The 60,948-nt window shown below is 39.3% G+C and overlaps 1 protein-coding gene and 1 long non-coding RNA gene across 3 annotated transcripts; both read left to right on the forward strand.

Moving 5' to 3' along the window:
* Positions 1 to 18,827: 18,827 nt before the first annotated feature.
* LOC142158922 (uncharacterized) lies at positions 18,828 to 23,291 on the forward strand. Its single transcript, XR_012692883.1, has 2 exons — positions 18,828 to 19,325; positions 20,034 to 23,291. It is a non-coding gene; the product is annotated as an uncharacterized LOC142158922 (long non-coding RNA).
* A 1,749-nt stretch (positions 23,292 to 25,040) lies between these two features.
* LOC142158923 (acetyl-coenzyme A synthetase, cytoplasmic-like) lies at positions 25,041 to 58,922 on the forward strand. 2 transcript variants are annotated; one of them, XM_075213302.1, is made up of 18 exons: positions 25,041 to 25,389; positions 25,724 to 25,919; positions 31,818 to 31,909; positions 34,954 to 35,057; positions 35,430 to 35,502; positions 35,595 to 35,670; positions 36,250 to 36,328; positions 36,574 to 36,711; positions 43,990 to 44,160; positions 46,342 to 46,475; positions 47,001 to 47,133; positions 50,044 to 50,100; positions 51,236 to 51,316; positions 52,418 to 52,526; positions 53,586 to 53,654; positions 54,170 to 54,346; positions 54,660 to 54,734; positions 57,382 to 58,922. In XM_075213302.1, exons 1-18 carry the CDS (start codon positions 25,236 to 25,238, stop codon positions 57,507 to 57,509), a joined length of 2,046 nt encoding a protein of 681 aa, XP_075069403.1. In that variant the 5' UTR covers positions 25,041 to 25,235; the 3' UTR covers positions 57,510 to 58,922. The 2 variants fall into 2 exon arrangements, with proteins under 2 accessions (XP_075069403.1, XP_075069404.1); XM_075213303.1 differs by having other exon boundaries at positions 25,041 to 25,348.
* The last annotated feature ends 2,026 nt before the right edge of the window (positions 58,923 to 60,948 follow it).

The following is a 60,948-nucleotide window of genomic DNA, read 5'->3' on the forward strand; positions in this document are numbered from 1 at the left end:
CTGTGTAACATACATAATGAAACCAAAAAGTTATTGTGATATATTGCATACTAGGGAAACATTAGACATAAAAATGACCAGTTTTTACAGTTTAAAGAGCGATATTAAAAGTAGGGTGAAGGAACACAAGGGATTGTGTGTGTGTGTGGGGGTGGGCACGCAGTTAGGCAATGTGTGTGTTCAGATGGTAATTAGGGTGTGCTGAGCCCAGAGCAGAGGGAGGGGTGCATGTCGGGACGGACTATGGTCATCGCATTTGGGTCAGGTCGAAGGAAGTGATGGGTTGAGGAGGGAAGGTGTGTTCCGCACTTAGTCATGGAGTCCATACTTGGCCTCTATCGTGGAGGTAGTACAAAATATCCTCCATGGCGGCCATGTGCCAAATCTGCCTTTAGAGAGCCAAAAGGGACGGGGGTGAGGTATTTTTTTGATATTCTATGAGTGATATAGCTGATGTCAGTTAATTTTTTGGAAAATTTGTCCAGGTCTTGGAGAGGGTAACACAAAAGGAATACCCAGGGATCTTTCGGGATGGGAGCTTCAAATAGGGTATTTAGGAAACTATGGACTGAGTCCCAAGAGGAGGTGATCAACGGGCAAAACCACCAAATATGAAGCATCGTACCCCTGTGGCCACAGCCCCGCCAAAAGTAGGGTGAGGAAGAGTGAAACATTCTATGGAGTCTTGTGGGGGTATAATACCAACGGTAATAAATTTTGTAGGAGGTTTCCTTGAGATTGGTTGATATAGAGTATTTAGCTATCCCTAGTCTCATGTCCTCCCAAGCCTCTTCATCTGGGGGAGGACCAAGGTCCTTTTCCCACTCGTCCTCATGAGGATTTGGAGAGGGAATGGCAAAAGTGAGAAGAATACTATATAGTTGAGAAATCATGCCCTTATCCAAGGGGTGTCATCTACAAAGAGATTAAAAGGGGGTGAGATACCTAAGAACATAGGTTGCCGGTAGGAATTGCAAGAAATGGTTAATTTGGAAGAATTCAAAGGGACAGGCGATTTGGGACGGGGATTAGAGTTGGAGATCCGCTAGTGAAAGCCAGCAGCCCTTTTTGGAGAAATCCACTGGAAATTTAAAACCTGCATGAGTCCAGATACAATGGGTCATAGAGGCAGATCCAGGAGGGAACACCGGATTGTGCCAGATGGCGGTTAAAGTGGATATCGCAGATGAGAGTTTTAGTTTGTAGTGGAAGTCCCAGAACGTGGTGTCAAAGTTGATGGAAGAGAGTAATTTAACAGCAGGGGGGCAACGAGTGGGTGATACACCCCAGAGAGGTGAGAATGGGCAGGGTTAGGTAGGCCGATTCCATGTTGAGCCATGAGATGGAGCCTGAGGTGGCGTATGAGGCAATGATTTGAGAGAGATGGGAAGCCAGATAGTATAATTTGAGGTCAGGAAGGCCTCTACAACCTCCAGGAATTGGTCGTTTTAAGATATTGGCTGTGAATCTTGGAGGTCTATGATTCCAGATAGAGCAGACGAGGGCCTTCTGTACGTCGGCAAGAAAGGAAGCGGGGACAACTACTGGTAGAGTTTGGAAAAGGTATAGCCATTTGGGGAATATATTCATTTTGACAGCTATGACCCTGCCCAGCCACGAGATAATAAGGCGGTTCCAGGAGGACAGGTCGGATTGCATCCTGGAGATAAAGGGTAGGACATTTTCACGAAAGAGAAGGTCATAACGAGATGTGAGGAAAACACCCAGGTACCTGATCTTTCTGCTCTGCCATTTTAAATTAAAGTTAGTCCGGAGGAGCTCGTTATCCCGGGGGGAGACATGGAGCAGCATAGCCTCTGATTTGGTGTAGTTGATCTTATATCCCGAAACATCATTGTAGCCCTTGACCACCTGTATGCTAGGGTTAGATCTCATTTTGGACGCCAGGGGTTCGATTATTAGAGCAAATATCAGAGGGGATAGGGGGCAACCTTGTTGTGTTTCATTTCGAATGGTGAGTGATTCTGATGGAGTACCATTAATCAAGACTTTAGCAGTAAGGGTGGTGTATAATGCTAGGACGCCAGTGAGGAAATCACCAGCGAAGCCGAAAGACTCAAGAGCTGCCTTCATAAAGTCCCAGGAGATCCTGTAAAATGCTTTTTCGGCATCTAGAGAGAGCATAATAGTTGGAGATCTCCTGGAGTTTGCAATGTGGGTGATGTAAATGGCACGTCTGGTATTGTCCCTCGCCTGGCGACCCAGGATAAAACCTACCTGGTAATAGTGGATATAGAGGGGAGGAAAGTATTCAGAAGGTTTTTCAAGATTTTTGTATAGATTTTCAAATCAAGATTGAGGGGAGAAATTGGCCTATAGCTAGCGCAGTGGAAGAAACAGAGGGGAAAAGAGATGGATAACCAGAGCACTCCTATCCAAACCTGGAAAGTAAATGTATTTAATATTTTGGAGCAAATGCCTTTATTATTGGTAGTATCTTAAAAACATATCCATACAAATAGACTTGATATCCTCATTGGTAAAAAGTAAAATATAAAAGAAAGAAAGAAATTAAATGTGAAAAGAAAAATATGGTAGTGTATTAAAATTAACCATGGATAGTGGAGCCAGATGGGGAAGCAGGGCTCATATATAGAATCAAATATAATCCAATCTGATTGTCACTTATTATTCCAAAGAATATATAGTGTGTTCAGACAAGTGAGGACTGGTATTAATATCCCTTACACATGGAGAACATAGAGAGTGAACATAAATTGGTGCATAAAGCGTTGTATAGCTCTTAGGGATTGCTGTCAAATCGTATCTGGATCTTATATTGGGTGTAACAGCAAGTAAGAATGTAGTCTAATAATGATTCCAAAGATCATAAGAAAAATGCTGTAACAGAAAAAATGATATAGAACTGTTGCTTGTAATATAATATACAGCGTGTCATCTGATCATATTACTCCCACCAGATAAATATTTCAATGATAAATGCTGTGACAGCAAGGGTGATATAGAGCTGGGTATATTGCTGTTAGTATAATACACAGCATCTAATCTGATGTTATTACCCCACCGCATATGCACTTTGTGAGTCTCCCTTGATTAGTATAGCTAATGGTATGAACGGGATCTGGTAATCCTACACAGGTCAACTTACGTTTCACTTTAAAAAGCTTTATCAAGAGGAACAGATGTCTAGTTTATAACAGACATCAAAAACAACCAATGTTTATGCAAGAACAAAGTTTTATTAATTGTAACTGTAAGAATATTGTGTTAAAGAAATCATACACATCAAAGTCCACTGCCTAAAGAGAGAATAATCAATATAAAAGGGATTATTTTGAAGGAAGATATATTTTCCATATAATTGCATCAATATATCATGAGGAGGAGAGACAAATGATATTAGGTAAGTAGCACAGTGCTGGCAATCAATTACTGATACTGATTCGTGTGGTGCCCCTTTCAAGTTACCAGCATGGGTAATGGCCGAAATGACGGTGGGTACATTTCCTTCCTCTGAAACATTACTCTTAACATGACTTAACACAACATACAAGTTACTAGTTACAGTTTTTACATTTTTGGTATCGGCTGTACTTACCGCCCCGACCGCATTTGTCGGGGGAGCGCTTGCGCTCAGTTCTCCATGCTTTGCAGCGCACACTTCCGGTACACTTATTTCCGGTACGCATGTACCCTGCCACGTGTTGTTACCTTCCTTTTGCCACAGTTTTAAACAGTCACCAGATTCGATTGTTGATTCAATCAACCGTACTTTATCGCTAACATTATTCACCACCTCTGAATCGAAATTACCAATTTCTGAAAAAGGCCTCACACAATCCTTGGTCATCTTGACCCATGTATCGCAATATGACGTTGCGTATGCACCAAACCTTTTTAACCTTGCCGAACCGATCAAACCCTTCCTCAGGCAGAACATTGACCATCTCTAGCGTATGCTTAGCATCCATGTTGAACAATACCAATATCTATGCGGACCACAGGTATACCGCAATACCCTGTCTTTTCCAGCAAACAATACCGATATTTATGCGGACCACAGATAATACCGCAGTACTCTGTCCCTTCCAGCAAACACTTTTAACCCTTTGCTACAAGCAATCTACCGCTAGAGATCTTTAATAGCCGTGGATGTATTTGCTCAAGCCGCTTCCACTCGCTTCCTCTCGCACCAAACGAGGACCCCTAACACAGAACTACCCCCCGTGGACCACAGGTAATACCGCAGTACTCTGTCCCATCCACAATTCTGTTGAGTTTATTATCACTAGTAGCACCAAATTGAATAATCAACCAGCCCTGCCAATATAATTCCTCCAAGCTGCTCTCCAAAGTCGTAATCACGGCCTTACCGTGCGGTCAGATCGCACCGCTTAAAGATATTAATTATCAGTAAACGTTGCGATTACTATTGGGCGCGCTTTGCGAAAACCTTCTTTGTTTTCGCCCTCGGTATACCTGCCTAATATACCGTTCACCAGTTGGGCACCTGCCTCGTCAGACAGCAACTGACACTCTATTCAACAATAGATCAAACCTTAGTGTATTTAAGTCACAAAATCACATAACATACACCTTTTCTGCGCAGAAAATCAACTTTATAAACAACAGTAATATCTTTTCGGAGGCTTTAGCAAGTCATTATACTATACATATAACAAACTATACAGACGACTGTTTAAACACGTGGCAAACAATACCGGAAGTACATATACTCAATACAGGAAGTACACATACGCTATGCAATGCAAATACATTTTAAAACGCAAAAGTGACAATAAAAAGAAACAGTTTTCTTTCTTGTCCCTAGATTCAAGTTAGCGCTCCTTTAGATTATGCAACAACGGACATTCGGTTTCACAACACAGAATAAACAACAGGTTTTGAACACATTGCGTTCTTTCCCGTATGTGACGCGTCTTCCACCCTTTGCTGAGGAACCGAAATCCTTATGCATTGCGTATCGTACGGTAGCGTAACCTCCGCTAAGAGCCCCCAAATTATTAAAGTCATTTTATAATTTTCCAATAAGCATTGTCTAAGCGATTGCTTGTGTTTCCAAAGCACAAAATAATTTTTTTAGCAGATGTAAAATTTAGCAGTTCAATACATAATTATAATACAGTACAGCCGATACCAAAAGATACATACATACCGCCACGATCGCTGCGCACTCTACTGGATCCAGCTAGAACAGTACTTCACTCCAGAATACTGTGACCAGAGAAATGACTGACTAACTGGTCGTAGGGAGCTTGTATATATATACCCAGTGTTACAGAGAAAACAATACAGATGATGTGACTTGCTTCCATAGGTCCAGACTTCAGGAGGGTCCAGTGTAAAAAGGTCATAGGCCAGTTCAAACAACCCCCTCCAAGGGTGAGGGTCAACATTCCAGATGATTCTCCTGCCCAGAAACCAGTTTGAGCTAGTCTATTCACAATACACAGTCAGTAATATTTTAAACATTTTTCCCCTAACATTGCTAACTAGAGTATGCAATGTGCGATCTCTTCGGCGAATGAAACGGACAACTGCTGATGAATAGGGGATTAAAATGATACTAAACATGACATAGTCCCTGCAATCTGAACCTTAAATATCACTAAAGTGTACATATAACCCTAAAATATATATATGACTATAAACTAAATACCATTTGCTCATAAATCACTGGGGAATGGAACCATTATAATAATATGTATGTATATATATATATATATATATATATATATGTATTTGTGTGTGTGTGTATATATATATATATATATATATATATATATATATATATATATATATATATATATATATATATATATATATATTATTCTCTGGCTTTCAAATCCACTGTGCATGCTAGAACAGTCAACTGGTTGGCCAGGTCAGGCATCGACATGTCCCCTCTGAATGCCCGGTGAAGGGGTAAGTTAACCCTTAGTGCTCCAGGCCAATATCACTGACGCTGCCCCAGAAATATTTAATTAATAAGTTGTGGCGATAGGTGATTATTTTTATCAACACAAAAGTGTTCTGAATCTCCCACGATGGCAGCAAGCAGTGACTGTGCACTATACATTATTTTTTTATTTCCGGTAATGCAATATGTGGAGAAAAAAAATCAACGCCACATAAGTTTACAGGAGACAAATGTCTTTCTAAGAGATGATTAAACCTAAAAATAACACTATCTCACCATGAGAAGGAAGTGCATGCACATAAAGGAATCACCTTTGTTCTCATTGAAGTCCATGCTTCACCATTAGTAGGTGAGTTTGAATTTATGATACTTTTATTTATAAAGGGTGGGTCAGGATGATGCAAACTATATTTGTCCTCTGCTCTTCCAAGATCCATCTGTGCCCAGAGTTCACAGCTTTCCAATTCTAATTATGCATGCATCCCTTTCGCAATGCGTAAGTAGACATAAAAGAGAAATGTTAAGCATAGTCCACGTAAGCTGAGTACTATGCAGGTATCTTAATGGAAGTATGCTTATATATTATTTGGTTTGTCATGTTCTTAAAGTGTCTTAAAAGCAGACTCGGGATCAAATGCTGCAGACTTACATTTTATACCTGCATACTGGTACAAAATCATGTGCCTCAATCACTTCTGTAAAACCTCTGATTCTGCTACTAGTGATCCCCATTCTCTTAAACTTCTCTTTTCCACATTGACCCGATCGTCATTCTTTACTGATACCAATGTGTAATCTACCTCTGATAAGATTCCCTTAATCTGTTTTCTTTCTGTGTGTTTGCATTGACAGTTATGAATTGACATTAGGTAATGGCAGGCCAATGGAGAACCTTTTTGTTCTTCTTTATTCACTATGGACTAGGAAAACAAGAATGTATCAAATACCTTTGATACATTTATCGTCCTGTTCCTAGCATTTTGCTTGTTAACACTTCTTCCCTATCAGTGACCTGCTGTCCTCAGAAAAAAAGCTAACTAATAAATTGCAGATTTCTATAATCCTGGCATAATTCCTGGGTTGTGACATCGCAGCCACTGATATTAGGAGTAAATTTGTATTTCTCAATTGTCTATGGGTTTCTGTATTTTGCAATTCTCAGCAAACAGAACTATTTATTAATTGGAGATACATGTTTAGCTAAGCAGACATGGTGACTGATATTTGTGCATATCTATATTTTACAATTCTGAGGTCTTGTATTAAGCAGTTCACAGCAAACTATTATATGTTACAAAAATATTGTCTCTCCCCTCAACTTGGCAATGCCTCCGGCAACATGGCGCTGTTCCAGCACAAAATAATATATATATATATATATATATATATATATATATATATTCTACTATAAAATAGGTGCATAAGTCAGACAAATCCCAGGAGCCATACAGCACCTTAAAAATTACTGCTCACACCTAACTTATGAGAGTCTTTTGAGGTAAATGGATCCCTGGCTGTTTTAAAGATTTGTCCTACTGGCTGCTGAATTCTGAATTTTTGTCCACCGTTTTGTTAAGCTGGGTACACACTACACTGTTTTCGTCCAATAATCGGCTCAAACAGCCAACATACGACCGCTCGTTCAAAAGTCGGGTCAGTGTGTGTAGTGACACGATGGTCGAAAGTCTGCCCAAATGGACGATTGTTGCCTCATTTGGTTGGTCGTACCGTTTAATATTTTCGTTCCAATCTCGTTTCCGCTGTGTAGTGTGTATAAACTTCCGACCGATCCACAACAGTGACTACGAAATTACAGTCATTGCTCACGACAACATGGCTGTAAAAAGTCGCTAAAGGGACGTCCGCTCTTCCCATTATCGTCCTAAACAAGGCTAGTGTGTATGCAGTCCATGGACCGAGCGATCGGACCATCGATCGCATGTAAAATCGCTCGGCATAAAAAGTTGGTTGAAATTTCTGTAGTGTGTACCCAGCTTAAGTGTAATTGGAGATACAACTTTTATCTGTTCACCCCAAACAGACCTTCAATAAATTCATCTGCACAATCTTCAGCATAATGTGCCAACTGTAACAGACCTCATCTTCTTATCAGCTCTATGAGGCTTGTCTTTCTGTCAAAAGCCTGTTAATCAAACAGACAAATAGATAGTTTGGTTTGAACCTTTATAAACTCTGCTTAAGCTTCTAAAAATATAAATGATCAAATAAGGTGTTGCAAAATGATAGATATAGAGATGTAGAAATTTCACTGAGAAAATAAAATGTGTTGCGGAATGCCTAAAGATAATCTGGAAAGAGGGTTATGTGGATGTAGTAACCTGAAAATGTGTAATTAGCTAACAAAAGGCTCTACTTGCTAAACTAAAATGTACCCAATCCTTAAAGTGGTTTTCCATCATCATATGGATTGAGATTATAGTACAAAACAAAAAAAAAAAAATCTCCTCTGCAACTTTTACTAAAAAGATTGCTGTGAGGTCTACATAAGACCCTTAATGAATGTTGCCCGTTAACAAACATCTTTTATTGCAGCTATTCTTATAACGGAGAAATGTAACAATTAACTCAACCTGGGACAGCTGCTCCGATAAGCAGTTTTCTATGCCAATAGTATTTGGCCTGGGTAATGCCCTGGTCTACTCTCTGCGCAGGCCATGCATACGCATGGTAATTCTTTTAATTCCCTAATTTTTTCCTATTCTACTCATAAATCCCAATGCTTCATTATCATCATCAGTTATTTATTGCACCACTAATTCCACAGTGCTGTACAGAGAACTCATTCACATCAGTCCCTGCCCCATTGGAGCTTACAATCTAGATTCCCTAACACACACACACACACACACACCCACACACACACACACAGACTAGGGTCAATTTAGATAGCAGCCAATTAACCTACCAGTATGTTTTTTGAGTGTGGAAGGGAACCGGAGCACCTGGAGGAAACCCACGCAAACACAGGGAGAACATACAAACTCCACACAGATAAGGCCATGATCCGGAATCAAACTCATGACCCCAGTGCTGTGAGGCAGAAGTGCTAAACACTAGGCTACTGTGCTGCCAAAATATTTTTCTTTCTCTCTTTTCATGGCATTATTTTTAGGACTATATCATCCCTCACCCATCCTGCAACACACACCTCTGTCCACATTGCCCCTTCATTACTTCACTCACCTCTAGTTAACACTCATGAACTCTTTTCCTATTTAAATTCAATACCTTTCACAGCCTCACCCTGTTGCCAGAACCTAAAAGGACGCACATCTTACAATCATCTTTCCTACCTTTCTTCCTCCCTTCTTCTATTAGCTGGTGATATATCACCTAATCCAGGTCCCCCTCACTTCTCCCACATGCATTTATCTGAACACTACAGAAATCCAGTAAACCTCAAACGCATCTCCTGTCTCCCCTCTCTTCCAAAGTCCTTAAAATGTGCCCTTCAGAATGCACGCTCTGTTTGTAACAAACTTACCTCCGTACATGATCTCTTCCTCTCAAACAACCTAAACCTTCTAGCAATAACAGAAACATGGCTCATGCAATCAGACACTACCTCACCTGCAGCTCTTTGACATGGTGGTCTCCATTTCACCCACACCCCCAGACCAGGAGGCAGACAAGGAGGTGGGGTTGGACTACTTCTCTTCCCACAGTGCACGTTCACAGTTCTCCGAAATATCCCATCACTCACGTTCACATCTTTTGACGTACATACTGTTAGGATTTTTAACCTGTTCTCTATGCGTGTTGCTGTCATCTATCACCCACCTGGACCACACCAACAATTTCTTGAACACTTCTCTGCATGGCTCCCTCACTTCTTATCCTCTAACATCCCCACCATCATCATGGGTGACTTCAACATGCCTATTTCTAATCCAAGTTCCAATGCTGCTTCCAAACTACTGTTACACATCGGGATTTTAGCCGCACTTACCTCATCCGCCGCTGTCATATCATGGCTACCTGGGTCCCTTCTGGTCGTCTGCAGCATTCCCGTCCTCCACACCTCCATTTGTAAACAAACACATACTGTTTGTTCTGCTGCATGGGCGCGGCCATCTTGGATGCAGTCAGGTGATCATTCCAGACCAACCAGATTCAGCAGCTGTGATCACATGAACTGTACAGCCAACAGTTGTTTGGAACACCCTATTTAAACCTGCTGCTGTGATCTGTTCATTGCCAGAACAACACACTTCTCTCCAGAGGATAGTTCTTGGCTCCAGTTTACAGTGTTCCTGTCAGCATTACCAAGTGCTCTGTTCCTGTCAACATTTCCAAGTGCTCTGTTCTTGTCAGCATTTCCAAGTGCTCTGTTCCTGTCAGCATTTCCAGGTGCTCTGTTCCTGTCAGCATTTCCAAGTGCACTGTTCCTGTCAGCATTTCCAGACTGCTCATTCCCCTGCTATATTCTACATTCAGCAAGAACATGAGCAGGAAGATCATCCAGGCTGCTAGGTTCTGTTTCAGTCCTGCTCCAGCTAGGCCCAAGGGTCACAAATCGGATCAAGAAATACAGACGACCGTGACAACTACTCTCTCTAACATCCTCACTTGACCTCTCCAATTGGATTGAATCCGCTACTCATCAGGATGGCCACTGTCTTGATCTAGTTTTCTCTAGTCTATGCTCAGTTTCTGATTTCCTTAACACTCCTTTCCCTCTCTCTGATCATCACCTTATTAGCTACTCGCTCACCCCCAGTTATTTACCCTCACCAGTGTCAAACTCTTCCAAGCCTCCTCACAACCGCAGGAATATCAACTGTATTGATCTTCAACAGTTTTCCACCTCTCTCCAACACCTTCTCTCCCCAATTTCTACCTTCTCCTCCCCTGATCGGGCAGTACCCCATTTTCACCAAAACCTAGCAACTGCCCTTGATCAAGTGGCTCCAACAACACTACATACTCTGTGTAAACTTCGTTGCCAACCGTGGCACACTAAAGTAACACAAACTCTATAGAAACTTTCTCGTAAAGCAGAACGTCACTGGCGTAAATTTTGTACCTCTAATGATTTCATCACATATACTCAGTGGCGCACGCAGGGTTTTTTTTGAGTCTCTAGAAACCCCCCCTGCGCTAACTAAGTGGCCACTGTCCTATACAGCAGCCGCGGCGCTGTCAAAGAAGCGTCCGTGCGCGGCGGTGCTGTATTGTATACAGCACCGCCGCACACCATTCTTCCTCTGCTGAGCCACTCTGTCAGTCTCTACATTGGTTGCCTGTATTTCAACGAATCCAATATAAAATTCTTCTACTAACATAGAAGGCCGTCAACAAAATTGCACCGACATACATCTCCTCACTTGTTTCAAAATATCTCCTGACTCGACACCTCCATTCTGCACAAGATCTGCATCTCTCTTCCACTCTCATCACATCCTCTCATTCCCGGTTACAGGACTTTTTTCGGGCTGCACCCACTTTGGGGAATTCCCTCCCTCGCACAGTAAGACTTTCCTTTAATCTTCAAACCTGCAAGCATTCTCTAAAAACCCACATCTTCAGGCAAGCTGATGATATTCCTCAACCACCATCTTAATCTCCCTAGGTTACCCTATTACCACCCTCTACACAGCTAACACAAGACAACAACCCTCTGACCAACATTGCTGTGTGACTGATCACACAGCCCACTCAATACTTTTACCTTTGCATTCTAGCTGGTCCAGTGTGCAATTTGATGTAGCACGTGCCCTTGTGTTTCAACTCCCATTGTCCCATAGAGTGTAAGCTTGCGAGCAGGGTTCTCTTACCTCTCTGTCTGTATGTATTACCCAGTATTGTTTTATTAATGATTGTTCCCAATTGTAAAGCGCTATGGAATTTCTAGGCTCTATATAAATAAATGTTGATGATGATGATGTCCTTATTTCAATTAAATTTTTCCAGTTTTGTCCCATAAATAAAGCTGTTCCAATATTATGTCTTAATTATGTCATGTGACTAAGGAAATATTGTGGCTGTCTAAAACATGGGTCACATTTGTATATTTGATTATTTTATACAATTACACATAAAAACTGCATTTGTGTTGTAGTTTTGCTGCTTTGTAAATGGCTCTTAACATAATACTCGATCAGGGTCAGAATTAGAGCTGCGTAAATGGGTGTGGTTATGGGGGACAGAGAACAATAATTGCTTTCAAGTGGAGAACTCAGAACAAGACATGCTTTCTACAGAAATATTTGGACGAAGTGGCAGGATGGGCAGGGAAATTACAAATGTTCTTTAATACAAATATAGGTAAGGTGATACATATTAAATGTAGTAACAATTATGCTACTAACACCTTAAATGGTACAGGAGTTAAGAAATTTGAGATGGAAAAGGGTTTAGGAATACCAGTAGACAGTAAGATTAGTAAGAGCAGTCGGAGCCAAGCAGCTGCTGCAGTGTCTAATAAAATCCTGGCTTTCATATAAAGGGAAATATATACATAAGCAACAGACATACACTGACAAGTTCTTGGTTAGTCCTGTATACCTAATAGAAGATTATCTGGTGTTTACAAATTGATCAGTGCACAATGTCACATAGTAAACAAACTCCAGTTCACTAACGTCTACATTTTCTGACATACTACTAAAATTCAGACACCCCCCTTCCCCATATAAAATGCTGCGCACATGACTAGAAAACATAGATCCACTTTAACCAGATTAAGATCAGCCCAGTTTCTGCAGCTATCCACACTTATAACAATTGTCAACCGTTAGAACCACAATGTTGGTGATTTCCAACTTATAAGACAAAAATTAAATGCTGGTTTAATTTGTGTGCAAGACATTTTTTGCTTAATTCAAATATACAATACTTTCTAAATATAGATTTGCAGGTTAAAGAAAATATCATCATCATAATCATCAGTTATTTATATAGTGCCACAAATTAACCTTTTTCACAAAATCAATATGGTATTATCGTTAAGAGTATTTTATAATCCGTTCCCAGCTATGTTTATATATAACACCAAAAAGGGAAATTTTTCAGGAAAATATGCAAATGGACACTTGGGATATTACAGCAATCCAAGGGAGCTTGGTCATGTTCCCATTTATATGCTTACGTATGATCAGGGTCATCCCACTTTGGTTGCTCATCACTATGCCCCTTCAAGCTACAACAGACTGTCCTGGGGCAACTAGATACCCCCTTTAACAGTTGATGCCAATAGATCAGACCTCCAGAATGGGCACCAGAAGTTGCACTTCCTGGACTAATGGGCCTGAATCATTAAGCACGAAAATGCTGATGTGTGCCGTATATTGCAAAAAATCATACTGTCCTTGTCCAGAAACAAGCCATACGCCAGAGAACACAGCAATGTGCAATGTACAATGATTCCAGGGGCGGAACAGGGAGGGGAATGGGAGTATGCTTGTAACCAATGTACAGTAAGAGCGTACCAAGCTAGAGCGCACACCGCAGCGTTCGATTCACACATCTTAAAGGTACCTGTTCTGTCATATCACTTGCACCAGCTATAGGTCTTGTGTAAGTGCCGATTACTAGTGATATCAGTCACGTAAGCAAGCTAGAACATGTGTTTACACCTGTTAAAATGCATTTTATGTACAGTAGACATTAATAACATCCTCATTAATGTATTTTATGATAAAAACTACTTTTTTATGTTATAATATTTTGTCATTACTGTACATTATTATTAACAAGTGACATTGAATGGTTTATTTTTTTCTGTATACTTTTGGGTCTTTATATTCCACATATGTATTGGACATATCCTGCAGCGACTTGTCTGTTGGAGTAGAGAGCACCTAGACCCGTCATCAGGGCCGGACTGGGACTAAAAATCAGCCCTGGCATTTCAAGCATACAGGCCCATCCCTGTTGATGAGCAGGACAAAACTGTGTGCCGCTGCGCAGCAGCGGCGCCAGAAGGGGCGTACCCACATTATGTTGGGGGCATGGTCAACGTGGGGCATTGATACATACATTATAATAAAACATTACATTTATCAGGCCCTCCCTATCATACCACACCCCACCCCAGAAACACATTACAACACCCCCAGCCCACTGCACTTATCTATGCTTCTGATGCTGCTGACATCCATCAGAGTGGGAACTTCCTGTAGAGTGAGCAGGGAAGCTCTTAGTCTCACAAGATTAATAAATCTCATGAGACTTAGAGCTCCTCGGCTTTCTCTGCAGGCTGTGTCCTATCCAGGAACTGGGAGTAGCTATCCGCTCCCTCCTGCTAACCAGAGCTAGACTTAGGCTCAGGGGGCCCTAGGCACTTAAGACAGAGGGGCTCCTATGATGTAATATGGTTATTAGACACATTTTCAACAAATACACAGGCAATACTGTGAGCACTATTAGGAGCACACAGTTCTGCCTTCACAAGCAGTACAATGTGAAGCAGTACATACCTCCCAACTGTCCTTGTACTCACACCAAATCCTGACTAAGCGGGACTGTCACCCACCAAATTCAGGGCAGTTGGCAGAATGTCCTGGTCTCTCTTACCTGCCTTGTCATTGTCTCCACTTGTGGCTGCTGGTGTCTTTAGATCAGTTGCTGCTTGTCTGGATCCTGTAATGTTGGGGGCCCTATTTGAAAAAAAAAATGGTTACATGAAATTTAGAAAACTCCAACCAGCAGCGGTGTTAAATCAATATAACACCTACGTTTTAAAATTAGGCCTTACTCCAGCCCCAACATTAAAATGATAGTATTCACATTTGATAAATACATCTATTTCCCTCCAACTAGCCCTGACATTAAATAGTATATACATTTAATAAATAGACCTATTTCCCTACAACCAGCCCCAACATTAAATTAATAGTATTCCCATTTAATAAATAAACCGCTTTCCCTCCCTCCAATCAACCCCAGCAAGAAATAAAATAGCATTTATATTTAATAAAAATAACCATTTCCCAACCATCTCAGGCATTAAATAATTTATAATTTAATTTAATAAATATACCTAATTTTCCCCAAACAGCCCACAATCACTTAATAGCACACATTATAGTCATATACTGTCCCCCACACACATTATAGTCATATACTGTCCCCCACACACATTACAGTCATATACTGTCCCCCCACACACATTACAGTCATATACTGTCCCCCACACACATTACAGTCATATACTGTCCCCCCACACACATTACAGTCATATACTGTCCCCCCACACACATTACAGTCATATACTGTACCCCCACACACATTGGCAATGTTTTATTTTTCCCCTCCTACAGCCATTGCCCCCCATGCAGACATTTTCACCCCCAATTCCCCTGCAAACATTGTCACTCAACCCCCCCAATCCCCCTGCAGACATTGTCACCCACCCCCCCAATCTCCCTGCAGACATTGTCACTCACCCCCCCTTCCCCCTGCAGACATTGTCCTTCACCCCCCCTTCCCCTTGCAGACATTGTCCCTCAGACACCCCCTTTCCCCCTGCAGACATTGTCCCTCACACCCCCCCCTTCCCGCTGCAGACATTGTCCCTCACACCCCCCCTTCCCGCTGCAGACATTGTCCCTCACACCCCCCTTCCCCCTGCAGACATTGTCCCTCACTTCCCCCTGCAGACATTGTCCCTCACACCCCCCCTTCCCCCTGCAGACATTGTCCCTCACACCCCCCCTTCCCCCTGCAGACATTGTCCCTCACACCTCCCCTTCCCACTGCAGACATGTCCCTCACACTCCCCCTCCCCCCTGCAGACATTGTCCCTCACACCCCCCCCTTCCCCCTGCAGACATTTTCAATCACTTCTCCCATACAGTCTCCCTGCAGTTATTTTTACTCATTTCTCCCCCTCCCCTGCAGTACCTGTCACTATCCCCGGACACACCAACTCACCTCAACAACCTGCTCGCTCAACAGACCGACGGCACCTAGACGGCTGCGTGACGTCATGACGTCACATCCCGCGGCCGCGCGTAAGTGTTAAATATGATTTTTTGTTAAGGCCTCATAAGGCCTTTGTTCAGCCATTTTATTGTAACTTGTATAGAAATATTATTTGCTAGAAGAGATTATTCATTTTTCTGTTAACTTGCAGTTTTGCAATATGTGAGCCTATGGCCTTGAAGTTGAACTAATAGAGAACACCTGAAGAATGTAACCAGTTATGAAAACAATAATGAGCTTCATATCCAGCTGGTAGCATGGGAGCTGTATCCATGGTGTTGCACATAGCATATCTCCAACTCCCCTTGAGATAAGAAATAATAGGCTCATCTGTCCTTAGAAGGGGGAGAAAAGTAAACACCTCAAGAATACGTGAGAAAGTTAATCAGTAGCGCTTCTCATAAACTAGTGGTATAAACTATTGTATGCATATGACGTAGGATTCATTTATTCAGTAGCCTATAAAAACCTGTATCTTTGTATCAATAAACTAGAGAATATTCCTTGCATACAGAACTTGGTCTGTGTCAATTCTCTCCAGCTGATTGAAGCGCTTCCAGATATACTTGACACCACAGGCTGACTTGGGTCAGAATTTTAGATTTAACAACTTGGAGGTCGCCACAGAGATTCGCTGTCCAGCAGGCTACAAGACAGACAACGGAGGTTTCCCAGCACATTGAACCCCAACATCCGCGGTCAGTAGATTTCTACTCGTTGGTCTTCCTAGTCTGGGTCACCTCATGTCTGTCTGAGGCACCTGACACGCGAATTTGTGAGTCTCAAGTATCATCTGATTAATATAATACAGTATTAACCCAATTTGTTTACTGTAATTGTATTGTTGATTAGATTTTTGAAAGATGATTGAATTTTGAGTGCATGTGTTTGTACCTATGTATGATGTATAAAGCATAAAAGTCACATAAGACATTGATCAAAGAAGCATGTAATGGAATAGAGGGATTTAGAGAGTTATTGTTTTGAACATTGAGTGAACATTTTAGACACCATCCCCAGAGGTATATCAAAGAAGGGAGATTCTGTAATCTGCCCAAATTGTGTAAGAGAGATTTCCAAAAGACCTTCGTCCCAGATACTGTCAAAGAAGCTATTTAGCACGGACATCCAGTACAAGGAGTCCACAGAACGGGACGTCCAGTGCAAGGACAACCCACAGAAACTAGATAAGAGTCCCGATTTGGACTCAACAGAATACTGTCAATACGAGTAATATAGATAGTAAACAAATGACAGCAGCTCCCTCATAGATATGATGCACAAAGACTAAAGGAAATGGGGGAGTAGAAGGTCTGCAGGGAATTTTTCAAGAAAGCGGGGATAGCCAAAGATATGTGTGGATGGAGAAACAAAGGTGTTGCAAGTGGTAATGTGACAAGAACAAAGGGGTATTGAGATCAAACCCCAAGAGATTGTTTGAGGTGGCACAGGAAAGTTAAGAGATCTGAAAAGTCGAAATATATGTGGATATGCTAAATGCATCGGAAGCTGAATAATGAATCAAGTAGGTTGTATATTATAAATGTATGTTTGATCCTGTGCAGCTGAATAAGTGAAATGTGCCCCTCCTTTATTCTGTGTAAATGATTTCAGTGTGTTGAGATAAGAAGCACACTGTTTTTTGTTTTTTGACAATGTATGTAAAATTGAAAAAAAATGTGTCCGGAGTGCTGATTGATGATAACATGTTGAAGCTAACTTGTATTTAGTGTAATGCTGGGACTTGTAGTTCCACAGCAGTAGGCTGGAAGATGTCAGTTAAGTTTTCTTTCTCTGTATGTGAGTTTTGTCTCCGTCTTACTGCGTGTGAGAGAGATCCGTGATAATTCACATTGTTTGTTCTCTGTCTTAGTGCTCTATAAGGGAGATGTTTGATTTACTTTAAATCACAATGTTTGTCTGTCTTGTCCGTTTTTTACAAGAGACATGTTTCAAGGTTGAAAAAGTTGTACATTCATTGCTTAATGATAAGCTTTTAAAAAGATACAAAAGAAGTTTTAAAATGTTTGGTCTGATTGCACGGACAAGATTGTAAATAATGTACATTATCACTATAAGTACTAGTGTCAGAACAAAGCTGGCTGGGATCCAACAAGCCGTTTCTGTATTTGAACAAAATAATTTTGTTTCTGAAGTTCAGAAATATAGCTTTCTCTTTAATGAAGTTGAGAATTGTGGGAGTGAGCTTACATGCTGTTTTTATCTGTGTTAAAATGGCGCTGATGAATGTTCTCAGAAATCAGGAGGGTTTGTTATGCCTTTAAAGAAATGTTACGAGATAAAATGTCGTCTGTGAGCGAGACTTAAGTGAATATATTTTTACTTTGAACACGAAAATCACAGAATCTAGAAATATGTGTGAATATTTGGTCACGGGAGAGAGATTTTGTTGAGAAAATGTTGAATGATTTACAGACACAATGTATTGTGTCTAACGAGAGTACTCTGATTTATGAGACAGTGCTGCTTTTAAAATGGTTGAATACTTGGAACCAAGATTCCAGATTGAATGTTTCTAAACCCGGAAATTTAATTAGTGTCATTTAAAAGGGCTGTACTAAGAGATGATAAGAAAGGAGTGGCTTTGAACACTCGCCCAGGTCTCGTCACTTTGACATTCTCTATTTGTGAAATTAGGGACTGCCCCTTTGAGGAAATCAAGGCATGGAACGCATAGCGTCACAGTTAAGCTTTTAGCAGCTGTTCACTGGTTACCTGATAACAGTATACACGCATGTTACAGTTACAGTAATTCCTAGTAAATAAATGTTAATCTCTATGCAAAAGTTTTTTTATTCACAGGTCTCCAGCTGCAAAGACCCATTAGGCAATCCAGATTGCATTGATTTAACTTCCAATGCACCATCTTTGCACCACAACAAACATAAGTATAAACTAATGAAGGATTTAAATAACGTAAACTCTTCTGAGTAATGATTACCTTGTTTTGGAAGAGATATTAGAGTTTATGTGCTATTCGCATAGCAAATGCATGAACTAGGTGGTTTTTCTGTATGTGCAGAAAGCAAAAGGTTTTTATTTGTATCCTCATTACAGTTTTGAGTAAATCAGTGTTTGTAAAGACATTTACTGCCCTTATTTACTGTGCTATAATTGTCATATACTGTAAATAATTCTTTTTATTGTGGGTATGGTAATGCATTGATGGGAATTCTATATTTTTACAGAAATGAAAAAGATTTAAGACTTTAAGAGCAATTGTATGTGCTCCTGCATTAGCACTTCTGGATCATAGCAAGCCATTTATACTCTCCTCTGAGCAGAACCAAATGTTTAACCAATTTTAAGCTGAAATAACTTCAGCGCCAGCACTGGCTTTGCCAGATTATGACAAGCCTTTCACATTATTTTGTTATGAAGTCAGTGCACATGTACAAGGAGTACTGACACAAATACATGGTCGCAAGCTAAGGTCACTTGCATACTACTCCGCTTTAGTGCTTGAAAAGAGTATAGATATTGTGCTAGGACACCCAGTTACCTTAACGGTATCGTACGTTGTGACAGAAACCAAGCACAAGCAAAACATTTGTTACCGGCCAGATTTACTAAGTATGAAGATATACAGCACAAAGGACATTCCCTCCTATTGTGAAATGAGTGACATATAACACTTGCCGAGCGCACTGTGTATTTTCTTCCTCCCTTTCCTTTTTTATTAGAAGAAAAAAAAAAAGGAAGCACAAGAGGCCCCAGAGCCTCTCATGTTCACAGATATATGTTAAGACCTTCAGACAAGGGGAATCTGAGTAAACTGTATTTTAAGTTTTTTAAAGGTCCAAGGGAGACCAGAGAGGGGAGTTCATTGATATTAGCAGGAGGAATATAGATTGCACGTTATTTTCCTTTGCTGTGCGCTGTAGATGTGTACTAGACTAGAAAGGAAAGCCAAGTTTGGAAGAACCAGACTCAGGCCCATAGTAATGTATAGATCATTATACATAATTAGAAAATTCTAATATGAAAGTTTAACCCAACCAAATAAAGAAAAGAGCAACCCATGACTACAGGGGTTTACACCCAATGCAGGAATGTGTTTGTGAGTATTGTGGCCCAACACATTATTATATACACTAATAGAACTGATGATGTGGCTTATTAACAGGTTATTTAAGCTAAGTGTTTCTCTTCCAGAAGAATTAAAGTTACCACATCTGTCTTAACCGTTGTACTGTACACTCCATCTAATGAGTGTAAACTTTGTGGAACTCAGAAACCAAGAACCTTTTCCTTGGATTCCACATGCTCCTTACTGAAGCCTATCCTAATGAAGTAGCACTGCTTACTCCCAGTAACGTTACACTTAAGCAGTGCACAATGTTGAATCCTGCTGCCTTATTGCAGCAAGTTTCAAAAGATGGGAGAAGTACCTGTATATATTGGGGTTACCCTAGGGATTTGGGGGAATTCCATTCCAGCTTGAACAGAAAGAAAGGAAAAAAAAAAAAAATGCAAACAAAATTTTTCTGAACATGATTGCATAGAACTAATGAAACAAGAATCTCTGGTTTTATCTCACATTAAAGATAAACCATTACCAGATGCAGACATCACTCTTTTTGTAGATGGTTCACACTATTACATAAATCCTGTCCCTTATACAGGGTGTGCTGTAACCACACACACAGAAATAGTGATTCAACAGACTCTACCGAGTCACATCAGCAAAAGAAGCTGAACTAAAGGCCCTGACACTTGCATGCATATATGCAAAAGGACAAAGAGTAAATATTTACACTGATTCAAGTTATGCATTTGTAATTGCGCATGATTATGGCCCTGTATGGAAAAGTAGGGACCTTATGGGTTCAGCAAGCAAACCAGTCAATATGATGAACATACCAGGGCACTGTTCACTGCATTCCAGCTGTCCTCCAAACAGTGATGAAGGTGAAGACACACACAGAGATACTACCCCCGAAGCTAAGTGAAATAGACCAGGCCGCACGAGAAGCCGCCATAGCCCCAGTACCCCAAGGGGAGTCTATTTACATGGTGACCCCCTGACCCCTGTTTGACCAGAGCACACTCCAACTTATGGAAAGACAAGCAACAGAAAATAAGAAAAAGACTTGGGCAATACATGGAGCACTAGAAGTGCAAGGAGTGGTGTAAAGGTCAGCGTTTGTGTCTGCCAAAAGTAGTTTATCCCATTATGGCCAATATAGCACACGAGAAAGTGCATCTGGGAAAAGATGCTATGGTTGTACTCACTAGCAGCTTATGGATAGTACCAGGGTTCGCCCAAGCAGCACAGTCGTTAGTGGCAGAATGCCTAGTCTGTGCACAAAGTAACCCGAGTAAGTCTGTCCTATGGAAAAGCACACCCCAGACATAATATCCCTATAAGAGGATACAGATAGACTTTATAACTTCCCAAATGCTCGGGCTTTGAGAATGTGCTTGTCTGTGTCAACTTCTTTAGTCACTGGCTGGAGACATGGCTGTATAGAAAAGCAAATGCTAAAGCATTAGCCAAGAAAATTGCAAATGAGGTAATCTGATGATATGGTGTACCAGAGGTCATTGTAAGTGACAGAGGGATACACTTTACGGGGCAAGGATTCCAGAAACTATCACACCCCCTACAGATCCCAAAGTTCAGGATGTATGGAGCGCCTTAATGGTACACTGAAATTGAAAATGCAGAAAATAATGGCTGAAACAGGTCTGCCATGGATCTCATGTTTACCTGCACTCAGTAAAAAATACTGCTAGGAAAGACACAGGTTTAACACCATATGAGATATTGTTTGGCACAGCAAACAGAACAGGCTGTTATTTTCCATAGCAACTACACCATGTATATAGTGATTTGTTGAATTATGTTGCCTTATTATAGAAACAACTAACTGAAATACATGGTCAAATATTCTCCTCCATTGCAAACCCTAATTTTGATACAGGTACCCATAAACTGCACCCTGGGGGGCTGGGTGGTCGTGAGAAAGCACATCAGGAGAAGTCTTGAACCCAGATACAAGGGTCCTTATCAAGTCCTGTTGACGACTCCCATGGCAGTGAAAGTACAGGAAAGAGACACCTGGATTCACGCATAACACTGCAAAGTCTTCAAATCAGGGGAGTCTTGTTCTGATAAATAGAAATGACTGTCTCATTGTATTGATATGTCTTGCCAGAATAATTGTGACTGAAGTAGGGATTAAGGCCTCCCTAACCCAGTATGAAACAGACAGTTAAGTGACATATTGCCTATGCCACTGTGAGAAACATATGGGAAGGAGTGCTCAACAATTTGCACTCATAGTAGAGTAAACTCTGAAAATGTCTTTGTGCAGATGCATAACCTCATTGGTAAAGTTGTCAGTAATGATTCATGTTGGATATTGGAAATATTGGCATTAGTAGCAAATGGTTTAGCAATCCTGTTGATCGTATAGGTGATAATGAAACTAAATATATGGCTGATTAAGAAGTTACTGACACTTGATTGTTGTCTCTCCAAAAAGGGAACCACTGAAAATCCCGAACCTCTGATGATCACAGAAATTACTTCTGAAACCTGACCAGACTATGAGTGTCATGAATTATTTGGACTAGCAAAGCCAAAGAACTGCAGAGTTTGCAACAAGAAACTACTAAAGATTGAACAAAGGACATGCAAGGCCTGCAGAACTACTATAGACTCATTAACTATCTTTTAAGAAACCATCTTTTAAGAAACCATCTTCTAAGAAACCATCTTTTCTAGACATGGACATTTGCCAAAATGCATCTCCTCATAAATCAAGTTAGGACAGGGAGGATCACAGGCTTATTAGTGGGGGATGAGTTGACAGATTCCTAAGGGGACCAACTCTATGCATGTGGCCTCCTACATGTGTATAAGTACCTGCTTATTAAGAATGTGGTTCTATAGATAGGATTAGGTAGGTAGGAGGAGAAAGGGTCGAAAATTGAATAAAAGATGGGAAATGTTAAATATGATTTTTTGTTAAGGCCTCATAAGGCCTTTGTTCAGCCATTTTATTGTAACTTGTATAGAAATATTATTTGCTAGAAGAGATTATTCATTTTTCTGTTAACTTGCAGTTTTGCAATATGTGAGCCTATGGCCTTGAAGTTGAACTAATAGAGAACACCTGAAGAATGTAACCAGTTATGAAAACAATAATGAGCTTCATATCCAGCTGGTAGCATGGGAGCTGTATCCATGGTGTTGCACATAGCATATCTCCAACTCCCCTTGAGATAAGAAATAATAGGCTCATCTGTCCTTAGAAGGGGGAGAAAAGTAAACACCTCAAGAATACGTGAGAAAGTTAATCAGTAGCGCTTCTCATAAACTAGTGGTATAAACTATTGTATGCATATGACGTAGGATTCATTTATTCAGTAGCCTATAAAAACCTGTATCTTTGTATCAATAAACTAGAGAATATTCCTTGCATACAGAACTTGGTCTGTGTCAATTCTCTCCAGCTGATTGAAGCGCTTCCAGATATACTTGACACCACAGGCTGACTTGGGTCAGAATTTTAGATTTAACATAAGTTTTTTTAAAAAACAAAAAAGGACTGGAAGCGCAGGGACCGGACCGGCCCATACAGCCATCGGCCCTTCTGGCAAATGCCAGAAGTGCCAGATGGCCAGTCCGGCCCTGCCCGTCATCATCAACAAACCTATCTTTACATCCGCTCCTTTTTGAATATGGAACTGCGTATGCTCGGTTTACTGTGTGTTTAAAAAAACACACACAATACGTTTGTTTTACGCTCCTTGATGAAACAGGCCCAATGTATCTGTAAGTGTAGGCTTTAGGCTGGAGCAGAGGGGAACTAGGTCCAAGTGGAGAGGCAGAGAAAAAACAGAACTGGGGATCCTGTGGTTGCAATATCTAGGTCATTTAAAAGAGGACATTAGTTAAGCAAACTTAATTTTTAGGTGATTTTATTCATTTGGAAATTCTTATGGGCATATTCACATATTCAATCTGCGATCAACATCGCGGCTGCGCATTTTTTATGTTAATATGGTACCGCAACATCACGGATTTCCCTTTGCAACCCTAGGAAATCCACAATGTTGCGATAACGCGGAGTGCCTTCGGGTCCATTGAGGAGGCACTTCACACTTAATTGAATGACCCTTAGTATTCATTTAGGGGAGGGTACATTTACCCGGAGGACTGAAAATTATTTTAGGAGTTTGTGTATTACTCTAGATGAATTATGAGGTTTGCATTCATTGTTGGGGCTTGATATTTATCTGTGTAGTTAATTATTAATTCCTATAATTCCAGAAATATGATTTTTTTTTGTCCTTTTAGATGAAGTGGGAGTTTTAATTTTACTTCAGTGGCTGCCTTAATTTGTGAGATTTTGCATTAAATTGCTTTTTTCTGTTCAGTTACACATGTTTGATCCTTACAAAGGGGAGCAGGGCACAGGTGACCGTATACTAACTTCACATATATGAAATAGACATGTAAGGTGACACGTTTACTGTAGATCAGATCTACTCTGGTTCCCTATAGTTTTTACACATAACTGCATTGCCTATGACGTGCCCGTTATTATACCGATGATCTGGCAACCTTACAAGGCGCCACTCCTTGGGAATCCCATGTGCCCAGAGGTGTGTCACTTTAAACTCCATTTCCCTTCTCAGATGAACTAATCTATTTGAGAACCAGGAAGTGCTACCGTGAATGAACGCTGCCTGCTCTCCTAGGTGAATGGCTATATCATACTTTAAAGCACTGTGTTGTAAAGACTCTGTGCCCCTACAGCAATCACTGCAGCCATTGTTATAAAGCTGTATGGGAGAACCTCACTCTGAGGTAAATCAATAAAACAGCAGCTTTCAAGGGCTGATATCAAAGCCTCATATCTGTCAGCCAAAGGCTGAAATCAAAGCCTCATATTTGTCAGCCGACTCTGTCACGGCTTTTACCCCTTTCCCTCTATCGCTCGCATCCTCCGCCCGCTGGCTCCACCACCCTATACGCGCACCATCTCCCCAATATCCAATGGCATGAGATGAGCCGAGTGCGCCGCAGCCAATCTGAAAGGAGGAGTGTTAGCAGAACGCCAGGTGATTGGATGGCGAGGTATGAGAATACATACCCGGGCGAGATTCACAAATAGGGTCCTCCTGCAAGAGACAGAACAGCTAGTGAGGAGGAGGAGGAGGAGGCAGTGAGGGATTAGTCTGTGGTAAACCTACTGGAGTTCATTTCCTCTGACATCTCCATTTACATACACACCTCTGCTGAAGGGGGCCTCCTCCTACCTATAGCACACTCTAGTCGCTCCTGGTGACTTGTAAATTAAGGTGTTTGTGGTTTATTGCAGCCAACATGCCAAGCCAGGTACAGACTACGGCTAAAGCAGCCTTAGAAGAAGAGGAGTTGGTAACCTACCCCCCTGCACAATCCTTGCAAGAACATGCCCACATCCCAGACTTCAACAGGTACAAGGAGCTATACGAGCAATCCATCCACAGTCCTGAAGGTATTTCTATGTGCTTGGATAGCGAAGAATTTAATTTCTGAAATTATTGTACATATTTATTTGGTCAGTGTGCTGTTAAAACATTGTTGTATAATGTGTATGTAAAGATAAGGATTCTTACAGTTTCCCAGATTTGCTAGATATGATGAACTCTGATTTACAATGGTCAAAAATACAATGAGCTAATTATGCCAAATAATTGTCTTTCTAGAAATATATTACCCAGTATTGTTTGTTTACCTGTCAATTAAAAACAAAAACAAGAAAGAAAAAAAAAAAAGTCAACATTCTTTGCATTAAAGGGTTTTCTTCCTCATACTTTTCTTCCTTGCAGAGTTTTGGATGGAGGTTGCTTCAAGATTTTACTGGGAATCTCCTCCCTCTGGGAAAGTACTGGATTATAATTTTGACATCACCAAAGGCAAAATCTTCGTGGAATTCATGAAAGGAGCAAAAACCAATGTCTGCTACAATGTTCTGGACAGAAATGTCATGGAGAAAAACTTTGGGGATAAAACAGCATTTTTCTGGTAATATGACCAAGTACACAATGTAAAATGATAATAAAAGGCGTTATGATGTATGAAAATGTGCTTGCTGAGCACCTTGAGCCAGCCTGAGTAGCAAACACAAAGTATTTGAGTCTCTGACACAATGACCACATAAAAAACAAACAAACGTGTTAGCACATTTTCAGATTTGCAGGTTATAGAAAGTATACACAAGTAACCACTCTATGATCATTAGTGCTGCAACAGTTACAGGTGCTTTGAAGGTAAAACTTAAAGTCTTAGGGGGGATTCAATTCCCCACGTTGTTCTTAAGAACAATGCAGGATGTGCTTTATTGTTACTATGGTGATTGATCTGCATTATTACCGTTGGTACGGTAATTTCGATGCTGCTTTTTGCTCATGGCTCCCTGAGCTGCAAACAGTAATCTGTGTTAAAACTACTGTACTAACGGTAATGATTCTAAACAACAACACGGGGAATTGAATCTCCCCCTTACAAATAGGGACCTGCATTTGAAAATGACAATAGAAGAAAGATATCTAGATAGGTGGTTCCCAAACTGGCTGCCGTGGCTCCCTGGTGCCGTAGCCAGGGCTGGTGGTAAGCAAGACGGAGGACTACTGGGTAATTATTTTGCCATAGGGGTGCCTTGAAAAAATTATGGAGACCCTAAAGATGCCTCGAACTGAGAGTTTGAGATCCACTGATGATGATGGGCAACAACTAATGCTGAAAGCTTATCACATGTGATTTATTTTACAAGTGCAATGTGCCTAAATTTTCTGAGCAACAAATGCTGTGATATATCTCTTGAAAGTTGTACATGATGAAACTGTGGCAGAACTCCAAATAAGTTTACTTTTAAGTGACAACTAAATGGGTAATGCAGCCAGTAGGGTAGGCCCATATTGGTCCTTTCTGAAATGTGAGAATTGGTTGTATCTTTAAAGGTCATGCCAACGAAAATGAAATATTTATACATTTCTGGGGAGAAATTTCCTCCCCCTCCTTGTTGTCTCTGTAATGCATCTTTCTTTTATTTATTTTTTCTCCCTTAAAATGCATGCGTTTTGATTGGAACACTGACAGTGAAGGGGGAGCGAGACGTTTATCCCAAATTCCATATTGCTACTTGGGAAAGGGGGGGGGGGGTCACCATTAAGTGTGCACTTTGAACATCTCTTTAAAAAAAACCCAAAAAAACCCATGTCCCAGTTTGCAAACAGAAAACACCATGAAAAATGTATTGAAGACACACATCTGAAATCAGCACTAACCCTGCTGCCTGTACAATTGCTTCCACATGGAAAGGCTTTGAAGGGGGCAAAGCTTTAGGTCTCCTCTCCTGTGTGTCCAAATCTAATGTCTGCTCCACCCCTAGTAAACTATTACTGTGTTCTCCAAACGTGCTCTGTGCTTAGTAAAAATTATACTATAGTTTCAAGGGCTTTTTTTTAAATTTCATTGACTTGAGCCTTGTGAAGTATTCTACATTGTGGTTTTTTTTTTATTCTAGTGACTAGACTATTATGGTTCAGGTTGTCATACCTCCGCCCATTTCGTACAGCCAATCATGCTGCATTAGTTAAGATGCTTAATACATTCAAAAAAGCATTTGCTGTATGTACCCTTTTTTTATTCAGCGATGCATTTTGCTTGTTAACACTGATTGTGGGCTTGTCTCCTTTAACAACGGTACAGCAGCAGTTTGGCTAATACACTTTAAACATTTACACTGGATAGAAAGATTTTGCCTTTATCTCCATTCTATCATAGCCTTTTCATTACCAATTGTCTGCTCACGCCGAACCTGTTGTATGCAACACAAAATCACCCAGTTAACTTAGTGATAATAAGTGGAACAATGTTGGACAGTTGGTTAGTACAAAAACAAGTAGTTTTTCAATTTTTTTTTTTAAATACATGCAAACCAGAATATTTGTAGCTAAGGAATGTTACCCAGTGACCTGACATTACACCCATCTCCTATGTTGCTATTAATGTTCTCTTTGAACACATCCTGGAGGGTAATCTGTATAAAGTTGTTTTGTTTTATAAATTACTGATGGAGTTAAAATACAACAATTGTAGCCCTAACATGTGCCATTAAAATTGCTCAGTTTTGTATTCAAATAACACATATATTACAGACACCTAGTAAAAGAACAAGACTAGCATAATGCACATCCGGTTTTATTTTCTATTTTTAGAAAAAACAAAGACAAGCAAATATACTAAAGTAGTTAAAAAACGTTCACAGTGCAGTAACTCATTACAGACAATCAGCAGCTAAGTTATATTGTTCATTGAAAGGTATGCAAATGTAAGCAAAGTTGCTGATTTGATATAGGCTACTACACTGTGCCTATTGTATCTAAATCACATCTAATGTATCTTGCATCTTTTTGAGAAAACTAGGTCTTTGGAATTTATTTTACAAAAATATGTTGTTCGCCTAGGAAACTTCCCAGGAAGGTAAGATTCAAACATAGAAGCATGTATGGCGCATAAGGAAGTTGTTGAGATAATATATACAACATATTTTTATTAAGGTTGACTGAGAACAGGACTATGTATGACGTTCATTCTAAGGAGCATAGATAATCATTAAACAATACTATGTTCATTTTTATCTATACATAGAGCAGTGACTGTATAAAACGGGAAGCGCCCAGTTTAATTAAGGTTATTGCTATCTAAATGCTAACCTAACAAGTTCATGTAGTCTAAAATTATCATTAAGGTTACTACTGACCTGTCATTATACATACTCCTAGATGCAACTTGGCATAGCCTTACATTGCATAAAACATGGGAGTGTTTCTATAAAGCAAGTTTCAAAAATAAAAATCTATATATAGGGGGGAATTCAATTCTGCCGCGAGTAACGCGGCACTAAATCTATTACCGTTAATACAGTAATTTGAACCCTGATTCCTGGAGCCGCGAGCAAAACGCCGGCACTGAAACTACCGTATTAATGGTAATTATGCGCACCATTACCGTAACATAAGTGCGCAGGCCACGTTACTTTTTACAGTAGCGCGGCCAATTGAATTCCCCCCATAAAGTTTACTTAATGAAACACTTCTGACTTAGGGGGTAAACAAACCATTTGGCTGCTATTTATGCAGTGACAAATATCTCAAACTATGAGAGCTTTATACTTAAACAGTATTTGTGCACATTAGTAGTAGCTCCTCTATATAAGGCATCTGCTGTAGTCTGTACACTTTTGGTGAATTGTGTACTGGACAGCTTTATTTGCTCTTTTTATGTTTGCAATAAATTCCTCTAACAATATCTGGTTCCACGTCACTAAGGCAGGGCCCAGGGCATGGCTTGTTTACACTGAACCTCATAAGGATCTGTGTCCCTTTAACTGCTAAATGCCTGAGAATAGTTTTTCTCCGGTAGTGCATCACGGCAAACGGTCCCTAACTTCTAGGGACTTGCTAGGTTTTACAGATTTATCCCAGGAAATGTCCATACTTTTAAATAATTGACCAACTGTATAATAAAATCCTTCATATTCTGCACTTTGGGGGCAATTCTTAACATCTATGCTTATTTAGATTTTGTGTTTCTTTATTAAAAATAAATATGTAAACAGTACATTATAATTCAGTTCATAAGGAAACTGTGTCATTCAAAGGTCTTCTAATACAGTATAGTGTGTTGTGTGCCGAGTTGCACCAGTAGGTCATTTAAAATGTTGCCAACAATGGAAGTGTCTGCTTAGTGGATGCAGTCTGATTTTATAGTGTCTACTTGCATAGTCTGAGCTCTTTGAGATGTAATGTGTGTTATCATATTCAAGGTAGTAGTCTGTATCTTATCTTAAAGACGTTTATCTAATCCACATCCTGTGACCTACTGGTATGTTCAGGCTGACCAATGAATATATGGTGATATAATTAGTAGATTTAGTATCTTTGTGTCTCTATCAACTTTCTCATGAACCTTTTACCTTTTCTTTTTGCTACCAGGACTGCACAGTGTCAATGAGTTTGCTTGCGTAATTACAGTTTTGGTGAGTTGTCAGGGAAGTTTGTAGACCAGTGGTTCCCAAAATGCGCCGGGACTCCCTGGGGTGCCACGGAAATCTCGCATGAGTGCCGCGGCCGGACTGGTGGTAAAGCAAGGCGAGGGACTACTTTAGTAATTATTTTGGCCTAGGGGTGCTTTGAAAAAATTCTGTAGACCCTAAAAGTGGTTTGAACTGTGATAGTTTGGGATCCACTACTGTAGACTTTACTGATATACTTGAAACAGGAATTTGAGTGCAATTGGTTTAATAGTTTTTAAATGTATTGGTCAATTATTACAATGCCTATAGATGTAAAATGATAGAATCCAATTGTTTTGTGTGCTTACATATGCCTAGTAAAGGGACATACATATGTCAGACATAGCTTTGTTACCCATCTCCAAGTTTTGAGCAGACTGTGTCTGTATTCCAATTTTCTTCCATTTTTCTCATGTCCTCTGCTACCAGCCCATGTCTCCAAGCTATTCTGTTGTGAGAGGCTTATTCCACACGAAGATTGTTAGGAGGGTTTGGAAGGGCGTAAGACAATTCTGGTACAAAGGTGAAAAGTAATGAAAAGTGTTGCATTTTAGTAACACCTTTATAGAAGATAGTGAAAGATTAGCAACATGAATATTGTTATACCTTCATATGCTAATGTTTTTATTAGACTCATAGTAAAGAAAAGTATTGCAGAAATATAGCCGTGTTTAGTGACTAAATTGTGGATGATGAGTATACAAAGCTTTATAGATATAACCACAGTATGGCCGCACAAGTCACCAGTCTCGAACATTTTTTTGTTTTTTCCCAAGTTTAATTCTCCCTTAATGTTTACCTCTGGTTGGTGTATCTGTTGTTTTACTGAGCATTTTGGAGGAAAATGAGTAATACAGCTGTTTAATACACATACAGAATGGTTTACAACCTTGAGACATTGTCAGGATAATGCAACAGCAGTGTTGTCTTCCTGCTTTCTGGGGAGCTCTAGTCTTGCAAAGAACTAAATTTGTTTGTGTTATGAAGTGCAATAACTTAGGGGTCCCAGGGTAGATAATTTTACATGACAAGTACCCAAGGAGGGCACAACCTGTTAGGGTGGGATGTCCAGACGTCCACATTGCTGAATATTATTACCTATATTTTTAAGCTAAGTACTTTTATCCAGATAAAAATAACTATTTTTTTTAAAATATTGCTACATTTGTATAAGTTTGAGCATGGGGACTTAGAAGACCTGCTTAGTGGAGCAAACCCTAGGGATATAACTAGGTAAATATGTAAACTTTTTGGAGAATAAGTCTGTCTACTGTGGAAGTAGATCTGTCTGTGTTTCATATTTGCTGTGCAGGCAATTAAGTTGAAGGCATGGCAAAACAGAAAAGGTAACTTATGATAGTTCAAAGTGTGTCTAGTGCATATCATTGGTACTTACTGTTTCACAAATGTGGTGGATTTTATGCAGCGTGCCATCAATTTGCACGTGAAAATGGCAGTGTCTTGGAGGTGCAAAATTTAGCATCTTCTTACATGGGTAGCTGGGAGAATTTGGGACATTGACAACTAAATGTGGACTAGGTTTCCTTGTCCACCTATCCACAGAACGTTGACCCTCTGTTAACGTCTCAAATATAGGAAGCTACCCATGTGAAATATGCTGCAATGTTGTATGTCACAAGCATTTGAATTCTTTAGTAACACAAACGGTAATCTCTAGATTTTTTTTTTTTTTTTTTTTTTAAATGGCTAGTATAAATAGATTACAGGAAGAGAATGATTTAGTATAAAAGTGTATTACCTCTATATAATATAGAGAATGACAGTATGGTGCATGTATGACAAAGTATTAAACATTTACATATCCCTTTTTTTCCTATTTTCAGGGAAGGCAATTCACCTAGTGATTCTTCTGTGATCTCATATGCCCATTTACTGAAACAAGTCTGCAAGATGGCAAATGTCTTAAGAAATTTAGGCAAGTTTTATGTATGTTTTTAATGTGTTACATTACACTTGTTTTTCTTGGTCTCTCTCTTGAAAAGGAAAAACAGTACAATAAAATGTGCACTGAAATCTTTCTAAGACAACACATTAATGCTGTTATATATTTACAGACAATAGCAGTTATGCTTGTTGAAGATATGAAGTAACCTGTCAATGGTTTGCTCATTTTATAACTATGACCTGTCAGTCATTTACTACTAATTGTACCAAGTAATTATTCTCTTTGGTAACGGATACAATTAAACTATTTTCTAATAAGGCTGTAATAATTGGTATTACTTGTATCTAGAAATTAATCCGCTTGTTAAGGGTACATATTCTTAGGTGCTTTAGAGCCACCTGCAAAATAGAGATCTGTTGATGTCAATGAGAACTAAAAACATTGCTGGATGGCCCAAAAATCCAGCATGCACAATCTGGGTATTTCCATTATTTGCTGTCCATGCAGGCTCTATAACCATCCATATTGACATCTCCTTATCACTCTCCCTTCCCAGCCAATTTCAAAGGCCCCTGTCCACCTTCCCTCCCGTCAGTAACTCTGAGTTCCTCTCACTCGTCCCATCCTCTTTCCCATCAACCTGTTCTCTGGACCCTACTCTCCCGCCTCCTCCGCTCTCTCTCATCTAATACTTGTAGTCACCTGGCCTTATCTACCGGCATCTTCCCTTCTGCCTTCAAACAAACACTCGTCAATCCCAATGTAAAAACAAAATCTTTCGACCATGGCTTTCTAAAGCTCCCGTCCTATATCCCTACTCCCATTAATTTGCACACTTCTCGAACAGCTAGTCTACAACCGTTTAACACACCTTCTCACCGTTCACGCTCTCCTTGATCTTTTACAATCATTATGCTCCAGTACTATCTACTCCACCATGACTGTCCTCACCAGGGTGACTAATGATCTGTTCTTGGCTAAGTTGAAAGTCCACTTCTCCCTGCTCTTGCTCCTCGACCACTCTACTGCTTTTAAAACAGTTGACTATCCTCTCCTCCTTCACTCCCTTGGCCTTCTCAGCAGTGCCTTTTCTAGTTTACCTCTTACCTCTCTGATTGTTCCTTCAGGGTTCTCTTCCTATGGTGCCATCTCCATCTGGATGGCTGGAAGCTACATCAAGTTCAGCATATCCAAAACTGAGCTTATCATCTTTCTACCACCTAGTCTCACATCCCTTCCTCCAATCTCCCTTAATGTTGACAGTGTCTCACTCTGCCCTGTTCCCATGTCCGCTGCCTGGGGGATCATCATTGCTCTCATTTTCAATCCTCACATTCAGTACCTTGTCCTATCCTGTCACCTTGACCTTCGCTACATTCCAAGATTCACCATTTCCTGACATTCCTCTTCCACTGTGCCTCTCTTCAAGCTCTCTGTTGACTCCCCATTCCCCCTAAAATACAGTCAGGTCGCTTACCCTTCCTTATAAAGCCCTCCTTAATGTCTCCCCCTACCATATCTCCAACCTTGTCAAGAAATACTTCCCTACTTGCTCACTACGTACTATCAAGGACCTTCACCTGTCGCCAACTCACGCACATTTGAAACTCTCTGCCCCACCCAACCAGTCTCGCGCCCAACCTCGAATCATTCAAGTGCTCCCTCAAAACTCACTTTTTCAAATTTGCCTGCCCCATCCTAAGACATTTGCCTCTTCACACTTCATCTTACCTTTCACTTCTATGATCTCCATTTGCTACCCTGCTGCATCTTAATCGGCTCCCTCCTCCTGATCCACCTAACTCATCCTCTCGCTTCCCCACACCCCTATCATCTCCATTTACTTCCCTAATCCTCTTGAATGTTAACTGTCACAATTTTGGTCCTCTCTAGCTCCTATCTCCTCATCCTCTTTGTAATGTTTCCTTTGTTCTAGTTGTGTTTTCTTATGTAAGTTGCTTTCTCTTTTGTCTCTTGTATTGATTTTTACTGATTCTATTGTTTCTGTTGCCCCATACTTATCTTTATTTTGTTCTGTTTATTTTTTTTGTTGATTGTGTGGTGTTCTGGATTATGTTGTGCCATATAAATTGAATATGATGATGATCTGTGAGAAGTGAGTATGTCACACTAACAAGCTACTGTAGCTGATGTGGAACATTAAGGTTCATCTGCGTTCAGCCACTTTCTGAAAGCAACTTGGCCATCATATGAAAATGGGTTAATTGATCTCTCTGAGGAAGTACACACGCAACACAGGAAATGCTCCAAGGGACGGGATTTGACAGAAAGTCTCTGCTCATCTTTTTTGTTCTTGCGGCCATAGAGCTGCTAGCAAAAATCACCTGAGAAATTTCTGTAGTAGCGGTAGTAATGCGTAGCTGCGTTCTAAAGAACAATGCAGCTAATTGAATATGCCCGCAAGAGTGACAAGCGAATTGCATGAGGTTAACACAATTACAGTAATTAAATATTTCTTTATTGTTGTAAGAAACATAAATAGCCCAAAGTAGTTCCGAGAAAAGCTCATAACCTCGGAAATGGGGTTCATGAATAAAATGTATTTAATATACAGGTGCATTAAACACATCAGGGGAATTCAATTAAACATAGACTGAAGCGAGGTCCTCATGTGATGTGCTCCTGCACGCACTTCTACTTAATGTGGCACTGAAATCTCCACTTATTTTTGCTCACACCTGTATGATATGTGAGCAAAAAATTCAGACGTGCATGGCTCCAGGGGCACTTCACTATCGGATAAGCCCCTCTTCCCCTTCCCCTTCCCATTATGTGCTTCTATTTGCAGTTAAGGGAGGTGAAGGAACATTCCATGTATTTCATTCAGCTCAGTGGAAGGCAAGTTACTAAGTGCATCAAAAGTGCAAATGATAGTTAATGCAATTTTTTTATCCATTCAACTGGAATCATTCAAATTATTAAGGAGTCCTTATCTAAACTACAGCAACATCAATATAATTTCATATTCATATTATTCTATATAGCTGTTTAATAGAAAGTAGTGCATTTGGAACTAAACTAACCCCATTTAATCAAATCCTTTACTTTTAAAGGTGTGAAGAAAGGAGACAGAGTGTCTATCTATTTGCCAATGATCCCAGAACTGGTATATTCTATGTTGGCTTGTGCCAGAATTGGTGCAGTTCACTCTATAGTGGTAAGTCTACACTACAGCACATTTATATGATCCTCTCCAAAAGGAATATGGACTTCTACATAAAATCGTTTACCGGCAACTCTTTGAGTCACTGACCCACCCACTAGCTTTTTAAAACAGACAGGCTTGTTAGGCTGAAAAAACCACATCTGTTTGGGCTAGTTTGGCCTTGCCAGTGCAGGACAGGTTGTTCTGGTCAGCATGTGAGGAGCTATAGGAGCATCCTCCCTAACTCATGTCATTGCTCTAGTTACAGTACAGCACATGGTACTTAATGTCTGATCTGTGTCCTTTGCTTTCATTGCATGCAGTAACACACAGCCTATATAGCAAACTGAAATATGGGCTTGATTTGTTCTTGTGTTATTTTAGTTTGCCGGATTTTCCTCAGAATCCCTATGTGAAAGGATCCTGGACTCCCAGTGTGCCGTCCTTATTACCGCAGGTGTGAAATACTTACACCTTGAAATAATACATAATACTACCTCTCTATTTGTTAGTGACTTGCATTCTGTGAATTTTTTATTTTTTTTGCAGATGGTGTATTCAGAGGAGAAAAACTGATTAACTTGAAACATATTGCAGACGAGGCGATACATAAATGCAGTGAAAAGTATGTTTCATGTCTTACAAATTTGTGTGTTCATTTATATGCCTACGCATAATTTAGAAATGAAGCAAGACTAAGAAACAAATGTTAATGGCTGTAATTAGCTCAAGTTTGAATAATATTTTATTCAACTTGGTACAGAAGAGAAATGGTAAGAACAGTTTAAAGACAACCCCACCCAGTTGAGAAATAAAGATCGTTTACTAGGTGCAGCATATACGTTATTCAGTCGGTGTGAGGTGCTGCACATATTCTGCTCATGTATATAGCGGCTGCTCTAAGCATATAGCAAGAGCCAGTTTGTAGACAAGGTTTTTGGAAAGGCATAGATATGCACATTATACCCTTGGGTTTGTGGGTGTAAATACACATGTACACTTAGTACATGGCCCTAATAGTATCTGGTCTTAAATAGTGCAATGCATTTCATGAGTCTGTTAATTTCTGGCGTGTTAAGATGAAATTAACTTATAAATGTGGTATTTTGGTAGTGAGGAGGGACACTGACTCTGCTCGATAAGGTCGTTTTGTTGTGATGTGTATACTCTTTAATAAAAATCTGTTTTATACTTTTATTAAAAGGGCGCACATTGTAAGGACCTGCGTTGTGGTTAAACACCTCAGTGAAAGACTAAGCAACCAACACAAATCAAAACTTCAGGTAACTGCTAACAATGTGTGGTTTATGTTTAAAACTCTTCTGCGAATATAAGGATTTCAATTTCTTTACTTATAAGTAACTGTTGCTTCTGCTACTGAGAACCTATACAGTGTCTATCAGAATTTTGTTCCTATTAAGACTTTATTATGATTTTGCTCACTTTTTTTTCAACACCATTGAGCAGATCGTATTGCAACTGGTCGAGAATAGTATTCTGTTGGTAAAAGTTTTTGCTCGGTCTGCAGACTGCCTGGAACCCAGATACTGACAGGTGGCTGGATGAGCTGATGGCAGAGGCAAGTGAGAAGTGTGAACCCGAGTGGCTGGATTCAGAGGATCCTCTCTTCATCCTCTATACAAGCGGCTCTACTGGAAAGCCAAAGGTAAAGGATAATCTCATTGAAAAGTACCAGCCCAGCGCAAAAAAGTATTTCAAAATGTTTAGCTGCATAAATAAAGACCTGATTGTAACATGCATTATAAATTGCACAGAGCCAGTACATAAGTAATGAATGCACACACACAATATCAGTGCAGAACCGTCTTTTTAAGTTAACAGTCAGTTCTTGAAGTTAGAAGCAGGAAAAATTGGCAAGTGTAAGGATCTGAGTGACTTTGACAGGGCCAAATTGTGATGGCTAGGCGACTGGGTCAGAGCATCTCCAAAACGTCAGGTCTTATGGGGTGTTCCCTGTATGCAGTGCTTACTACCTACTAAAACTGATCCAAGGAAGGACAACCGGTGAAACAGCTCATTGATGCCGTGGGGAGAGAAGGATAGCCTCAAAGGAAAGGAACTGCGCTCAACTCCAAACGGCAAGAGCAGCAAAAAAAAAAATCAGGAATCCCTTCCTGTATCACAAACAATGCGTAACCAATATAATGCGCTCAATTGCCTAAAACACACTAACTATATAAGGGAATGCTATAATTATTATAATAGGAATTATACATGACATGACTAGTGAAAATCAATGTGGTAAAAAACAGCTGATTTATTATCCAAAAAGGGACAACCAGAAAAATAAAAAACAATTGATAAAACAAACAATAATAAATAAAATACAATAAAAGCAATGTCCAAAGGATGGTAAATGTGTAACAATGGAGGCTTATCAAACGACCAATAATTTGGTGGTTAAATGTACAGCCGCGATCTCCCCCGGATGTTGGCTCCACCGCTAGCTACCGGCTATCATACCATCTACAGCCGCAATCTCCCCCGGATGTTAGCTCCACCGCTAGCTACCGGCTATCATACCACCTACAGCCGCAATCTCCCCTGGATGTTATCATCAGTCACCAGGTATCTGAGTTTATCGGCATCCCGACTTGGGACTTTTTGTGAGGTATTACCACTGCTTTTCCAATACTGTCCTCTTACCGGGACTTAGAATATTTTGGACTGCTGTTTATGGTCATTTATCCACCGAATTATTGGTCGCTTGATAAGCCTCCATTGTTACACATTGACCATCCTTTGGACATTGCTTTTATTTTATTTATTTAATATTGTTTGTTTTATGAATTGTTTTTTATTTTTCTGGTTGTCCCTTTTTGGATAATAAATCAGCTATTTTTTTACCACATTGATTTGCACTAGTTATGTCATGTATAATTCCTATTATCATAATTATAGCATTCCCTTATATAGTTAGTGTGTTCTAGGCAATTGAGCGCATTATATTGGTTATACAGAGAAGGCTATCCTGTCTGGTCCAGAGCTACTGTAGCACATACTGCTGAAAAAGTTAATGCTTACTATGAATGAAAGGTGTCAGAACTAGAGATGCTCACTGACCACTGTGAACTGGTTTTGGTTTTGGGTCTGGATTAGCTTCGTGTTTTTGTTTTGGCAAAACCCCCCTTGTGTGTTTTGGTTTTGGATTTTTTAGAAAAAATCTACCTCACAGGTCACAATAATATTTTCATACACTTTTTCGGACAAAGACTGCAGCGACCTGGCTGGATGGTAAGCGACAGAGAAATGACACAAACACACGGCAGTTCCTAGCACATCTAGGACACGTTGGCACACAGCAGTGGCAGAAAAGAAAAATGTTGCAAGATGGAATTGTCCATGGGCCCTCCCTCCCTCCCGCCTTTATGTTGGATCTTAAAAAGGAATCCAAAAATCCCGAGATCCGACGATGTCACGATGACGTTTTGCCTAGTTTTCAAATCTGAAAAAGCACGAAGGTACCGAGCCGGCTCGGTACTCTGATCTGCTAAGTTCGGGTATATTCGGTTCTCGGGAAACCGAGTCTGAGCATCTCTAGTCAGAACACACAGTGCATCACAGTGCTGTATAGCCACAGACCAGTCAGTGCCCTCGCTGTCCCCTGTCCACTGCTGATGGCACCTACAAACAATGGGGAAAGGTGGCCTTGTCTGAATGTTTTCTTTTACATCATGTGGACAGCCAGGTGTGTGTGGGTCATTTACCTGGGGAAGAGATGCCACCAGGATGCACTATGGGAAGAAGGCAAGCTGGCGGAGGCAATGTGATGCTCCGGGCAGTGTTATGCTGGACACCTTGGCTCCTGGCATTCATGTGGATGTTACATTTGCACGTACCACCAACATAAGCATTGTTGCAGACCAAGTACACTGCCTCATGGCAACGTTAGCCCCTGATGGCAATGGCCTTTTTCAGCAGGATAATGCGCCCTGCCACACTGCGAAAATTGTTCAGGAGTAGTTTGAGGAACATGACAGAGTTCAAGGTGTTGACTTGACCTCCAAATTCCCAAGATCTCAATCCGATTGAGCACCTGTTAGATGTGCTGGGGAAAAAAAGTCCAAACCATGGAGGCCCCACCTTGCAACTTACAGGGCTTAAAGGATCTGCTGCTAACATCTTGGTGCCATATATCACAGGACACCTTCAGAGGTCTTGTGGAGTCCATGCCTCAATGGGTCAGAGCTGTTTTGGCAGCACGAGGGGGACCTACTCAATATTAGGCAGGTGGTTTTAATGTTGTGGCTGGGGTGTGTGTGTGTGTGTGTGTACATGTATCGTAATCAGCTATTTATATAGCGCCACTAATTCTGCAGCGCTGTACAGAGAACTCACTCAATCAGTCCCTGCCCCATTGGAGGCCTACAGTCTAAATTCCTCAACATACAGACACAGAGACTAGGGTCAATTTGACAGCAGCCAATTAACCTACCAGTATGTTTATATTTTTTTTATTTTTTTTTTAATTTATGTATTATCCATCTATCACACAGTGAATATCCATTTTCTACCAGCACCTATCAAAGGTATATTTTGCAAATGGTGTTTCATATTAGTCAAAATTAGCCCAAATACTCGAAACAAAGCAGCTATTAAATATAGTTCACTGACCTCCAGGTTGTTCTGTATGGTTTGAAGTTTCTTATTAAACAATTATGTATTGAAGTTGCCCCTTAACAAGTCTCTCGATATTCTTGATTGAGAAATTATTTCTGCAGAAAATGTCTTTCTAAAAGACTTTTGTTGCCTACATACACTTGCTTAGGAATTTCTCTGAGTTCTTGTCACTCTCAAGTAACCTGAGCTCAAAAGTCTAAATCATTGGAAAGTTTAAGAGCAGAGGTCGTCAGATGGATGACATTTTTGGAGCATGTTTTAAGTACACATTTAAAAGGCTGCTCTATTCACTTAAAGGCTTTTTTTAAAAATAAAAATAAAAAAAAATAGCATTTAAACTGCCTCATTTACATACCTGTAGTAATTTATCTCAAACTTTTTTTAAAAGGTTTCCAAACAACTTTTTTACCTGCTCTATCAATCTGTCCACGTACAAATTGTTTTATTAAGGCATATAACCTATCCCACTTTCAGAAAAACAAACTGGTCAAAGTATCCGTGTCAGGAAACTCGCACAAGAAGTCATGCAAGAAAATGACACGTCAGTTCTTCCACATTGCATGTGGGAACATTTATAAACGGTCTTTGTTTTGTAACATGTACAAGCAGCACCACACCTTGTCCAAACATTCTAGTGCAGTGTGACAATTTTATTTTCATATACACCATATCTGCGAAGGTAGTTTTTACAAGGTTTGTCTATAATAATATAAAATGTCAACAAATGTTTTTGCTGTGTTTATGGCTGCAAGATATAAGAAGAAAAAAACAAAACTGTAAAGACCACCCCTGCTGGTGGTGCACCAGAGTACTATAAGAATGCTTTTTTCCCCCACTATACCTCATTTGTGCCCCACAAAGTGGCCAGTGCGTGCTGTGAAATCACACTCCTTAATTTGTGCAGATGATCTTAGATTTCCACCAAGAACATGGGCTTTTAGATAAAGGTGGCATAGTCTGCAGGGGAGCTGATGTTTCACAGGCTGACAGGAGGTGTCAGGCAGAGAGTGGGTCTTCCTTGTAAAGCGATAGAGTAGGTGCGCCGGTGCACTTCATTATGCAGAGCAGTGTATAAACAAGAGTGTCGGGAGATTATTGAAATGAGATGGAGAGGAAGCAATTTAAGGGTGTTCCTTGCTTTGCACAAGTGGCATATTTCTACTGCAGAAAAGGACTTTGTACCAGTTGAAAGCTTTTAGGAGACTGGTTCTCCTCTTTTTTGGGTAGTGTTAGCGCCTTCCAGGTGCACTTTAGCAGAGAAGTGCATTTTGCTCATTGTTAAAACCCACACACGTCATGTAAAAAAAGAATCTCAAAGTCCCTTCACTTGAATGAGTCTAAAAAGACTAAATGTAATAAAAGGGGGTTGGACTTTGTTATGTTTATACCTTTGGAAGACCAAAAACTAAGCATGCACATTGAAAGTACACTGGGTGGTCGAGATAGGAGCAATAGTGCAAAAATAAGGTCCCTTGCAGTGCACGTCGTAAATGAACTCCTCTGTATTGTAGGACTAGCGGCAAGGTGGGAGAGAGATGAGGGATAGATGAACATTGTGGGCCTGATTCATCAAGGAATGCAATATGCGTGTTATTTTGTTTTTTTTTAAAAAAAAAACCCAAAACAAAAGACTGACTGCCCGTATTCAAGTACAAGCAGATCTGAAGACAGGTTTCCAGTATACTGGTATAAATACGCTCTGGCTGTATACAGACATCCACAACACTGCAGGATACGCACCATGCGTATGTGCAATATAAAGTCCCATCAGATTGCACAGGAAAACATTTAAAAAAAATACATTAACACCTGTTATTAATATAATCATTAATAAAAATAAAGTGAGGTGTTTTGTTTTTTAACATGAAATACATTTATCAGGATGTTAATGCCAACTGTTTTTAAAATGCATTTTTACAGTTTTTCTCTTAATTGCAAACATGTTCTGGCATACATGCGCTGCCATCATCATTATCACTCACCACTTATACCTACCCTGTAGCTGGGACAAGTGATACAGATAAATATCACATACTCAAGAGATGTCCAGAGCTTGAATCGAACAAATGTGCGTGTGCTGAACCTTGGCCAGTCCTTACTGTACATTGACTACATGCTGTGCATATGCCCCTTCCCTCCCCTGTTCTGCCCTTCAAATCATAGGCTATTGGAAGTGTCATTTGCAAAATGAATTGTATGCACTTGTAGTCACTGGCATATAGTCTGTTTCTGAGTGTGCACGGAGAAATTTTACACCAAAAATACGGCACTCAACAGGACATGTTCCTTAATGAATCAGACCCTGTGTGTGTGTAAGGTATATTGTCACAAACATGCTCCCAGCTGCCGTGACTTTGGTGTGTTTGCTATATGAGGTCACATGATTCCAGCCTGCAGTCTCTCTCCACCTATCACACATGTTATAGACTACTGAATTGTCCCCAAACACAGCTCTCTCACACCCCCAGACACTTCAGGTTTTCCACCACCTATTGAATACGGGCAATAGGACCCCAATATACTGTCCCACACTGTCACCCAAGGATTCTAGCTATCCACAGACTAGCAAGACCCACACCAGCAAGCAAACATCTCCAGACTGTTACACGAATGTAAATGCAAGCACACACAGCTTGTTAATCAAATGTATCAACAGATCACACACTGGCATTCAAAGGGTTAACTTGGCAGAGCTATATTCTTAACTGGCTAATGGATTCGTTAGAGTATCAAGGATGCAACATATTAAAGTATAGATTTAATATACAAAAGTACAGGGCATGCAGATGTAAAAAAGTAATGAACAATTAATAGATTGACATAACAAGCAAAACAGTTTAAAATAAAAGGGGTTACATTCAGAGTAGCACTTACGTGAATTGCCTTTTCTGGCCAAGGGAAACTGGCTTGGAAGATGGACAGGTTATCATGTAAATTAATTTCCCAAAAAGTCTGATAATTTGCTGTAACTGGTTTCAGTTTTTTAAAGACCCTTCCACACCTCTTCCTACCCCTGGGGTGTTGTGGCCTGTGACACTTTTTCAGTCACCATTTGCATATTGTTTGATTTACTACTCAATTCTATCATGTGGCCTAACTTTTCTGTGGATCGTCACACAGACCCAATTTTATTAATAAATCCCTTATGACTTTGTCCATCTTTTGATACCAAACATGATGAAATTTTGCCAATGTGACATGCCTTTTCCAAAGATATGTGATTTTAGCTGTTCCCGGATACCACCCGTACCTGTCATTCACAACCCTGGTGTGATTTCAGCTCCTTAGTAGTGGCACCTGGATTTCCCAAAATGTGAACTATGAAGACATTTTCCTTTTTGAAGCTCATATTTCTATATACCTGTATAGGCCTTCAAAATGGTGCCTTGGGCTCCAAGGATGTCCAGCTATGACCAGCCCCACAAAGTCTATTAAGGTGTCCAAAAACTAACTTGTCAGGATATATCTCACAGCAAGAGCCCTTTGAAGCTGTTACAGGTGACATGGTTATCTTCTCACACTAGGATGTGCAGAGCAATCAAATACACATACAACAGACTTTCTGTCTTCACATTTTACACTTTAGCTAAATTTATCAATGGATTCATTTGATATAACATATTTACACTGCAGTTATGATTTATCCCTTATAAATAACTAAGTTCTCTATGTTCACGACATACATGGTATCAGATTCTAGCAAAACAGACTATATAATTAAGGGACTTTATGCTTACTTATACATAAATCCGTACACCCTTTGAGAGCTTCTTTGTTCAAGTATTCTAAAAGGTAAAGATAAGCATTCTACAATTAATGAAAGCTAATGTTAAAATAAACCATACTTCTAGGTAGGATATATTTGACCATGGAAGGAAATTACCGTAAATCGCCAATATAATACAATTTCAAAAACTCTTATAATAATTTGTAGATTATAAATTATGATTACAGATGGAGTACACTTCTTTTAACCAAATGATTGCACAGTTCACATATAACTCCATTTCAGTTGTGGGGTTACTGCATTTGGGGCTTACCACATTGCATCATTTATAGTCATGAAAAGCGATACATCTGTAGAATTGTTTCAGTTGGTACACACCAGAATTTTCTATAAGTTACATTTTATTTCTGGACTATGCTGAGGATATGTACCATTTATTGTCGTAATAATAATCATCTTAGTTGATTTAACAAACACATTTCTGTATTTCTTCACCGTTCAGTATACATTTATCGCCATTATTCAACACATTCATGGTCTTATGATTGCATTCTCTTGCATCTCTGTTACCTGCAGGGCGTTTTGCACACGGTTGGAGGATATCTACTTTACACTGCTCTAACATTCAAGTATGTGTTTGACTACCATGAGGATGATGTTTATTGGTGCACAGCTGACATTGGTTGGATCACTGGTCATTCTTATATAACCTATGGTCCACTAGCCAATGGTGCAACAAGTGTGATGGTAAGTTACCTAATCTGTATGGTAATGTGAAGTTTGTTCTTGGAGTAGGATTATCTTTCATATTGTTAAAGACAACATTGCTTGATTTCTGTTTTTGTTAAATCTTGTGACAACACTTCTCCTAGATTACAATTGGTCATCCAAAAAGCAATGATAATGATAATTTCTGTAGCAAGCTGTGTCCAGAAAATGATAAATAATATGGCTAACTATGAAAATGTACTTCAACTGCTGCTACACTCAGTTCCAACATTGGTTGCATGTATTTTACTGAATACCTTTTACCTCTTCTCAAAATAGCTCCCAACTCGCCCCACTTCTTTGCACAAGATCTGCATCTCTCAGTCAGTCCATTCCTGGTTACAGGTGTTTATTTTGGGCTGCATCCATTCTGTGGTATCCCATCCACTGAACAACAAGACTTTGCCCTATCCTCTAAACCAGGCCTGGCCAACCTGTGGCTCCCCACGTGTTGTAAAACTACAACGCCCAGCATGCCCTGTCAGCTCTTGGCTGGCTATCTACTGGCAACTTGTATTTTCACAACACCTGGAGAGCAACAGGTTGGCCAGGCTTGCTCTAAACCTTTCAGCGGTCCCTAAAAACTCTTTAGGCAAACTTATTAAATTCCTGAACCTTCTTTTTAACATGCTAAGCTTTTCTACATATGTCTGCTGCCTTATGGGGGAACTCCTCTTTTGAAGTATAATATCTTTGTAATCTGTAGTGCTAGATTATACTAAATATTCATGTGAATACACTGGTCGAAGTGGGCCTGTGCATGGCAGAAAGCCATACCGACACTTCTCCATATCCTTTAACTCCTTCTATCTTTATCCTCTACCACTACAGCAGTGTTTACAATTTCTGTCAAACTCTCTAAACGTACAACGCGGAGCACTTAACTAGGCACATAAGGATGTCCTACATGGACATCTTCTAGACTAGTATCTGAGACTGCACATTCTACTCTACAATTGTTAATGTAAATACATGTCAGTGAGGCTTTATTGCACTGCTCCTGCATCCCTATCTCTGACTAAGCTCTGTGTAGTTACTTTCTACAAATGTGCCTGTCTATCAGATCACCTTTACAGTTCTCTTATCAACTCTGCACTCGGAGCTACTTCTAATTAATGTTCCTGCCGGGCTTGTTACAGGATAAGAACTTTGGCTTATGACACTGTAAGAATTAGTGCCAGCTCCCCCAAGTTCACACGATCTACGTTAGTCAGAGACAGGCTGATAATTACGTCATATAGGAGTTCTTCCTGAAGTGTATAAACTGTCAGATTAACTACCTGTAAATAACTGCTTTGTTCTCTAAATATCTTGTCAGTGGACATCTGTTAGTCAGTTATAACATCCAATATGGATTATATCCATTAAATGAGACTTTCAATGAACCAGAGTCACTAACTCAGAGCGTGAGAGACCATTTGCTGAGTGTCCCTCAAAAGCAAAGTATTGGTCATGGTATCATCAACATGTATTTATATAGTACATCTTTTAGATAAAATTTACTCACTCTTCAACTGATTTTATTTAGCGCTTACAAAACTATTACTGTTGCAGCACAATAAGAAAAAATTAAATTGTGTATTTGTTCTAACATGATGTTTTAAATGAACTTCTTATATTAATAAATAAATGCTTAAAAGAAATATCAAGTCTGTATTTTACTACAGTGTTAAAAAAAAAAAAAATCACATCAAAAAATATATTTTAAAGCCTAAGCAGCATCCGGCTATTTACTTGAATTTTTCAACACCACCACTTCTAAATTTCCACCTCGACCACTGTGTGAATGTACAACGTTGCTCTAACAAGGTTGAGGACAAAAATATGACGCCAAAATTCTACAAGCACACTTTACTTTACGTTTCTTTAGGTAGAGTAGTTTTCTCTTACTGTATTCCCAAAATCAAAAAAGACAGTGCATTCGTTAAATATATCTACACTCTGCAGTGACTGAAGAGAGCAGAACGAGTAGAGAAAAGGTGAAAAGCCAATGTTTGTAAAACTAGCAGAATAAGATAATGGGGCAGCAAAATTGGAATAACCATGTAAGCTAATATTGGATTAAAGATGAAAAATTGTTGACAATATAAAAGTGGAAGAGATAAAGAACTTGTTTGACTTGTTTGCCACACAGATATTGATGTATTGTGTGTATTTAAGTTTGAAGGTATTCCTACCTATCCACATGTGGGGAGATTTTGGGAAATCATTGAAAAGTACAAAGTGACCCAGTTTTACACAGCACCCACTGCCATCCGCCTGCTGATGAAATATGGGAATGAAGTAATACAAAAGTGAGTTGTGAACACAGTTCAGCATGCTTTAAATAACCTTGATACATTTTGCAAACTAGTGGCTGTGTTTCTGGCATGTAACTGTTATACATTTGGTTAAGCTGTTTATCTGGATATAATAAAACTGAGGGGTTTTTCACACCTATGGATTGAGAAAATGGGTACAAATGCATGAAGAATAAAACACTTATTATGCTTTGTGCTAGTACAACCTATTTTATTGGTAGTATGTATATAGGTTGTGCCGTGTCCTAACACCTACACCTGGTATTATAATTTTTAAAGAGATTCTTTAAACAGATGTAGCGGCTGAACAGAGTATAGATGCAAGTGAGCCCTGAGGGGGAAAAAACAAAATGTTCAATGGATTTTGTAATGTAAATGTGTTCCTTTTTTGAAACCTTTTATTTTACTGCACTTTTATGTAAAAAAAAACCAAAAAAAAAAAACCAATGCGCTAAAACGGCTCCATTGAACCTACATATAATACTGCAGATTGTCAGTAATAATTCTTATCTTATCCAGGTACGATTTAAATTCTTTGAAAATTTTGGGTACTGTCGGAGAGCCTATAAACTCTGAAGCCTGGTTGTGGTACTATAATGCTATTGGCAATCGGAGATGCCCTATTGTCGACACTTTCTGGCAGACAGAAACAGTAAGTATTTCCTGAATGCGATCTATCATTGTTATGGTCTGCTCTGTAATTCATGAATATTATGGAACCAAAGACCATGATGTAGCCGAAGGTGATTCTTCCAGTGCAAAATATGAGCTGAATTTCCATTACTTTACCCTTAGTATATCCCACTGCACAACTCACATGCACAAATTACATAAAAATTAAGCACGCTTTGACATGTGACACATCAGGGGCATCTATTTTAAGTTGTAGGTATATGAAATCCTCTAGAAAGGTAAAGTGGTGGTGTTGCCTATAGCAACCAATCAGTCTAGTATTTGTTCTAGAATGCACTACATAAATGACAGCTAGAATCTGATTAGTTGCTATGGGCAACATCTCCATTTATCCTTTTTAGGAGGTTTGATAAATCCACTCATATGTGTCATCTGTTGTCATTTTAAATTAATCTGTTTTTGTGGTTTTTTTTGCCAATGTTTAGCTGTTGGGCCTACATCAAGCAATCAGCATCTCATTGAAAGTAATGGTTAAAGCCACCACTTAGGTGGTGTTGGTAAATTACTGTGCACAGAAGGCAAATCCTTTCGTTTTTGCTCATCTCCACCTCTTAATAGTTCATTTAAATATCTTGTGTAATTTCTTATGTATATAGAGTAATCTCCCCATCACCCAAACACATTTTCCATTTACAATTCTCCAGCTTTTTTTTGATCTTTTGAATTCTACATACTTCAGTGCATTATTTGAGAAGTATGCACAATAAGTGGATGCAGATGATGCCTAGTAATACTCCATAACCTCCACTGGTCAGGCTGTGTTTCACCACAAGTTCAGCTAATATCCTCACAACTGTCATCATTTTGCATATGCCTAGTAAAACAATTCTGAGGTAAAGGCACTTTGTCTGCTCTTGGCTATTAACACTCATGCTCAATTATTTAATGTATTGGACTAGAAAACATGTTGGTCTAATAAAAAAGGGAGATGTATATATCTATATAACTCTATCTATATATCTCTTTTTGTTATTAGACCAACATGTTTTCTAGTCCATTAAACTGAGACGTTAACATAATGTCTTAATTGCAGACAAACATTTTATTAATCTCTAACACTCGGTCTTTGTGCGTGTGTGTGTTATATCACACACACACACACACTGAGTGCTGGAGATTAATAAAATGTTTGTCTTAAATTGAGACATTATGTTAAATTCCCAAGAAAGGAATTAAAATGTAATATGCTACCTTAAATATATGTCTAAGCAACATTATTACTTCTGTTTTAGCAGCTAGACCGAGATCCCACTACAAGTAAACTGAGAAATTCCTGAGAGTTTACATAATATGCAGTGGGAAAAATCAAACGCCAGAACCAGAACACATCCCACAGGCATTCTTTTGACATTAGACATAACTTATGCGTCACAATTCACTTAAGAAGTAAATGTCATGTTATTATGAGAGCTATTTAATTGTTTCTATCTTCTTGTCTCTCTGACTCAAAACAGCAAAGCTCTTGCATAATCCTTTCAGCAAATTGTTAAAGTCCGTTTCGTGAGCCATATAATTGTATCTGCAGAATAGGGAATACTTTGTCATACCAGCATACATGTCCATGAACAGTTATTAGAGATATTTAATGATTTAAGTTTTTGTTGTTGAGAGGAATTGAGAGACCATTAGAATTTCTATGTATAGCAGGTCCATACACAAACATGGGTGAGATATATATTGGTGTTCATTAGATCTTCCCACTCTGACCATTAGGTAAGTCTTAATAGTTTCCAAAGAGGTATGCATCTGATACTTTCCACTGCCTCTCGGTGGTACAGTGCACAGCACTGCCTCTCGGTGGTACAGTGCACAGCACTGCCTCTCGGTGGTACAGTGCACAGCACTGCCTCTCGGTGGTACAGTGCACAGCACTGCCTCTCGGTGGTACAGTGCACAGCACTGCCTCTCGGTGGTACAGTGCACAGCACTGCCTCTCGGTGGTACAGTGCACAGCACTGCCTCTCGGTGGTACAGTGCACAGCACTGCCTCTCGGTGGTAACTTGCAAGAATGACTGCACAACCACACACAATATTAACCAGGGAGGGTGTTGTAGTAGGTCCAGAGACTAACCGAATGTAGGGGAATTTCTTGGGCCTCACAGCTGATTGATGCCTGGTACCGGCTCTCTGGTGCAGCTGTGCTATGGAAGTTATTTTGAGTAACTAGTTCCATTAACATCGCTGTGTGTAGCAGTGATTTGAAACCTTTTTCTCTGCTTCCACACAGGAGCCTCCGTTATAATTATTTCACTGGTAATGTTCATATATATTGCAAAAACCTGTCTTCTGCATGGTCACTCAGGACCAAACTAGTAAATTGCACCATAAATTGTCCAACATCATTGTCTCTGTACGCTACAAGATTATAATTGAAGTGGACAGATTACTCCTAGATAAACCCACATGGATGTTATTTAATATCAAACAATTATAGGTGTAGTAAATTGAGTGTACACCCCCCTTCCCCACAAGAAAACACACAGAATTTTTTAAATTAACTTTTTATTCACTCCTGAAGTGACAAGTGGTTCATGTTCTTTTTAGGTGACTGGATTATTCTCCTGAAACTAAATCCTACTCTTCTTTTGATTGACTAAAGCAATAATCAAAACCCAGAGGCATAAGAAAAGGGGTAACCAGTCAGGGAACACCCGGAGCGCTAGGTCCAAAGTGGAACCAGTCTCAGTGCAGTGAATGAACTGTGTCACTTGTGACTTTACCAACAAAGTCAGAAAGTTGCCAATAGGACCTCCTTGCATGCTAAAAACATAACCTGCAATAAATGACAAGCATGATATAGTTTTACATATTTCTGTATTGCAGTTATCCCATATGGAAAACTCAACATTTCCATTGTTCTGTTTTCAGGGAGGTCATGTTATAACCCCGCTACCAGCTGCTACACCACTGAAACCAGGATCAGCTGTAAGTGGTTCTTACAGTAGATAATATGAACGAATATGTCTTTAACAATGGAAATCTGACTTTACACTTACATCAGTTGTATGCTCATGTACTTTTTTGTTTAATAGTCGTAAATGGATATTGATTTCTAAAAAACAGGGTTACATTACATTCAGGTTTTTTTTTTGTTTTTTTTTTGAGAACTCTGGGTCACTTTAATGCTGCAAATGCTTAAATGTACTATTAATACACTCACTTCATGGAGTACTATTATTCTGAAGCCATGGCTCACTCTGAGTCTCCATTTGCCACGAGATATCACATGTACACTTGGTGCTGCATGCATCCTTAGTCACATTTTTCCGTCTGTAATATTTAATGCAAAATGTGATCACAATAATGTTTGCTTCATAATAAAGGTGATCTTACCTATTGTGAATGCATAATAAAAAATATTGTAACGTCTGTCAGCTGGGATGAATATTTTAATTACAATACAGAAATGGAGAGTCCACAATCAATGTATAGGTTTGCAGCAGGTGTTTGAAAGTGTGGGGTTATCCAGAAAGGTACAAAACAGAGAAAACCCCCCAGCAACACTGCTGTGAGCCAGTAAGAGAGCTGCTTTTCTACTTATGCAGAATTCTCAGTTGCACACGTTTGCAAATGCAGGGTAAGCAACCTACCACTTCACGACGCTTCTGCTAATGGGGTGGTCCTAATGAATATTTATGTTACAGTATTAGTGGGCACAAATGTAAATGCTGTACTTGATATGGGTGGATATTGATCTACTTTAATAGTGATTTACTTTGAAACTTGCTTTGGAAAATATTTGAACCTATAAGTGTAATTGGTGAGGGAAAGTTAAAGCAACTGGTTCAGATAACCATTATTCATGCACCTATTTTGTATCTTAATGTTGTATGTCAGGCTGCTTTTTAATGCATCAAAAGCAGATGGATAATGTAAAGGTGAGAATGGGCCATAAAACTTAAAAATGAATAAGACATTTATTGTTAGAATGTTCAGTTTGTGTTCTACCCTTTTAATAGGATACCCAATACATCCTGTACACTCAGGGTTCTGCATGCTTATTGCATGTTCTGTTCACATGTCAACTCAAACATTTGCTAACAAATGGTGGATTTTACAGACTTTTCCATTTTTCGGCGTTGTTCCAGCTGTACTGAATGAGCATGGGGAAGAGCTGGAGGGTGAAGCGGAGGGGTACTTGGTAAGTTTTTATTTTGCACAGTGTACACAATTACTTTATGCCTCATACCTTTCTCGTATACAAATGGATACACTCAAGTCCATAATGCAAGGATTGTATTTTAAGTCCTATTGAATACACATGAAATTCATAGTATTTCCAAGACTGCCATAAAATTAGTTGTTAAATGTTGAAGTAAATTTTGAAATGTTTTGCAGTTTTGGATTTTGGGTAGTACTTTCTGTAATCGGACAATCAAAGCTCCACATGATCTGAAGTACAGATGTAAATATGTGGAGGTATAGTTAGGTTTTAATTTATTAAGGAAGGAGTTATTAAATTAAATTTTTTATTTCATTGTTTGGAAACGAGAGCAATCATGATGCCAGAGGCATCTGGGACAATGGAGGATCCAGAGAATGACACATAAAGGATACCCTATTAATTGGGATATATCCCTGTTGGACCCATTGTGTGCTATATGCAGTCATTGTTTCAGATAAGCTGGTTATTCAAGTATGCAATTTTCTACTTTATTATAGATGGTACATTTAGTTACACCATGAGAACTCTCTTGTCTGTAAACATTGTTTGCAGGTCAGTCTGCTACTGATTTAAAGAGGGGCTGCCATCAACAGACATTCACTGCTATTGTATATTGCTTTGCTAATTATTGTTTTTGCCATGTTAGGAGTTATTAATTTGCAAACTTTATTTTGGCTGTTAAAGTGCCTCCCTTGCTTATAACCAGGTATATACTACAATATATACAAAATTACACTAAACATATTCATTCCTTGATATGTCACTCTCTATAATGCTAGTCTCTCTGTAACACCAATGTTGGTATGTGTTTGAAGCTGATATTATAATTATTTAGCTATTGTATCTCTCACTGTCGCATCTTTAGCATTGATGCACTAATAGCTGGTTGTCTGTAAGGGTTATAACCTTACTAAACTTATAATAATTGCCCAAAACATGTATACCACTTAACTATAATATTTTACATAGCTGATGAAGCAAATGCAGGGACAGAGGTTGCAATTATCACAGACTTTCATACCGTAATCTCCAAAACTTGTAAATGTTGGCCAACATTTACATTTTTGTCCTATCTAGGTCTTTAAGCAACCATGGCCATCTATAATGAGGACTTTGTATGGCAACCACGAGCGCTTTGAGGACACATATTTCAGGAAGTTTCCTGGATATTATGTGGCTGGAGATGGTAAGATGTTTCTGACAGATCATTTATTTAATCAGTTTACACGTAATGTCCCCATAAAAACCCTGCACGTTCTCTGTTACTGATTGACATGGTAGTATTATGTGTATGGAGAACAAGACATAGCCTTTCAGTACAGGTCAGGTCCTGTAGATTGACATTCTCTCTTTGTGAGAAACAAACAATATCCCAAGTGGCAAATTTAATATAGAATCATTCTGTTGAATACTGCGAGCACACAGGCATTGGGACTCGCTAGAATGAGCCCATTACCTCTAAGCTCTCATTGATGGATAATTAATGCATGCCCACATGTGTAAAGGACTACAAAACCTAAAATATTAATTGCTTTGTTTTAAAGAGCAACTAAATAAGTCACACACATCTGAATTGGCTTTAGGAGTTTAGACATTTGAAGATAAATCTGTGATCTTAGGCAGAGTTTAGTTTTATTATTCGCACAAGGCTTCCTTTATTGAAGTCTATTGAAGGACATTCAATTGTCAGAGAATGTCTCAGTCAGAAATGGCTCATAAGGGATCAATAAACTGAGCCTCATAGCGATTGTATATACAATAGCAGACATTCCATGTTCTGTTAAGGAAGTGTAACTTTTGCATATATATTTGTGAATGTTTTATGATGTCTGCTCTTCTATATCAATTTTTATTTTATGTTTAGTATCCATTTACTAAAAGTCCTAGCATCACCTTCTAGAAAGCAAATTGTGCTTTAAAAAAAACATTTTCAGAGCTACAGTGTGCTACTAACTACCCAAGTTACTTTAGTACTACCATATATAATTCTAAATTACAAAACAACCTCCACAATGCCAGGTATGTCCTATTATAGAAATCAATGGGGGTTGGAGCAGAGTTGTTTTACAGATCTGCTGAAGGACTACTCGTTCTAAAATAGAAGTTACTCAAATATGAAAAACATATTCCTCAACTATAATGTAGTAGTAATATAGTAAAGTGCACTTTTACGTTTAGTGCTCTCCATTATTTTATGAGAATGGGAACAGTAATACCGATATCTCACACTTTATCTGGTTAATAGGATGCAAGAGAGATAAAGATGGATACATCTGGATTACAGGTCGCATTGATGACATGCTGAATGTTTCAGGTACGAGATCTAGTTAGTTATGCTGATTTTTAGCTATAAAAGTAAAAAATGTTGTTCGGTATTGCCCTGGCTTTCCACTGCAGCACTTTTAAGAGGTATAGGTTAGGTAGCTGAAGCTCATCAGTGTTGTTAGGATAGTGTCCTGATGGGTTCTGCTTAAATTCATAAAGTTAGGGCTGCAGTCATTTTAGCTGCTGTGACATCACTCGCCACCAATCTACACAGAGCTTTTTTGCAGAGTACGTTTGCAAGCCTGCTAGTAACTCTGTCTGCTCTATTAATGAAGCACTTCCCTCATTTCATGGAAACCTACTACAAGAGCCTGTTAGTGGATATATTTAGTTAAACATAAACATTCCATATATTTCTTATATTTTATTTAGTTTCATCATTCACGTCCTTTTTAAGTGTCATCTAATGGCTTTACCTGCTTATTTAAAGCTGTCTTGCACCCTCCTTACCAGGGTATGTTTCAGCACTTGGATTGTACAGTGAGCATGACATGTTTCTTGTAGGTCACCTGCTAAGCACCGCCGAGGTTGAGTCTGCCCTGGCTGAGCACCCTGCAGTGGCAGAAGCCGCAGTGGTAAGCCGACCACACACACTGAAAGGGGAATGTCTTTACTGCTTTGTCATTTTGAAAGATGGGAAGAAATTTACAGACCTTGTTGCAGATGAACTTAAAAAACAAGGTAAGTTGTAAATATGACATGCACTGTATTATTGTGTAACTACTGCCTTTGTTAGTGGGAACCCTGCCATGTCTTATAATCATGTCCTGTTAAGACAAGTAAGAGGTTACATTCACAGTTCATAATGATTCTTAAAACTGCTTTCACAAAACCAGTCAAGAAAGACACTTTCAATTGCATATATGTCAGTCATTGTAAGAGATTGTATTTCATATAGATGCAGATTGTATTGCCGCTGAATGTTTTTATGTAAATAAAATGTCCTGTGTTTCGGGTGTACAAATGTACTAAACTAGATAAATCTTAATTGCAGTTCGTGAAAAAATTGGGCCAATAGCAACACCAGATTTCATACAAAATGCTCCTGGACTACCAAAGACACGATCAGGTAAATCCTGTTTTATGTTTTCATTGTTACATCTAGTAGGTAATAACTTGTATTTCAGTGTATTTGCGTCTCAAAGCCTGAGCCCTGTGGTCATGTGAGAGACTTCACAGTTGTAAGGACGGTCATGTAGTCACAGGTCAGAATTATAAAAAAAGCAAAATGCACCAGAGAAGCTGAGCAAAGCAAGGGTTTATTTTATGTACTGGATAACAAATTGGTCACTATGCAACTATGAGCTAGAAAAGTGCTACATGTTCAGGTTACACAGACTAGGGTCAATTTGTTAACAGCCAATTAACCTACCTGTATGATTTTTTTGGAGTGTGGGAGGAAACCGGAACACCCGTAGGAAACCCACGCAAACACAGGAAGAACATATAAACTCCACTCAGATAAGGCCATGGTCGGGAATTGAACTCATGACCCCAGTGCTGCAAGGCAGAAGTGCTAACCACCTAGCCACCGTGCTGCCCACATGTGTTTTTTTTTGTTTTTGTTTACATTTTGTCTTTGTGCACTACAGATCCCAGCAGGCCCTGGGTGCCAGGGCATGTTGGCACTTGTGGTTCCTCAAGTGCCAGAGTGCCCTCGCACCCATGGGTATGTTGGTGCCTGTGTACATTCTCCTTTTTAGTCAACTCCATGTCAACAGGGAATCCAACCTGGGGTTGGTTGTCATTATGGCAGGGGGCAGCATGGTGGCTTAGTGGTTAGCACTTCTGCCTCACAGCACTGGGGTCAGGAGTTCAGTTCCCGACCATGGCCTTATCTGTGTGAAGTTTGTATGTTCTCCCTGTGTTTGCGTGGGTTTCCTCCGGGTGTTCCTGTTTCCTCCCACACTCCAAAAACATACAGGTAGGTTAAGTGGCTGCTATCAAAAATGACCTTAGAGAGTGTGTGTGTGTGTGTGTGTGTGTGTGTGTGTGTGTGTGTGTGTGTGTGTGACGTAATTTAGACTGTAAGCTCCAATGGTGCAGGGACTGATGTGAGTGAGTTCTCTGTACAGCGCTGTGGAATTAGTGGAGCTATATATAAATAACAGAATGATGATGACCCCCACGCTGTGGATTCCCCTGCTATAGTACCACCTGCCGCAGCTGGCATAGCCTATTGCTGGTACTAGTAAAACTGGGGGGAACCCGCGCTTTTTGTCCCCTCAATTTTTATTTTTTTAAAAATTACATTTTATTTATTTTGTTTTCACTATGTTGTGCCAAAGGGTCCAGGGCAGTATTGCCAGCAGGTTCGCTGGCTGGCGTTGACATTGCTGGTTGAGTGTCAATTTCTCTCCCTGTTGAAAGTCAGAATGTCATCATTTTAACCACGTAGACGTAGAAATGTTGACAGATTCACTGACAGTTTGACATTTTGGTGTCAACAGTTTGGCAGTCAACAGGTTCTTTGTCGAGCGTTCCTAACCCATGCAGCTTACTAAATTGTTTTAGCCTTGGGCTGCCTAATGCTAACAATACCCACTACCATCCAAATCACAGCGGTGCCACTGCATGCTGGTAAACATCGCCCTTTTTTCTTACATAGATGATATTGTATTCATATACTTGGCTTCAAAAGGCAGGCCCACACTCCAAAACAGTCATATTTGCTGCATAATAACCAAGTTATTTTAATATCTAATCGGTTAATCATTAATGACAGAAAATAATTAGAATAAAACATCTAGGAAATGACTTACTGATTAGAAGATAACTGGCCTTGCGTAAAGGTGTGTACACTTTTGGCAATTGCATTATTTCACTCCCTAGTATATGGTGTCTAGATTTTTATTGTATGTTTTTTATGTGGTTATTTCGCAAAGGATGTGTGTATGTGATTATTTTGCAAAGGATAAAACTGCTGTCTAGTATGAAATCTATTTTATTGAACCCAGAGGTGGCAAAAAGAGAACACATCGGGAAGCAAATATTAGCGACATTTTATTAGAGACAAATAATTGTTTACTTAGTTATTTTATTGAGTTTAAAAACTGCTTCTTTGATTTTAATATCTCAGCATGTATAGCAATCACTGTGTCAGTACCAATGGCTTTCATTTAGAACTACCACTTCAGGTCTCTCTTGTCTATATGACACGGCTGAGACCCTACTAAGAATAGAGAATATAAATTATAGGGAAGGAAGGGATTTACTAAAATGTATAATATTTCATTTAAAACCTCAACATCGCTTTTAATTATTATATTTTCCTTGTTAGGAAGAATCTTCCCTGTTGATCACCTTAGTAAATGCTATAAATAATAATCATAAAATTCTCCACTACTGAAAATTGTCCATCTCACTTTTGTTGGTTGCTAATTATGACGATACCCCTAACTAATGCCTCTCTAAAAACTTGTGAACAACAGGTTGCTTTGGTCAGTAAAAAAAATAATCTACAAAACATTAACAAGATCATTTACAAAATGTTGTGCTATTGCATCAGTTGGCAATGACAGTGTGCACTCAATAAACATGGTATGACCTCAATTAATTTGAGATGACCTTCCATGATAAAATGTAACTATGAATTATTAATCAAAACACATCAACTTCTGAGGATCAGCTTTTCCTACTAATTTGTTATGGGAAATGCTGGAGAACTAATTACATTACACATTGCTGTAGAAACCTGACTCCTTCTATATTCACAGGTAAAATAATGCGAAGGGTCCTCAGACAGATTGCTCGGAATGAAAAGGATTTGGGAGACATATCAACGCTTGCAGACCCAAGTATAGTTGAAGTCTTGTTCAGCCAGCGATGTGAAGCAGCGGCCTGAAGGGTTTTCAGCATTAGCCTACATAAGACAATCACACCATTAATTAATTTAATGGTTTTTACACTAATCTTTGAGTAAATATTTGAAAATCCATCCACCCAGAGAGCCGTCCATATTATGATCCGTCTACATAAAGAACTGTCTATGATGTCCCTATAGTGACTTTCTAAATACAATAATTGAAGCATTTTATTTCCTTTTTGAAATTTTTAGTTAAGCTGTAAATTTTTTTTATACAAGTTTTTACCAAGTAACAAAACTGACAGCAATGCATATTGAATGTAGGATTTTTTTATGTTAAATTCCTACGCCGACACATGTAACATACTGAAATTTAAAAAATGTACAGTAAACAATTGTGAATGTAAAAATATGTGATGTTGAAAAGCTTTTACTGTTGCACAATTGCAGTGTATCTCTGTGTTATGCATAACTGCCAACATTCCCAATTAGACATTAGGGACAAAATAGGCCTCAAATCCCTCCAAGCCACATCAGATCCACCCGAACCACACCCATTTGAGAGACCACCCTCTTTTCTGGTAAGCCACTCCCTTATCAGCTGACAAAACCATTGATGTACTGGGAATATTTGGACTTTTAGCAGGTGTTTGCATATGCTTTCTCTGTATAATGCTGCCAAATTCGGGTATGCCAGAGAAGAGGAACATTTTGAAAGATGTAATATATTTATGGTTAACCTTAGCTAGTAAAATCAGGATGTTACTGAGACCAAATCAATAATGTGGCTTATTTGATTTGGGGTATTAAATGCCTTTTTAGTAAGATGGTGCTAATGGCACAACTGTCCCATCTCACATAGCAACCAATAAGAAATTGTCTTTCATTAGTTTAACTCGGACTAGACTGATCAAAGCCATTGTCTTATTGGTTGCTGTAGATTTGCACATCTGTCTGCAAGTTGTACATCCATTTTTAAGATTTTTGTCATAAGAACATACAACACTGCTTATTTTATAATTATTACAAATATATGGTAGAAATTGGTACCAATTTTAATACCATTTTTTTTTGCCATTCTATTTTTCTTGTATGTCAATATAGGTTTGATTTTTATTTTTTGTTCACTCAATGTTATCAGTGGTTAGAATTAAATGATCAGAAAGGCCTAGTGTTCCTGTAGTGTGCAGAGATTTATCCAAAATATAAGAAAACAAGCAAAAAAACCAATATCTCTGCTGTACGGATTCTTTAGACCTAATAGAGCAAGGTCCAACCTGTAGCCCATGAGCCCGTCAAAGCCTTTGTTGTGGCCCCCCAGTTTTCAAGAAAGTTCCATAAACTCTGTTGGATGGCATAATTTTTTAATGACCCACAAACCTATAGAAATGTGTCCCTTTTCATGGAAATACTTGGACAAAGCTGCAATGAAGAAATTGAATTTCTTAATTTCCTACCTGCAACATGCATATGGGCTAATTGCAATGAAACATGTTTGATATGTGTCTGGTTTTAGATTCTGATCATAGGGAACAGCAATTTTGTACTTGTTGAAAACTTTGGTTTTCCTCTTAAGGAGGGAAGTGTTATGAGATGACATCCTAAAAAGACACTTTACTTTTTCTTTGTTACAAGGTAATTCTGAGTATTTTTGCTCAGCATCTAAAGTGGCAGTAAGGATGTTAATGATTTTACCCATCTGTTTTTCTGAAGAACAATTTACTTGAATAGTTCTATCTACCTTCATACATGAACGTTTGTGAAAAACACTCAATATTTGTAATTGCACAAATTTAAATCCTTATTAAATGTATTTAAATCTTCTTATTCTATTTTATGTTGCGTATGTTTTAAATTGCCTATCTATTGTATAAACCACCTGAAATGTACGAATGTTACTTTTTCTATTCTTTATTAATGCAGAAACTTAGAATTTTTATGATTGTATTTGTAATAATGTAATGCATTTATTAAATGAAAATATGATTAAGAATACAAGTGAAATGTGCTGCCTTGTCCATTTCCCTGCAAACTGTATGCAGGGCCAATTATTGGGAATGGCAGGGAGAGATTTACCATTTGAAGCTGGCTAATCAGGCCGCTCTGTTTAAGTATCAGATGGCTGGAGCTGTACATAGACTAGATCTAGCAGACCTACAGTGTGGACGGATGATGCAGTAGGTCCCATTGAGGCCTTTGTTTGCAGGTAATCTGACCTGTGATACTGCTTTGCTTTTCTATTGGATATAATTAAATGGCAAATCACTAGTTGAACCATCAAAAGGACAATTTGCAATTGCCAGCATCACCTAAGCACCCATTAAAACATAATTTTGCTAGAAAAAGAAGCTTTGTGACTGCCTAACCAAAGCCCCTGACCCTTCCCCCTCCACCCCAGTAACTGTGCATTCTTCACCTGGTTAAGCTCATTTAAGCATCTTGCCTGGAAAATTTATTTTTCTTTTTGTATGTGGATGGGATTTGAGGTGCATTTTTGCACATTCTTAAGTAAATATTAGTGTTGGTTAAAGTGGGTCCATCCTTTATCATCCTCGTGATGATGGGAACTAATGCATTAATAAGTTGGTCTCTCAATAACACAAGCATGGCTCACACAATCAGACACCGCATCAGTAGCATCCTTTTTACATGGTGGTCTCTACCCACATCTTGCTGCCCAGAAGCAGACAAGGAGTTGGTGTTGGACTCCTCCTTTTCCCACGCTGCACATTTATGCGTCTAACAACTGTTATTGTCTTTTCAATCTTTTGAAGTACATACTCTCTGGATTTTCATCCCTTTCTCTCTGGGTATTGCTGTGATCTATGGACCCTCTGGATCACCCCAACAAATATCTGAAAATTTCTCTGCTGGCTCCCTCACTTCTTCTTATTGATTCTCCACCATCATCTTGGGTGACTTCAATTGATGACCTACTTTCACATTCAGCTTCTAAAATACTCCTCGCAGTCTACAACAATGGACCAACGCTTCTATTCATTGTGATAACCACTACCTTGTTCTAGTTTTCTACAGACTTTGTTTAGTTTCTGACTTATTTACTATTTACACTCCTTTTGTTCTCTCAAACCATCACCTGCATTTTGCATCTTCCAGTTGCATTTCTGCACACAAAAAGAATATCTCCTTCACGGCTTTGTGTTGTGACTCAACCAAGCCTCTTTATATCCGCAAAAATATCTGTTTTATTAATTTTCAGCCACTTTCCATCTCTGTACAACTTCTCTTCCAATGCTCTTGTTCTGATTACCACATCTTATCAAGTGACTACAGCTCTTTTCGGTGTCGACCAGGATATCAGCCTTGGTACACTAAAGAAATCTGCTGCCTTCAAATTCTACCAGCAAAAAAGAACATCATTGACGAAAACTTCAAATATACTGCTTTGGACACTAACAAATATACAAGCAATCTCTCATCTGTGTTTGTTTGCTATCTCCAATTGCTTCATTAGTAG

This window comes from Mixophyes fleayi, chromosome 5 (assembly GCF_038048845.1).
Source record: "Mixophyes fleayi isolate aMixFle1 chromosome 5, aMixFle1.hap1, whole genome shotgun sequence".
In the NCBI taxonomy this organism is placed as follows: domain Eukaryota; kingdom Metazoa; phylum Chordata; class Amphibia; order Anura; family Limnodynastidae; genus Mixophyes; species Mixophyes fleayi.

Excerpts from the sequence above, each read along its gene's own strand:
- LOC142158923 (XM_075213302.1), top strand. The coding sequence starts at position 25,236 with ATGCCAAGCCAGGTACAGACTACGGCTAAAGCAGCCTTAGAAGAAGAG. Across the intron at positions 46,476-47,000 it reads GGGAATGAAGTAATACAAAA|GTACGATTTAAATTCTTTGA; the intron begins GTGAGTTGTGAA and ends TATCTTATCCAG. Across the intron at positions 52,527-53,585 it reads ATATTATGTGGCTGGAGATG|GATGCAAGAGAGATAAAGAT; the intron begins GTAAGATGTTTC and ends TCTGGTTAATAG.